The sequence below is a fragment of the Wolffia australiana genome, chromosome 6, assembly GCF_029677425.1.
Source record: "Wolffia australiana isolate 7733 chromosome 6, ASM2967742v1".
Classification (NCBI taxonomy): Eukaryota; Viridiplantae; Streptophyta; class Magnoliopsida; order Alismatales; family Araceae; genus Wolffia; species Wolffia australiana.
This window is the reverse complement of record NC_135840.1, coordinates 2,911,219-2,982,527: the sequence shown is the minus strand read 5'-3', so window position 1 is coordinate 2,982,527 and position 71,309 is coordinate 2,911,219. Positions and strand designations below refer to the sequence as shown.

Here is a 71,309-nt window from a genome sequence, read left to right as displayed (position 1 = left end):
TCACGCATCCGCATGATTTTAGACCAGGTTAAACCGTCGTCGCTTTACAATAGTTTAAAGTTCACCGATTTCCATTATCACGAGAGAAAAATATAATGACACAGTTGGGAATGAACCCAGAAGAAATTATATCAAATGATAGATTTCTAGCCAAGTAGTTCTTTAAATTTATCCTCGTTAAAAAAACTTTTGTCCCGTCATCCCTGTCTCTGAAACTTATGGAGATTAAGATTCTACACCACAGATTAGGTCATCTTTCTTTCTGAAAGTCTTGAAAGACATGGAGATGTCATCATTCAAATTGAATGAAAACCCAGATTTTGAGCAATAAATGGTATCTTATCTTCATCCTCTCCCTCATTTAAGAAAGACTATGATCCTTCGCATCAGATAAGCTCATCTCTCCCTGTTTTTGTTTTTTCTTCATAGCGTTTAAATTTGTCCCACTAAATGGAGCCAGTCCTTTTTGAAATCTACTCATCGATTTTCCGCAAATACATCCAAATAATTGTTTCCCCAGAACAATAGCATTATAGCGATTCGTCTCTTTTTTCTACAATTTTTGTCTCCATCTTTAAATGCCGAGGGGCAGACATTCTACGCCAGAGATCAGACATCGCAGTCTTTCACTATCGATCTCTCCTACTCCTGGAAATCCTTCATTTACTAATTTATTCACTAGATATCAACTTTCTATCTCTCTCTCCTGCCCTTAATGTCAGGGATAAGATAGTCTTGCGGAAACGGTCATATCTCTATCATTATAAATGTCCTGGATATCAAAATCCTGCACTTAAGATATGGTCTCTCCCTTCTGGTAAAAGGTCAGAGGGACAGATCGTGCAAAGCAGACCAGTCCATCTCCCCCTAAGCACTCCACAGACCCTTCAGATGTCAGTATCCTTGCAGCGCTTACTGTCTTTTCTGCCTTCTTCTTCTTCTTCTCTCTCTCTCTCTATCTCGCTTCTCTCTCATCTCGCTACTTCTATCCTCGATCAGTTTATTTCTCTCGCGTTCTCCATCTTGGATTTATCTCTCTATTTCTACCTTCTTCTCTCTCTTATCTCTCCCTCGTTCTCTATCTTCGTTTTATCCCTCTATTTCTGCCTTCTTTTGTCTCTTCTCTCTCTCTCGTTCTATATCTTCGTTTTATCCCTCTATTTCTGCCTTCTTTTGTCTCTTCTTTCTATCTCGTTCTATATCTTCGTTTTATCTCTCCATGTCTGCCTTCTTCTCTCCCTCATTCTCTATCTTCCTTTTATCTTTCTATTTCTGCCTTCTTTTGTCTCTTCTCTCTCTCTCGTTCTATATCTTCCTTTTATCTCTATATTTCTGCCTTCTTCTCTCTCACTGTCTTTTTCTCTGTCTGTCTCTCTCATCACGCTACTCTGTCCCGGATTGCATTATTTCTTTATCTCGGTCTCCTTCATCTCTCTCTCTCTCTCGTAGCGGTTCAATTCAATGGCAGTCGCCTGACCCGTTTAGGGAACTGGACGAACGACCCGTTAAATGCAACTCGCTCTTTAAGTATCCTGCTGAACTTTAAGATCCCTACACCGGTGCAGAACGCGCAAAATTTCTCTCTCTCTCTCTCTCTCTCTCTCTCTCTCTCTCTCTCTCTCTCTCTCTCTCTCCCTCTCTCTCCCCCCCTCTCACTCTCTCTTCCTCTCTCTCCCCTTCTGCTTCTCTCTCTCTCCCTCTCTCTCTCTCTCTCTCTCTCTCTCTCTCTCTCTCTCTCTCTCTCTCTCTCTCTCTCTCCCTTTCTTTCTCTCTCTCCCTCTCCCTTTCTTTCTCTCTCTCTCTCACTCTCGCTCGCTCTCTCTCTCTCCCTTTCTTTCTCTCTCTGTCTCTCTCTCCCTCGCTCGCTCTCTCTCTCTCCCCTTCTTTTTCTCTCTCTCTCTCTCTCTCTTCCCTTCTTTCTCTCTCTCTCTCTCCCCTTCTCTCTCTCTCCCTTTCTTTCTCTCTCTCCCTCTCCCTTTCTTTCTCTCTCTCTCTTCCCTTCTTTCTCTCTCTCTCTTTCTCTCTCTCTCTCCTCTCCTCTCTCTCTCTCTTCTCTCTCTCTCTTCTCTCTCTCCGACGTCCTCTCTCTCTCCTTCTTTTCTCTCTCTGGTCAATGGCGACGACACTGAGACTGAGGCTGAGACCTCATCCTCTGAAGGGAGATGATGGAAGTAGTAGTCGGAGAAGGCGGCAGCGATGATCGTCACCGGCACCGTTGCCCGCAGCGGCCCCGCCACCACCCCACCAAAGATCTGCCCTCGCGGCCCCGCAAGTGTCACGGCAGTGCTACCCACCGCCGCCCGTGTTGAAGTCAACATCCTGCTGATAAAATTTAAAGAGGAAAAGTAGCGCCCTTGCCATCAGCTATAGCTTTAGCATAATTGTTAGAGTAAAAGTAGCACCCTTGCTATCAGCTATAGATTTTAATGCAATGGTTATAGGAAAACTATCATCCTCGATAGCAGCTATAGCTTTTAACACAATGGTTATAGGAAAACTATCATTCTCGGTATCAGCTATAGCTTTAGCACAATGGTTAAAGGAAAAATCAACTCAATTGTTATTAGTTATTGCTTTTCTTAATATGGGAAAGAGTAGAACTAACACAATGGTTAAATAGGAAAACTATCATCCTCGATATCAGCTACAGATTTGGCACAGTGGTTGAAGGAAAAATTAACTCCACTCTTATCAGCTACATATACTTATTATCTGCTGTTGAATTTAGAACTATGGAAAGAGGAAAAGTATCACTCTTTAACAGAAAATGATAATTAGCAGCCTTGTTATTACCTATTCAAGATGGCACCTTCATTATCAGTTTTAGCTTTTTGTGCTATACAAGAAGAAAAGTAGCACAATTGTTATCAGCTATAGCTCATCGTACTATGGTAAGAGGAAAAGTAGCACCCTTGTTCTTATGTATGATAATAAGAAAAAAGTGGTACCCTTGTTCTTATTATCAGTTATAATTTTTTACACTATGACAACGGGAATAGCACCCTCATTATGAGCTAGAGCCTAACGCCCTTGTTTTCAGCTATAGTTTTTTACAGAATAACAAGAGGAAAATTAGCACTCCAGTTATCAGCTATACTCTAACACCCTTGGTACCATCGATAGTTTTTTTGCAAAATAAACATAGGAAAAGTAGCGCCCCTGTTATCAGCTATAGACTAACACCCTTGTTATCAGATATAGTTTTTCGCACAATAACAATAGGAAAAGTATCACCCTTGTTATCAGCCATAGCCTAACACCCTTGGTAATCAACTATGGTTTTTTGCACAATAACAATAGAAAAAGAAGCATCCCTGTTATCATCTATAGCCTACCACCCTTTGTTATCCGCTACAGCTTTTCACACTATGGTAAGAGGTAAAGTAGCACCCCTGTTATTAGCCACAGCCTCACACCCTTTGTTATCAACTACAGCTTTTCACACTATGGTAAGAGGAAAAGTAACACCCCTGTTATCAGCCATATTGTTTCTCACAATAACAACAGGAAACGTAGCACCCTTGTTGTCAGCTATAGCCTAGCACCCTCGTTATCTGCTATAATTTTTGTCACTATGACAATAAGGAAAAGTAGCACCCTTGTTATCCTCTATAATTTTTGCCACAATAACAACAGGAAAAGTAGCACCCCTGTTATCAGCTATAGCCTAGCACCCTTCGTTATCAGCTATAGTTTTTTCGCACAATAACAACTGCAAAAGTATCAACCCTTGTTATCTGCTATAGCCTAACACCCTTTGTTATCCGCTACAGCTTTTCACACTTCGGTAAGAAGAGAAGTAGCACCCCTGTTATCAGCTATAGCCTAACACCCTTTGTTATCGGCTACAGCTTTTCACACTACGGTAAGAAGAGAAGTAGCGCCCCTGTTATCAGCTATAGCCTAACACCCTCTGTTATGGGCTACAGCTTTTCACACTACGGTAAGAAGAGAAGTAGCACCCCAGTTATCAGCTATAGCCTAACACCTTTGTTATCGGCTACAGCTTTTCACACTACGGTAAGAAGAGAAGTAGCGCCCCTGTCATCAGCTATAGCCTAACACCCTTTGTTATCGGCTACAGCTTTTCACACTACGGTAAGAAGAGAAGTTGCACCCCTGTTATCATCTAGAGCTTACCACCCTTTGTTATCGGCTACAGCTTTTCACACTACGGTAAGAAGAAAAGTAGCACCCTTGTTATCTGCCATAGCGTAGCACCCTTGTTACTATCTATAGCACTCTCGTCGCTACGACAGGAGGGAAGTAGAAAGCTTGTTGACAGAGTGGAAAGTGCTGAAATCGCTAACCTGGTGTCCCCGGCAGGAGGCTGGGGGAAGAAGGTGGCGGAGATGGAGAGGATCTCGAACGCGCCGGGGAAGGCGAGGGGGTCCGGGCCGCGCAGGGCGACGTCGGAGACGACGCCGGCGCCGGCCATGACGGAGAGCGCGAGGTTGCGCCGCCGAGAGAAGCGCGCAAGGCTGGCGACGACGTCTTCGCCGGCGGCGATCTCCAAGACGAAGGCTTGCATCGCCGCCGCCGGCCCCGGCAATTCCTCGGCGGCCGCGGCCGGCGGTGGCTTCGGCTTGTTCTTCGAGCCCGGCGGCCGCCCGCGCGGGCGCTTGGCGCTGCGCGCCGGGCCTGGATCGTCTTCTTCCTCGTCGCCGTGGGCCGCTCCTCTGCTGTCTGCCTCGTCCGAGTTGGGCCCTTTCAAGAACATCCCCTCCTCCGTCTTGGAGCCCGGCTTGTTCTCGTGAGACCGGAGAGCAGAGGATGAAGAGCTCGCCCCGCCGGGAGATGCCCGAGCTTTCTCAAAGCTCGTAAATTTATGAGTAGAAGATAGAGAGAAGGAGAGAGCGAGAGAGGAAGTTGGGTTTGCGGAGAAATCTGTTCGGAGAGAAAGAGAGAGCGTGAGAAGAAGACGACTTTTTTAATTCAGCAGGCAGAGGGTGGTGAGAGAGAGAGAGAGAGGACCCACTTGGGTATGATGGCGAAGGAGGAGAGAGAGGTGGAAACCTGTTGAGAGCGCTCGAGTACGAGAAGAAGACGACGTTTTTAATCCGGCAGAGAGGCGGTGGAGAGAGAGAGAGGACGGTGGGCAACCGGACAGCGGGAGCCTCACGTTAGAGCGAGACAGAGAGAGGGAAAGCAGATGGGCAGAAGTTCGAGAGGATCCCGGAGAAGGTAAATCTAGAAATGGGGAACATTTTAGAAAGTGCAGAGAGGAGGGAGGGAGAGAAAGAGAGGGAGGAGGAAGAAGAGAAAGAGGGGAGGGAGAGAGAGAAGGAGATGGACGGAGAGAGAGAAATAGAGAAAATGAGGGAGAGACGGAGAAAGAGAGGAAGAGAGAGAGAGAGAATGAGGGAGGTACGGAGAGAGAGACAAAGAGAGGGAGGGAGGGAGAGAGAGAGAAAGAGGGGAGGGAGAGAAAGAGAAGGAGATGGAGAGAGAGAGAGAGAAAATGAGGGAGGAACGGAGAGAGAGGGAGGAAGGGAGAGAAAGAGAGAACGAGAGGGAAGGAGGGAGAGAGAGAGAAAGAGAGGAAGGGAGAGAGAGAGAAAGAGAGGAAGGGAGAGAGATAGAAAGAGAGGAAGGGAGAGAGAGAGAAAGAGAGGAAGGGAGAGAGAGATAGAAAGAGAGGAAGGGAGAGAGATAGAAAGAGAGGAAGGGAGAGATATAGAAAGAGAGGAAGGGAGAGAGAGATAGAAAGAGAGGAAGGGAGAGAGAGATAGAAAGAGAGGAAGAGAGAGAGATAGAGAAAGAGAGGGAGGGAGAGAGAGAGAGGAAGAGAGGGAGGGAGATGGACAGCGACAGAGAGGGAAGGAGGGAGAGAGAAATAGACTGAGACAGAAATGAAGAGATGGAGGGAGAGGGAGAGAGACCGAGTGGGAAGGAGGGAGAGAGATAGAGGAAGAGAGGAAGGGAGAGGGAAGGAGGGAGAGAGAAATAGAGTGAGACAGAGAGAGAGAAAGAGGAGGGAGAGAGAGAGACAGAGAGGGAGGGCGGGAGAGAGAAATAGAGTGAGACAAAGAGATAGAAAGAAGAGAGAGAGAGAGAGAGAAAGAGACAGAGACAGAGAGGGAGAGGGAGAGGGATAAAGAGAGAAAGAGAGGGGGAGTGAGACAGAGAGAGAGAAAGAAGAGAGAGAGAGAGACAGAGACAGAGAGGGAGAGGGATAAAGAGAGAAAGAGAGGGGGAGTGAGACAGAGAGAGAGAAAGAAGAGAGAGAGAGAGAGAGAAAGAGACAGAGACAGAGAGGGAGAGGGATAAAGAGAGAAAGAGAGGGGGAGTGAGACAGAGAGAGAGAAAGAAGAGAGAGAGAGAGAGAGAGAGAGACAGAGGGAGAGAGAGAGAAAGAGGATGGAGAGAAAGAAAGAGAGGGAGGGAGAGAGAGAGAGACACAGAGAGAGAGAGAGGGATATCAGTGGGAAAAAGGATAGAGATAGGTGCCGATTATTCCACGGCACTTACGCCTTTCACAATCGCACCCGTTCCTCCCTGACCCACACGCCTTATTCCCCAACATGAGGGCAAGCCTCGCCAGCGCAGCCAAAAATGACTCAAGAGGAAGAGCGAGAAACAGAGGAGAGAGACAGGAAGACGCGCAGTCCAGAGTTTGCTGAATTGTTGAAGGATCGTGGAGCGTTCAAGGATTGATAAAGAAGACGAGGGCCCAATAATCTAGCGCATGTTCTTCCACTACGGATGATAATTTAGAGCTGTGTGTTTTATTTTTCCTAAAAACACGTGCGAATCTCCAACTAGGAAAAAAATAACTTTTATTCGACATGTGAGAATCTAAGTAGAAGACGCCCAATCAGTATCTCAAAAGGCTTTGGGTATAAAATACGGATTTGAAGAAAATACTTTGCCCTGAAGAAAGCAGAAAACTTGGGGAGTTCGGATTGATCATTGATGGGATCTTAATGTGAATATCATGGTCGCCGTCATGTATGGCAACCTAAATGATAATGCGAGTAGTGTTAGCCAGTCAAAGGAGAATACTAGGATGCACTTTCCGGCAGATCTTTATCATTCCGTGTTCTTTAGGGTACTACCTTTCTTACACCTAGAAGCTAAGTACTTTGTAAACAAGTACAATTTGTTATTCTGATGACATTACGGAAATCCCAATGAAGAGCATGAATTTTCTGTCAACACAGAAACGTTTTAAATATTTTAACTGCAAGTGAGATCAAGAAAATACTTTACTACAATAATATAGAGTTTAGTGGCAGAAATAATTCTACATAGGAGTCGTCCCCACCCACAATTGAAAGGGTTGCAATCAGCTGCATAAGGTTGGATGGGTGTGGAGAAATAGAGCTAAAACAATCGTGTGGGTGTCAAGAAAGGAGGATATAGGCGACATCATTGAGGATTCACCTTGAGTCCTTATTTGATATAAGTATAATGATATATTTTCTTATATTGGATTAACTACATCCTTAGGTTGACTCAAGACTTCAATCAATTCAATTCAAGGACAAAACTGATGAATCTCAAAACCACTTTTTTCACTGAACTTAATGATGTCGAAGATATTTCAGGTCATAGGTTTTTTTGTAATTACAGGTCAATTAAAAGGGTAAAAAATTTTGGACTAAGGGGAGAAGAATCCAATCCACAAAATTGGGCTGAATTCTTTATTTACCATCATATATAAAATCTGGATTTTGGACAAGTCTAGATCATTTTTATCATTTCAAATTTTACCATCTCCAAACTCAAAAATCTACACCCCTTGGATTAAAACATGAAAATATAATAACACCTTTTTAAAATATGTAAATCTCATAAAAGTACCTAAAATAAAAAAAATTGACCATGATAAGAACCTTTTTCTCATCTTCCCTTTCACAATACACCATGATGATGACTTGATGGGAGTATTTTTCTTAGGCATCTCACCTTTAACAAAATAAAGGGTCATATATAAATTGTTATTGCAGTTAAATCCAAATTAATGTCTTTTCATTGGCAAAAAAACAACGCTGGTGTGACCAACCCCAAGGTAATGCTCATAGACCAATTTGCTAGATTGGTCTATGAGGAGTGTCCCTCCAAAGTCGACGATGTGTGGAAAGGCACCATCATCGCTCTCATAGAATATCATCTTAGTAGCTTTGCAAGGTGGATAGCACCTATGTAGTACATCATGCACTCACACCTCCAATGCTCCACATGATTTGCCGCTCACAAGGGCCATCAGAGGCAAGGGTTCGGCGAGTGTGAATAGCTTGTAGGCTGAGACTCCTAACACGAAGGCTCATGAAAGGTGCTACCACGTGGTGAAGAGGGAATGGGTGCAAAAACGTACCATGTATTTGAAAACCACTATTGGGTTCTAGAGGCCTAGATCTGGATGAAGAATTCAAAATGGTACGCAGCATAAGACTTTAATGAATCATAGCGGCATCAACAAAATCATTGAAATGAAGCACTTGTGCACCAATTGCACCTGTGATTTCTTGGATCCCAAAGCGAGACGAGTCAATCTTGATGTAACACAATGGACGTTGGGATCAAATGGCTCGTGTTATACACCGAGAGGGCGAGGGTAATCATGTCATGTAGTGGAGATGACTAATGTGGATGTAATGCAAGTGATGATGCAACGATGAAATCAGTGATAAGTATAATTCCGGTGTCGACGAACACCAACAACCACTAGGCTACGGTAAGTGTGACCTAGGAATGTCACTAGGCTCCCGATGACCCGGACGATGGGTTGAGGGCGGACGGTCTGAGTACGACTATTGCCACTCGTGCGAGCACCATTTGAAGCGTCAACCAAGATCGTACCAATAGAAACCTATTCCCAGTGATGTTTTCCTATCTATCACTAACCTAACCCTGGCAGTGGAGACAAGCTTGGGAGGCACTAAAAGAAATAATTGAATGCATAAGATGGAAGAAGTGAGGGCGTACCCAATTCGTGACGGCTGGCATGACATTTGTATCAGCGATAACGGGGCCGGTAGACGATCTGGCAAGCGGTCGAGCGATGACGAGTGATGATGGGGGCACTAACGAACGACGTCACCAATGGGAGCAGCAATGGCGGTGTCGTGCATGGTGGCGGCATCGATGAGTGCGGCGGTGGCAATGAGTGCTACAACAGAGTGGCGCGGGCGTGGTGCCAAGAAGGCTGGAGCAGCGGCGGGCATGGCAGCAAGGCGTGGCGATGGGTACCGTGGTGGAGGCAGAGGCGGGCGCACCAAAGGACGTTGCGGTAGGAGTGGCATTAGGCGCGACGACGCGAGCGGCAGGGCTTGACGGCGTAAGCGACAGCAGGCGTGCCAACAGGCGCAACAATGGCAGGACGCTGCAGCACAGAGGCAATAGAGTGAGATGGTGCGACGACGCGGAAGAAAGTTGGACGCGACGGCTAGGCGATAGTAGGATACTGTGGCATGGAGGTTGGAGGGCAAAAAGGTGCAACGACGGTAGGGCGTGGCAGTGTTGGCAGGGCACGGTGACGGCGATAGGGCGCGGCGGCGGTGGCAGGCGGCTGGCGGCTGCGACGGCGGTTGTGGCAGCGGAGGTTGCACTTGGCGGCCACTGATTCAGTTGTGGCCATGGCTGGCAGTTGCGATTGCGGCGTGGCTACAACTGATGGCTACAGTTGCAGTCGTGGCTGTGGCATGCAGATGCGACAGGCAGCTACGACCGCTGTTGCAGCTGCGAGCACAGTTGGTGGCTAGAAGGCTGCGGTGGCTGCACGATCGGCAGCATTGGCGGCACGGGAGACCTAGGGGATGGGGGTCGTGGGCGAGAAGGCTGGCGGCGGCGGTGGAGGCAGTGGAGCTCTAGGGAAGACGATCGCGGTTTCTGGTGATCTTTAGGGTTTTTCTCTCTCTCCTAACTTTGCAGTTGCATTTTCGTAAAAGATTTGAAAACCTAAAATAACTACAAAAATAAGAAAATCTTTAAAAACTCACATTTTTTTCAATCTTTTCTTCTCTTCCCGTCTCTTATGGGCGGCCCCACTTTTTATAGGGGCAAATATGGGCCTTCCCCCAGATTAATAAAGGGGAGAAGGCCCAATTAAAGTAATTAGGTCCCCTAATAGGAGAGAGAGACCCCTAACACGCCCACACATGGGCTCACACACGCGCGAACGTGTAGATCCATACAGTGGTCCAAACACGTGCAAACAAATAAAAAACAAACACATGCACAGCTGACATACAAGGCCTACTAAACAAGTAAAATAAGAAAAGATAACATCAAACCTTTGTGGCCTGTTGACTAGGCCGGTAACTCCGAAGGCTGGGTCTCACCCGTAAGCCCTCGCTCGATGAAGTGGTTCACCGGGGTCTTCAAAGATGGATGGTCCCCCATCAAAGCTGCTCAAGTGTGCAACCTCTAGATATATCCAGGAGATCCTTGGCATGCCGAATCTCTTCCTTCACCCTTGCAAGCTTTGTTTACCCTTTGCCGTCATTGTTACGTCCTCCAAATCACATCAAGAGTGGAGAGGAGGTGTGGGGAAAAGGGATAAGAAGGGGAAGGCTCCCAAAAAATTCTGGCCTCTGTAAATTTTTTTCAGGCCCTTCCCTATTTATACTAAGTGGGTATTTTTCATAAAAATCCCAAACTTGGTTCAAACTTCTCCTATTAAGTATATCTTATGACGTCCAAAGATCATTTGTGTGTGACCCTCTATGCCCATGTATCATTCTACTTAATGGCTCGAGTGGCCCAATAACCTTTATTGGACTTCTAAATTAATTAATTATATTGTCATATAGATTAATTAATGTTGACTCAATTTAACCCCATCGATAGGTTGAGTCACCAAGACGTGGGTTGACAAGTTACACCTCGTGCTCAAGAAGATACAAAGCAGTGCGCATCAACTCACTCATCAGTTGCCATGTATGTATAACCCTCATCCACTTGATGCTCCTAGGATGACTTAGGGTATGCTCAACTGTGAAACTCGAATCTGAAATCATCGGAGAACTCTTCTATGATATTTCACTGCCTTGGCCAAGGACTACATCACATCCTCTTCCTTGAGGTGTCACATCTTATACCGAGTGTGAACGATCCAATTTTGACTACTCAATCGTCTTTGTGAACTTCTTGATGCACCCAAAACAAGACTCTTTAGAATCTCATGATTAGAGACTCATACATCATGGTCAAAGTACAAATGTATGTCTACAAGATGGCTTTGGTGTCTAAGGTCGAAGGACCACTTACATAATCGTGATGTAAATAAACCTGATTAAAAGTTTGTATAATACCATTCAGGGATTCAAACGAATCAATTCAGTAAACTCTTTACAATAAAGAGCACCCACTATCTATCCTTCAAGTCTCCACACTAATAGTTATAAGAACGGTCATACTTATCATATGAGTGAGGCTAGATAGTGCTATTAAATCCTGACACTTTGATGTCCTTCTAGAGTATCCTTTGAATAGGAATATTTAGAACACAAACATAAAGACTAGTGATCTCCACTTTACGATTTCATCATAATTCACTAAGTTCAATCATGTATTCATGGAATTAATTATAAGCATCACACATGCACGATAAAGAATGTGTTCTATTAATGAACATCGAAAGATATATGAAATGTATGATTGGCTTGCTTTCCACATATATTTTCATCAACCACATCCATAGTCTGGGTCCAATCTTGCAACTATGTCATGTCATGTCCTATCATACACTCTAAAAATGCCAGTAGGTGGCAAGAGCATGCATGAAGCATATCAACTAAAAACTGTCAGTCTGATTCTATGACAACATTGAGGATATTCAACTCTTCACAAAGGAGTAATGATGGCGCACACCATCTCTAACCGTCGACGACGCTGTCCGCACTGCCCGCCACCATTGTCAACAACTGAGTGAAATATGTTCTTTCATCGCTTTTGATTTTCACCGTTTCTTTGTCATTGTTTGTATTTTTTTGCTCTTGTCGTCCTGTTTTTGTTGTACTGTGACGCATCACGTCTATGCCCATTTTTATCGTCATGGGAAGGGGCCTCTAGTCCTTTCCCTTTTCTTTTTATATTTCAATTTCAGCTCTATTTGTAATGGGGGGCCCATTATATAAGGGCCCCCTTAATGGTCCTGAATTTTCCCTTTGACCCACTTAGGGGGCCAGACCTCCCCCTTTTTAAGGGAAGAGGGGGGCGCCCTAGGTCCTTCGACCAGGAATTAACAAGTTGAAGTTTATTGTTATTGTCTTCCTCACTGGAGCCGCCATGAGGAAGAATCTGCCAGAAGGGGAGTAAGGGGAGGATCTGACGATCTCCCTCCCTCACCCCTCCTTTTCTTCCTATCCAGCCCTCTGTCGTGGAAAATTCCCACGACGGGGATCCACGACCGCAGCGGCCGCAATCCTGTATCTGCCGGTCAACGGCCGCCCCAACGTGGCTGCCTTCTTGCCGCGATACACGGGATGCGCAACAAGGCACCACACAAGCGAAATTGGGACTCCAACTGGGATTCTCCCATGACTCGAAGACCTCCACACTACCACTCTTCTGTGTGCTGGGGGCTTTCTAGAATTTTGCTATTCCTAGGGATATCAATGCCACCGTAGCACCAATTATTTCCTCTCTAACTCCAAACCCCCCCGACCATGGCTAGTCCTTAGTTAGGTTGGCTTACGACCTCTAGGCTCTAGCTTGCCTTGAGAGGGCTTGGCCGTTGCTGAAATTCCCACGGCCGCCTACGGGAACTTCCCAAATTGCCGCAGCCTCCCCAAAGCAACGACACACGCCCTTGGATCGTGGTTGTCTTACTGGGCTCAACCATTGCAGGCACTCTGCCTTTGAGAAGATTTATACCCATTGTCGACGGCTAGTGAACGCCAACGAGCTGGCTGCCGAACCAGGTCCAACTGGGTCAGGGCATGGACCTTTGAAAGCTTAATTGGCCAACTGCCGGTTCGCGACGGCTTAGCCACCTCTAGCCACCGGATGTTGTCGGGATTCCCCACTCCCGCACGTGAAGGATCATTGCCACTTGCTCATGCTACACAACACACCTGGGCTGACCTGCACGCGTTAGCACTAGCGGGTCCAATAGAGTTGTTCGAGTCGCATCACCTCCGTGGACGCTCCACCATCTCCTCTCCTCAGCCCCTTTACCAACGCTTCAGCATTATCACATCGTCTGTCGAGCCGTTGTCAGCTCTCTGGCACCATCTCCTCCACACCCGCTCTGACTGCCACAACGGTCAATGATTCTACATCACAAGCCACATGCAGATGAGGTACACCGTCCTCTCCCTTCACTCGTTTAATTATCTTGTGTAGTATAATTTTTTCTTGACTCCACCGCGCTCGGGCTAGGTAGGTGAGAGAGACAATTTGAGAGAAAGTACGATGTCATGAGTGTCTTACCTTTACCTTTACGATGTCCGTCAGTTACATGCGAGCCCTACGGGTTGATTCCATTCGGCCGAGGTTCGAGAGGCCACCATCGCCGTCACACAGCGATCCCGTCCAAGCTTGGAGCTCGACGCCTTCCTCGAGTAAGAGCCTACACCTACAACACTGATGGCGCAGCCCCAACCGCAGCCCCGGAAACGTCTTCGGAGACGTCACCGTCGTCCACGACAGCACCAGCCGTCCGTGTTCAGCCAGCTCAACAAGCTAAGGCGACGGTACGCACGCCCGGATTCAAGTACCCCAGGTAATGGACACTTTTATGTTCGTCTTTGTTCGGTTCATTGTTTTAGTTTTTCTTTCATCGTTCGTCATTTTCTGACGCATCATGATCAGGTGTAAGGAGGGAGCTTCGACCTTATAAGGATCTCCACTCCCCCCTTCCTGTATTCTTCTTCGTTTTCCCTGGTCTTCTCGTCGTTTTCATGTCCTTAAGTCAAAGGGTTGTTTTAGTCAAGTTAAAGGGTCTTTTGGTCTAAGGGCCCCCCATACCCCCCCCCCTATATAAGGGTAGGATGGGTGCCCTAACAGGGAGCTATCGATGAAATTTGAAAGATGAAAAGTTTGTTCACGTTGAAGAATTAGGGTTCCAACCCCAGGAGGAAGAAGAGAAGCAGGGAAAGAAGGAGGAGAAGAAGAAGAGGAAACCGCGCTGCCAACCTGTCCTCGCCGCCGCTCTCGCCCAGCAGAGCTCGAGTGGCCGCCCCCGGCAGCGTCGCCCGCCTGCGTTCCATGCCAGCCGCGCCGAAGGTCGCGTTCGCGCCGCTTGCGCGTGGTGCAACTGCTGCGCCGGCCCGCCGTAGCCGCGCCCGACCCAACCGCTCGCGCGGTAGCCACGCTGCCTCACCTGGTTTTCCCCGCTGCTCGCACCCAGGGATCTCGCCTGCGTTGCACCAGCCGCGGACGACCCGACGTTCTCGGTCCGCACCGTCCTGCTTGGACGAGTCGTCCTGTCATTCCTGCTCGCCGTCGAGTCCTCGCATAGCACGCAGATCACTCCTGTCACTCTCTGTCGGCGCCCCCGCATCGCTGGTGACCCAGGGCGCTCCGCGCCCTCGTCTTGCATTCACTGCCCGTGGCCACCCGGCCGGGCTGTCCCCTGTGCCGCATCTACTCTCTATGTGCGGCCTCTCTCGCGTGCCCGACCTTGCCGACGAGTGGCTGAACTCACACCCGACGGTCGCACTGTGCTGCGCCCGCCGCAACGCGTATCCGCTCCCCGTCGTCGGCCCGTCGAGGCCCCAGTCGCACCGCACCCGTGGGACGTGCGCGCCGTGCTCGCCGCACGCGCCCGCCGCACCCCGTCACGATCGCCACATCCTTCGGCCGCGCCTCCCTGATCATGCCACGCCCACCGTGCCGCCAGCCCAACTCGGTTGCACCCGCGGCTGCCTCCACCCGACCCCGAGCCTCGTCTCCGAGCTGACCGAGATTGAGCGTAGTATTCCGGAATGGCTTCGAGGTACGTCGTCCTGTCCTGCCCCGTCTTTTTATCTCTTTCAATGTACTTCTGCTTGCCTCTACCGCGCTCGGGTGAGACTTAGGTGAGCATGTAAGGTCGAGCGAAGAATTATCATTGTTGAGAGGCTTACCTGGTCTGGTACGAGTTGGGTTCGCCCGTCACGTGCGAGCAACACCTGGCGGGAAATATCCCGTTCGGCGCCGTAGCAACCTCGTCTGTCCGGACAAGGGTCAGGAGGTCTACCCCGTCTCCAGCCGACTCCGTCGACACCCGGACGTCGGCACCCTTTGACTTGTCGGTAGTTGCACATACGACACCCCTGCCCGTGCATCTCATCGTAGGTCTTCCCCCGTAGGAGACCTGTGTCAGACGACTACCTGCGAGTAGGCGTCGGGCCCTAACACCCTCGACACCGAGCCCCATTCCTCGGTGATGGCAGAACCTCGTCTCTGACGTTGTCCTGCATCAAATTGGTATCAGAGCCATCTGTGGGAGCTCACCGACGCACAAAGAGGTTGACGAAGCTCGTCGCCCTTTGAGTCCGCTGCCGATGGAGATGAGTCGCTTGCCATAGTCGTTGCTGCTAACAATGCCCGCGGGCAAAGCTGCCAGGGAATGCAACCTGCCGCATGCTTGAGGCCACTGCGAGAGACGCTGTCACCTCATCCGATGCCCCCATTGCCGTGCTGCTAAGCGCAGCTGCCGACAGCTACAAAGGCAGACACTACTGCACGAGGCCATCACTCCACCTAGGCCTCTTCGAGTCCACCAAGGTATTCCGTCTTCCACAAACTCAACGGAGTCGAGTTCTCCAAGAGGGGGAGAATTGATGGCGAAGCCCTCAACTATCCGCATTTTTTTTCCTAGGTTTAGATAAATTTTCATCTTTTAAGCATAGTGCTTTCTCCTAATTTTCCTCATGGGTCCTATATAAGGAACCCCTATGTACTAGAAAGACAGATTTTTCCCTTTGAGAAAATAATTTTTGGAAGAGAGAAGAGGTCAGAGAGACCTTGAGAAGGCGGCTCCGCCGCCTCCGGCACCTTCCAGCCGCTCCGTGTGCCCGAGCCCGCGCGTCTTCCCCGCGCATCGTCCGCGCCGCCCGCGCCCAGGTCGCCGCGCCTGTGCCGCCACGCCCAGCACCGCACGGCGCCCTCGTGCGCGCCCAGCCGCACCGCCAGCGCCCGCCGCGCCCAGGCCACGCCACCGCGCGCCCAGGCTCAGCCGACAATCGGCCTAATGGGCCGGCGCCAGCCGGCCAGGCCCATCAGGCTCAGCCGTTGCAACCGCGCCCCGAGGCACCAGTTGCCCTAGCCGCCCCGTCCCGCGTCCCGAGGCGTCGTTCCTTGTTGACCTGCCAAGCTATCTGACACATCAGGCGGGTGACTCTTATTGTCATCTAACTCAATGGACTGCATTAGTTTGTAGACCATAAAAAACGAAAAATGGAAGAAAAGTATTGAGTTCAATAAATCTGTATCAAGGGAGAAACATTATAGTGAATAAAAAATATCTGGATATGATCTTAATAAGATGATTGATTTGTGCTCAAATTGTATGACTTTGTGGCCCTTAAATCGAGAGATATTTGGAAACTAAAAATTACAAAATGGTTACCTCAACTCTTGAATCATCTCTAACATGCTATGTATTGATACTTTTCAAAAAAAGGCTTGGTACAATGCATCATTAATATGATAATATATATGTTTAAGAATTATTTTAGTATGTTTTAGAAATTTGAGCAAAATATATAATGGAACTTGCATGTCCTCCAGAGTCTTTTTTTTTATATTCGGGGAAGGGGAAGGTTATATGTCACTTATATCTTGAGTTTTTATTATTATAATATATGATTCCCTGATATTTTCTCCTAAATGACCCAATTTTATTCCAAGAAATGCAAATTTCCCCAGATTATAAATAATATGTTATCCTAGGAAATATGTGATATTTCTCACAATTTTTTCACATTTGTATCAACTTCTTCCAAGTATAAAAAATTACAATATTCATTTTTTATATATTTTCTAAAAAAAATTAACATAGAATGCCTATGTTTTTGAATGTATATCGAGCATTACATAAGCCAAAAGGCACTCTACCAAATGTAGAAATCCTAAAAGGGAAATAAAGTTGGCCTTTTCTCGATCATAGAGGTGGACTTGAATTTGTTTTTCTCTGAGTTATTTTCACCATAGGTTACAAGGATGATAATCTAGAACTAAGAATAGACTGATATTTATTTTCACAGTTTTTAATATATTACAACCTATGCATATTCTCCAAATATATGTTCATACAATTTTGATGGATTTTTATTTCTCAATATTATTTGTAGATTCCCTTTTTATAATAAAAAATCAAATTACCAAGTTCTATATAACTTATTCAATAATTAAGTTTTCATAGATCCATATACTAACGTTAAGATCATCCTGGAATCACTCTGACAGGCTGAGTGAGAAAGTGATTTTGATATACATCAAATTTCTTGGTGAAAGTCGTTGATTGAAGTGGGAGGGCAAAAGATAAGTTGATGGGCTCTTCTGCATCCACAAATGGTCTTAATCATGGCACATAATCAGGATATATAGTGAATCCCTTAGATTTACATTGTTGTCTTCTTCTCAACATCTCTCCACCCATATCCATATTTACACATTCATACAGACATCTACATTCATCCATATCTATGTATCCAAATTCATCCATGCACATCCACCCATATTGATAACACACTAATTATTCGATTCACTTGATAAACTATCAATATGTATTTACAATAAAATTATTATTAATATGTGTGTTATCCATATTAAATTGATTTTTTTATAAAGTATAATGATTTTTCTATATTTTTTTAATTTATGGAAGTCTTAACCATCATATTCACAAATAAAATAATCAAATAAAATCAGATTCTATAACTTTAGAACTTTATTAAATTATATACATAAAAACATATCTTTTGCAAAAAAATTGTTTAGAATCTTTGACATGAAATTTGTAACTCAATGATTATGGAAGTCACAAATTTAGAGATTTTTATGAATTAAAGTATATGTTTTCAAATTTATCATGCCATTTTTTCTTTTTTTTCTCAAATTTTGTGTGAGTGATAACACCCTAAATTCGGTATTTATTTCATGCTATTTGCACAATTTTATACAATTAAAGAGCTTAAAATGGGGTTGTTATCATGTATTTACATAAATTTAATGTTTTCAAATGATTCCTGATTTTTCCCTAAATTTTTGTTAATTATTATGAATTTTAAGGGATTTCTTTGAGCTTGAATTAATTATTTTTGAATGAAAATGGCAAGTTTAATATTTAATTTCGAGAATTATCAGTACAGGGATGAATCAATGAATTTTCTAGAATTTTCTAGAATTTTTTAGGATGTTATTGAATTTTTGTGAGATTTATTTGAGGAAGAAATACATTTTTTATTAAGAAAAAAGATATATTTATAAGGGAAAAAATGACTATTAAGATTATTTTTGAACTTTGAAGGGCTTTTCAAAAATTTTAATTGCAATGATGCCCTCAAAAACAGCTCTCGGTCGTGGTTGCAGGCCTAAAGATTTCATTTAAATTTTTCTAGGGTTTTATTGCAAATGATTTAATATTTGTTTCAATGTTTTTAGGAAAAAAACCAGAGGAGAGAGAGTGCACAAAGGGCATATACACAATTACCTGTGGGCGGCGTCATACGGCATTCCAGTTTTTAAGAAGGATCTTTTTACAAAACCGCAAGGAAGTTTTCGACCGACCGACATGGCCTCATCGTGGCCGTCGGATGAGAATCCGACGGTGCTTGATGAGGACCAGCACCGGGAGGTAAGTTCACCGCCCGCACGGCGCGTACAACGCGCGTGCACGGGCGGTGACGTGGCGAATTCTAAATGGAAAGAGTGAAGAAGGAATGCACATGTACGTGCGTATCAAAAAGCATACAAATCGCGACGATTAAAATTTTTCTTTGTTTTTATTTTCGCCAGGGGGTATGTGGCGCAACGAGAACACACCCGCCTGGAGAAGTTGAAGGGTCTCCGGCCAATCAGAGGACGACACGTCAGCGTGCAGGTTAAAAAAAATTATAAATAAATGGATTTAAATCCAGTGACTAATATTGGTTTAAATTCATTATTCATAACTTTTGATCCAGAAGTCCGATTGAGATGATTTTTTTATGGTTTTGCTCGTCTTGATCCCCTCTTTCTATCTGTACCATTGGATTATTGAGACCAAGCCTACATTGATAGAGAAAAATTAATTACTAATTAGGGGTAAAATGGTAATTTTTACCATTTAACCTAAGTATAAAAGCCAAATTTCATGAGGAGGGGGTCATTCTGGATGGTTCTCTATCACAGCTACAAGACAGAGAGGAGCCCCAGCCTGGATCAACCTGTTTGGTACCTTTCTCTTTATTGTATTTGAATTTGTGGTGCATTTTGGATGATGTTAGTTTAATTTCATGATTGTTCTTCTTGATTATGTTCTGAATTTCTAAATCGCTTGGCTTGAGCGGCATGTACAAGCCCTGATTAGGATTGAGAGGAGTAATTGAGAAATTTAACTGGGTATTCAAGTGCATTTCAAAAGAAAACTAAAGAAAAAAAACTTTAATTTATAGGATATTAAAATTTCCTTTTTTTGTTATTATCCAATAGTGTAGTTAGTTCTGAATTATCAAACCAACAAAAAACCAACCAACCAAATCTTTCAAATGAATTCTTTTCTTCTTAACCTCTCTAATTGAATTCTTTGATCCTTTCAATTGGATCAAATTCAACTTAGAGTCCCCTTATTTCTTCTACTCTTCTCATCTCTTCTACCTCCATCTCTAACTTCCTTGTCTAATTCGGTTGATTTGATCTTCATTGAAGATCAAATTGATTCTATTAAGGTTAAATTATCAAGAAAATCATTGAATTGAACTCCTTACTGCCTCTCTTGGACGATACCTCTACTCATCATTGTACATCTTTAGTGAGGTTTTATAATTTTATTGTATGAGGTAAGAATTGACAATGACAAGGGTTTAAAATTGCATAAAATTCACCTCTATTTTTGGCTTATCAATTCTTAGCTCACTTAGGAACGAGGGAGAAAGATGTAGAGAGAGAGAAGAGCAAGGAAAAAGAGAGAAAGAGGGAGACAGAAGAACTAGAGAAAGAGAGAGAAGAGCGAGATGGAGAGACTGAGAGAGAGGAACGAGGGAGAGAGAGAGAGCGAGAAGTGCGCGAAAGAGGAAGAGGGAGAGAGAATTGCCGAAATCTCACATAATCTCACGTCGCCGGGAGAGAGGAACAAGAGAGAAAGAGGAGCAATAGAGGGAGGGTTTTCTCACGTCACCGGTGACGGTGACGTCGTCACGGTGGCGTGGACGTGACGGGACGCCCAACGGAGGGACGTGTGACATAACATGAAGGAATTTTTGTATATGCTGAGATGCGTGATGGGACGGTGATGTGACGACAATTTTGTCACGTCACCATCCATCACATTCCATCATCCGTTCCATCACGTCTAGGGCGTCACATCCCGGACGTGCCATTCCCTACTTCTCATGTATCTTTTCTTTAACTTTTAAGAGATTAATTTCATTCATTGAATAAATTTATATATGTAATCATGATTCACAATTTTCCATCTTGTTATGTCAACAAATTTGTAGTAAAAAATTAATATATGTGCATTTCTATTTCACAATGTGTATAATTAAATGTTCCATTTTCCTAAATTTAATCAAATGATAATCAAATTATTGAAAAAAATCTCTAATAGTTCTCAAATATTTTTAGAATAACCTGAGTTTTATGCATAATCCAAAGAGTATCTGATTTCCATTTTTTCATCAATTTTATTTCTGAAACATCAGCAATGATACACAAAAATTAATTTAAACAGACTATGAAAATAAATTCTACAAGTGATTTAATAAATATAAAATAATGCCGAGTATTATAATTTTATCCAAACATTTCCACTATCTTTCTGGTATGAGTTATCAAATATAGATGCTCAAGAAAGATTTGGCACATTATTAATGAATAGTATGACAACTATATGGGTATCAAATGAGGATACCACCTAGTATTTATACTATAGGGAGAAATGTTCATCAACTTACATGTCCTCGAGAACAATTAATAAAAGTCACCAATAAACCATGCATTGATCTTATGAATTTACTGTTAGAAATTTTGCAAATATATATTCTAACTTACACATTTAATTTATTTATAAATAATCTGAAAAATTCTAAAAATATATATTCCTACTTAGCCAATTATTTTTTTTATAAATTTGATGTCAAAAATATAAATATATATTATCACTTTTAAAACTATTTTATTTTTGGATATGATATCAAAACATTCTATACACATGCTAAAAGTTTTTAAAATATATGAATGGTATTCCAAGATTCAATTAAATCATTTTAGGCTTGATAGCTAGAATTTATAATCATTTTAGTGCAAATAAATATTGAAAATTAATGAATTTAATACAATGATTCGAGTTTTCTCAAAGATACTCAGAGTTATTATCATTTCCTCAATATAGCCAATTTTAATCTCTGATACCACATTTTATTGAATGGTATAGACATAGGAAGATTTATGTACTATGCCTCTGATTTAAACTTGATTTCACTAACAATAATGCCAAGTCCCATTGGAAAATCATTAAACATAAATCAACTAGATCATGATATAGATGTGACTGATACAGAGTATGTACATCAGCACAGACAAGAGAAAATGGATAATGAGCTTGAATACTATTCAAATGTTAAAACACCTGGTTGTGTTATAAATATGAAAAGCATCACAAATAATCATTTAAATATCAACATCTATAACAGTAACTGAGAATATCCTCCACAAAGTATTAAAGGTAAGGTTGTTAAGAAATTTAGATGATATTTGTTTCTCACATTTGTAGGTATTGCAAAGCAAAGATTCAAGAATCACTTACCTTGACTCTAGAGATGAAATTTTTTTATCTCTTCTGAAAAAAATATCCACAAAAGATTGAACAATTGGCTAGATCAAGGGTAGGAAACAAGAAGTTCCTTCACATTCAAGGAAGGCTTACGAGGGTGTATTCATTGATGAGGTTCCCAAGAAACCTTTGATGGAATACCTATACAATGTATCTTAAGTTCAGAATAAGGAAAGACATTTTATTTTTATAAATTATGAATATACCTTAATTTACCATTAATGAGTCTAGACTTACAGGTCTTTCCAACTCAGTGGTCGATCCTCCTCCTTCATGATGTTCTTCTTCTTGACAAATGTATAAAGATGTCAGTGCAGCTTAAAGATTTCATCTAGCTTCATAACTAATATTTTGTGTGTTCTAAGGCTTTCCACAATAAATATAGTGTCTGGCATGTTGTCCATATATAAGCCCTCACTGTCATCCATTCTTCCCAATCTCATCCCAATGACCTTATCAATTGAGTGAACACTGAATATTTTAAAGGGTTTTGAGGATAAATGAGTTTCACTTTTAATTGAGACTCATGCAGAACATTTTTTTAGTGGGTGATAACATGTGATTTCAAAAGCTTAGTATGACTATATTTACATGTTTATTTACACGTATATTTACAGTATCTTAACATGCAATTTCAAGCTTAAAATGATTAGATTCGTTTTTAGAATTATATTCTGAATTTTTGGAATTTTTATGTATTTATGGGGATTTTATGACAACAGATTATGAAATAATATAATTTTTTGAGTCCTAATATGATTTTTCTGGAATTTTTTACATTAAACTTGTAAAGATATGACTTTTCTATCAAAATATATACTCATTATATTTTTTGGCCTTTATTTTATTAAATATGAATTTGATATTTTAGCTCCTTAATTTTGTGATGCTACGTGCCAAAGTTTGATTTGTCGAATGACAGCGAATCATAGTTAGATATAATGATTTGAGAAAAATCCATAAAAATCATGTTATGACTTAGAAAATTATTCACGTAACATCATTATTGCATCGCTAATGATTGGCACTGGTAATAATGGCATTTAAAAGATATCAAATCATTTTTTGTCTTTTTACTGCACAGGTTGACGAGGATGAATCAAAAGAAAGAGCTCCTTTTTCGCAACAAATGTATTCCATTGATCGAGGCAGCACCAATTCAAGTATTATTTCCTTTTCTCCCTTTCTCTCTTGGAATGGTCAAAAGTTGCAGCGGCACTTATGTGTCACCCCACATATTGTGCCACTTGTACACGTGATTTTTACACTTGTGTCACCTCGTTAAAAAGGGGAGTTATGCTGATGTGACGCGTGATGGCGCACCGCCACATCAGCTGTGAGATAGTTAATTATAATATAATTAATAAATACTATAATTATTCTTTTTTGTCTTTTCCCAGCTTGACATGTGGTGCGATGAGAACCATTGATCGCAGATGACGAGGAGGAATTTGAGCCAATCATTGCATTTAATGTCCAGACAACCTGACTGAATAAAGTGACGGTGCTGATGAGGATGAGGAGAGAGAAATATTTGATGTAAGTCAAGCGTTAGAAATCATCCAACTTCCAGGCTTGATATCCGAACATTCAGAACTCGGATCAAGCTGAAATTTTAGGTAACGTCATCTTCTTGTCCTCTATCCATCCATACGGTTGGATCTATAAATTGAGACCCCGAGCTTTGTAAAAAATATCTTTATGCTCACCTACTACTAGAGAGGCAGTTTGAAAGAAATGAATTTGTGAACGTCCGTCAAGTGTCCCTTGATGTCTCTAGTGCTTGGAGAAGTTCAAAAGAGAAGTGGGGAGGTTCATCTTCAGCAGGACGACACCTTAATCTCGATGGAATATAGGGATCTAAGTTTAGCCTATTGCCTAACATTGAATCTTCTTCATCGCACTTATTTAGTGCATTCATCTTCATCAACCATCATTCCATTCTTCATCTATCACTCATCTACATCCATCTGCACCTTTCATCTTCCCCATCCATCCTCATCTGCACATGCACCCTACACCATAACGATCTCATCACACACCTCTCTTCTTCTTATTCAAAAAAACACAAATCACTACATCTCTCATTTCTACCATCGTTCGACCTCATTCTTTCTATCTTTACCACTGTATCCACTCACGTTTACGTTACCACCACATTGACATTACGATCCCATCTTATTTCTTCACTCTCACCATGATAAACCCTAATTTCTAAAACATTAATTAGTTTCCTAACTCTATCATAACCATTACCTCTCCCTATTTATAAGTTGTACACTCTACATAGTCTTAATCTTCTCAACTTCGCCCAATCAAGAGAATTTCCTTCCCTACCACACATTCCCTGTGGAGACGACCCTTAGTCTTCTCTAGCTAATTAAATTATTTATGAATATAGGTTTATAATTTTTATTGATTAAATTCAAATTCTCAACGATGTAATTTTACTCCAATTTTGAGATTATCAATAGGCGTTGTAAAGTTTGATGTCTAGGCTATCTTCCATAATGTTTTCCTAGTGAAAATGTTAAGTGATTTCAAATAAAACGACATTTTTCCTTTCCTTATGGCCGAGTTGTGTTTTTTCTCCAAGAATCTTGAACAAACTTGCACTCGGTGCCCAACACTCTTGTAGAATAAGAATGGATTAAGGAAATATGATGCACTTACCAACCAAAAATAAGTTGGGAGAAGATACGAAAGATAAAATACAAAGAGAGAAGGAAAGAGGTTAAACAAAATTATCATATTTCCTCTTGCCCGTGGATTTATTTCCAGAGATGTCCAGAACTAGGATGGCTTGATATCCAGTCTGACTACACATCCCGATCGTCGATATTTGGATACATATTTTAAAAATTCAAAATTTTGGTTAGGTCCACAACTCTTTTCTTTATTTGACCTTTCTCATAATAAGCCTTAAACGGCCTCCAAAGATGGAATTATTCTGTATTGTACATGGTTTGGGTTTCCTATTCTGATCCAACATGTGGCGTGTGCTTCTTTATTTATCTCATTTGCATCTTTAAATAAATATTTATTTTATGTGAGTCCCAAATTTCAGTAAAACTCCAAGAAGATGTGAAAAAAAAATCTACTCAACTCTAAGCTATACAAAAGAGGAAATTTTTTTTGGATATTCTCAGTCTAAGCGTATATAATTAACAATGAGTACAAAACAAAAAAAAAGTGGAAGTTTTCAAGAATGAAAGCCTCTTTTATTGATTTATTTTGATGTGCGTCACATTTTCCCCATTTTTTATGTTCTCCCTTCTTGGATGATTTTGCCAAGTATTTTTAATTATGTTTTTATGTGAATAAAAATATCTCTTTTGTGTGGCCACCTTTCTTGGAATAGGTATAGAATGGGATTTTCTGCTTCCACTTCTAATCTCTGTCTTGTATCTGATAGGCCTTCTACAATTTGTATTTTGGTGTCTCAGTAGTGTCTGCATAAACAACAAGAATTTAGTATGTGTGACCTTAGACCCTCCATTCAACAAGCTGGGCTGATTTTATTCTTCAATCACTATCTTCATTGTGTTGTCCATATAGTGGATTCTGTTGGGCTCAATGCCTTGGTTAGTCCATGGAAATCACGTATCCATGGATGCGGAAGTGTGGTCGATCATTTCTCAATCAATCTTTAAAACAAAAATTGAAAGTACCTTTTGGGGAACTCGTTCCACCCTTGACTCTGCCACTCCGAGATCATTCTGAAGCTGTTCACGCGTCCAACCTCTAGAAGTATCCACGCGATCACTCGGCGCTTGGATCTCCACATCTTCTTATTCAACTCTTCTTGAAAATCTAGAAGAGAGTGGAGAAGGGGAGAGGCTCTCAAGTTAGGCTTGCATGGGTGCTTCAAATGAGACCCCTTTCCCTCTTTATATTTCACTTAAGGTTTTTCTCAAAAAACCCCAAAGTAAAATATATCCACCAATGCCCTTATGACCTTGTGCGTGTGATCCTCTAGGCCCATGTATCATTCTAGTTAATAACTTTAATGGCCCAATAACATTTATTGACCAACCTTATTAATTTACTATAAACATATATATAAATTAAATAAGGATCAATTTAACCCAATCGATAGGTTAAGTTTCCAGCCGTGGGGTGCTAAGCTACACCTCGTGCTCTAGAAGATACCGAGTAGTCTCGAACTCTCTTATGGAACCCTTACCGTCATCGGTTACCGTATACGTATAATCCATCATCCGCGCAAGACTCTCAAACAATTTAGTGTATGGTTTATCGTCGAGCCCTAATCCGTCATTTTGATTAGTACTAATGTGTAATGGGGATTATTGGAGAACGCCTTCTCCAATATCCTCACTACCCTGGCCAGGGATTTTTTCTGCATCGTCTTCCTTGAGTCAATCTCTTCTTATACCGAGGGCAGATGATCCCATCTTGACCACTCAATCATCTCCATAAGCTTCTTACTACATCCGATCTATAACTTATTTGAATCACATGACTAGAGGCTCGTAAGTCATAGTCAAAATGTAGTCATCCACTCACGAGATCTCCTTGGTGCCTCAGGTCAGTGGATCTCTTATACAACCGTGACTTGAATAAACCTGATTGATGTTTAGGTATAATACCATTCACGGATTCATACGGATCAATTCAGTGAACTCTTTCTCCAAATAGCACCCATTATATGTCCTTAATGTTGCCACACTAATAGCCACAAGATCAGCTATACTTATCGTATAAGTAGGACAGACTAGTGTTATTCTATCCGGATAATTTGATGTCCGTCTCAACTATCCATCGAATAGGAATATTTAGAATACATGTTTAAAAAGTAGTGATCACTGTATTATGATCTCATCATAATTCACTAAGTCATTGCACGTATTCATGGACTTCATTATAAACATCACACTGAATAATAATGAACGCAAGTATTTTATTCAATGAACTTAAACAAACATGGTAGTGTGATTGGCTTGACGGCCACATAATATCCATCAGATTCTTTATTTGTTCAAGATGGCTTCAAGGGCTTCATAGCTTAGGTAAAGTAACATAAGAAATTGAATTTCGAAATCTTTCAAATATATATACATACCAAAGAACACGAGGTAAATAATGATCTATATTTATCCAAAGAGATTGAATTTGACATTCGTATGTGTTCTATGTCACCATCATGTCCTCTTCAAGTAGATGAGATGCTAGAACCTCCGATTCATAAATTTACCGTCAGTGATGATTATTCTTGACTGTTGTTATGAAGAGGTCCGTAATAACACACAATTTACTTGATTAATTACAACTTTTATGGATTATTGATAAAGAGCTTCAAATAATTAAACCTATTTTTATAATGATATACAACTTTTATGGATTAATGATATTACAAAGGAATTTCTTGACATCATAATCTTGAATAAAATACTTTTATAAGTTAGAATATATGTTTCAAGAATTTTATGACCCTAAATTTGTTAAGAAAATAATTTTTTGAGTCAGTCAGAATATAATTTTTTAGATTTTTCAAACATTATATTCAGAAAGTTTTTTAATTCGAAACATATATATTTAAGATTCATTTTGATATAAATTTATTTCTTGGGTTTCCTAAAAACATATAAATTCATCACATTGATCATTGAAAAGGAAAAAATGACAACGATTGAGAACGATTCAACTTAAAAAAATATGATATCTAATAATCCAAATTGAATTTTGGGCTGGAATTTTCAGGGTATCTTCATCTTTCTCTCCTAGATACATCTAATCATCTGATCTATAAATAGACCCCCTAGATCTAACTTAGAAGGTGAAAGAGAAGTTGAGGGGCTCTCTCGCTGTCACAAATTGCTTTGATCCTGGCGGAATTTAAGGATCTACAATGAGCATTCTTGGGCTTATGTCATCATCTTCGTCTCAACATTCATGTATTCTTAATTTTTCATCCACATTTATTAATACACATACTCTTGCATCCATGTCACCCATCATTATTTAATGCACTCATCATCATTCATCATGCCCTCTTATTCGATTCTTATAAGAATTATTAATAACATTACATCCTCCCCATCTCACTATATTCATAACTTATAAAATATCATCTATCATTCACTAACTTCCATTTGAAAATGCTTTAAATTCATAATGCATGTTCCTTGTGGAGACAACCCTTGTTCATAATTAGGTAGCCATATTATTTTACAACTACATGTTTTATAAACTGTATTGGTTAACTCAGATATCAACTACAACGATTACCCCAACTTTGAGTACATCATTCCCATACTTGTGTTATTGTCATGAAATTCACATACTTTTTAGGACCCCGCTACACGGGCAACCGGTTGCCCCAAAGGAATCTTGGGCAACCGGGACACGTCGGAAAAAATACTCCTTAACCTCATTTCTCATTTTTTCAAAATTTTTTTTGGCGCTCCTCTTCTTTCGAGCTCTCTCTCGCCCCTTTCATTTTCTTTGGGGCAAGCTCTCTTCCCGGAGACCCTCCGGCGATCCTCCAAGATTCTCAAGATTCCGGAAAGCCCCTTCAGCGCATACAATCCAAATCCGCCAACAATCCAACGCCACGGCCATTCCGTGAACGCATTCGAGCCGTCCTCCCTGATTGATCCATCCTCCGGCTTCCTCGGCTGCTTCGGAGGACCCAAAGAGCGGAAGCCGCGGAAGGCAGTTCACAGAATCCCGTCAAGAGAAAGAACGAAAGTCCGTCACCAACGATTCGTCTCCGGCAATTTTCCATCATTTTTTCTTCAGATTTAAATGGGTTGTTTGTTTTTTCATTTCTTAGGAGAGTTTCCGGCTTCCACAATCACAGAAGAGTGGGAATGCTCTTTCCGCTCAATGCTCCATCTTCCAGAAGATGAAGAATTACACGGTATCTCTTCTTTCCCGTATTATATCTCTTCGTTTATACCTTAATCCTAGCCATATTGGCTTAAGTGTGTGCTTAGTTCTCTCACCTCTTGTAGATTTACGCGGTCTCCATGACGATTCGTATTGTGGTAAGCATGTGAACATAGGAACAAGGTCTTTCATGATTTTTATAATCGTTAATATGCTGATTTTCATTTTATTTCCCGAATATTACAGCTTGGTTTTATGCTCATCGCCCTGATTTGGAAGTTTGACTTTTCACCGTTCATGGTGCTGATCATTGCCATCCTCAACGACGGTGAGAATCTCTCTCTTTTTCTATCTATACAGCTCTATCTCTATCGCACTCTATCTATAACTCGTTCTCACTCCCCCTCACCCTATTTATCTATCAATCCTTCTCTCTATATTTCGTCTATCTCCTTCTCCCTCTATCTAATTATCCATCTCTCCCTGTCTATCGATCTATACCTCTATCTATTCATCTCTTTCTGCCTCTCTGTAATTATGTATATCTCTCTCTTCATCTACCCATCTCTTTCTCCCTCTCTCTAAATATCTATCTATCTATCTAGCTATGGATCTCTGGGGTTGCTTAGACGATCTTCGCTGTCAATGCAATCTCTTTCTCCCTCTCTCTAGTTATATGGCTATCTATCTAGCTATGGATATCTGGGGTTGCTTAGACGATCTTCGCTGTCAATACCATCTCCTTCTCCCTCTCTCTAGTTATCTGTCTATTTATCTAGCAATGGATCTCTGGGGTTACTTAGATGATCTTCGCTGTCAATACCATCTCCTTCTCCCTTTCTCTAGATATCTGTCTATCTATCTAGCTATGGATATCTGGGGTTGCTTACTTGCTTAGACGATCTTCGCTGTCAATGCCATCTCTTTTTCCATCTCTCCAGTTATCTGTCTATCTATCTAGCTATGGATCTCTGGGGTTGCTTAGACAAAACGCGATGACGCACCGGGAAAGACGAGTCAAGGTAGGACCCTACTTCCTCTGCATTTTCCGCAATCTCTCCATCTATCTATCTATCTCTCCAAGATTCCTTTGGGGCAACCGGTTGCCCGGGAAGACCCTGCTACATGGGCAACTAGGAAACGCGATCTATCTATCTATCTATCTATCCCTTTAGCTATCTTTTTTTTTTAAGAAAAAAATGCATTCATATGAACGTGATAGTACATTGCCGGAACATGCCTTCTGGGCAGTTCCTCACCCATAGGACAAAGAGTGTGACAGAAAATTGAGGTAATATAGCGCACACTACAGCTTCATTGCTTTAAATGTTTGTCTGCTCTTTCACACTGCTTTGTATGAATGCTTTCTTTAGTGCTGATTTCACTGAGTTGACGGAGACTGTAGATATATTCATCTCTAAACCGAGCCCTCGCTTGTGCTGTTTTTTATTCTTTGTCTGAAAATTTCTTTTCTTGCCTTTGTATCTTTACCTTGCTCGCCTTTTTCTTCAAGTACAAAAATGTATATGTGGAAAGAGATAATTTGGTGAAATGGGGCTACAATCTTAGGCAAACATGATTAAAAGTCATTACATAAACTTGCAGCATGAAAATGGATTTGTGGATTTACATTGATGCCATGCTACATGATATGCACTGATAGTCAGAAAGTTTTGTAACAGATAAAACATGGATCAACTATGTTCCGTTTGATAGAAGCCAGTATTTTGTCAATCATTCGATAGAACATGAACTGAACCATAGTAATACCCACTTTGTACTCTTGTTCCCTTAACTGTAGTGCCAAATAACGGCAATGAAGGGTGCTGAAGTTGGGGTTGCTATGATATATGAAGATGCAAGTGCTGGCACGAGAGTATTAGATGTTGCTCCTGTCGTCGAACGTCGATTGCTCATGTTTGGCCTGCATCATCTAGTGGTGTTCTAAGGAGTTTGAACAGTTGTAGAAACTTGATTTTGGCTTATGTAGAAACTCAGAAATTATCCGTTGGAGATGTCTTTGAAACACTCGAGCAAGCACGTGAGAAGTGTACCGAGTATGCCAACTGCCCCCTTGGTCAGAAGAGTTCCAAGCACTTGAAATTCATTAGGTTTCTTTGTTTTCGTGGTGGTCAGGCATCGACGAAGAGAGAAGAGGACATTGAAATGTCAATGTCCATCCGTAATTAAGTTGCGGTTAAATCAAGCCTCGGGCGTCTATGAAGTGTATCAGATAAATAATCAGCACAATCACGATCTTTTTACTGAAGTTGAATTGGCCCAAATGCCGCAAAATTGCTTCATTCCGGACGTAGTGAAAACAAAAATGCTGGAGTTAAATGAACTTGGCATGCTCAGTTGCTCTCAAATCAAGACATTGATAGAGCAAGAGCATTTCCCAGATGTTCCAATTACGTGGACAATAAGAGATGCTCAGAATTTGTTACAAAAATCTTCTAGCAGAGCTCGCGAGACTAACGACTTTGTCAAATTATTGAACGAGAAGTCCAATAATGGTTGGTCCTTCAATTTCCAATTGAACAATGACACACTTCGCCTGGAGAGAGTTTTCTGGATTTCACCTAATGGCAAAGAGAAGTATGTGCAGTTCAACGATGTTTTAGAAATCGATGCTACATACAAGACGAATCGCTTTGGCATGCCTCTAGTGCTGTTCACAGTGATCGATAACCACGGTTTAACAGTATTGACTGCTGGTTGTCTTTTGTCCAATGAGCAATTTGAGTCCTACTCTTGGGCTTTTCAATAATTTCGATCATATACGAATCTCGATCCCACCGTCTTGTTTACAGATGGCGATATGGAATTGGCCCGAGCTATTAAGGACATTTGGCCCAGTACAATCCATCTACTGTGCAGATTCCACATTTCTCAGAATATCACTCGTGCTCTAGCTAGCCCTTTGAGGGCCAATTTCAGCGGATTCATGAATGATTTCTGGAGGGTCGGGTCCATTGAAGATGTTGATGAATTCGAGATTGAATTTTCAACATTGAAGTCAAAATGGCAAGCGGCAGAATCCTATCTTCGAGTTCTCGAGGGAAAAAAGAAGCAGTGGGCATTCGCCTACACCCATAACAACTTTGTCGCAGGTGTGTCTTCTACACAACGCCAGGAGATGGTCAACTGTCAGATCAAATCCGTGTTATTATCGAATTCGTCTCTATTGGGCATTATTGATGGTTTCGATGCAGTCGAAACACGATCGCGAGAGAAGTTGTCCCAAGCTAGGCTTTCCACCAAGTTCGACCAAGCATCAATGGATCCTCTAATTAATGACGCTCTTCAAATACTAATAAATTATGCCCAAGTTCTTCTCAAAGCTGAATCAGGAATGTCGCTTTCATATACCTGTGTTGTAGATGATTCCAAAGATCAGGGATATTTCCTAATCAGTCACAAAGACTTTTCAAACAAATTTCGTGTTGTGAGGATATCCATTGGCTCCGTTGAGCAAAGTACGTGCTGCTGTAGGAAGGCGATTTGGCTCGGTATTGTATGCAGAAACATGTTGTGTTGTTTTCGTCACAATAACGTATTATCATACCCTGTCTCAATGTTTAATCGTCGCTGGAAAAAGGTCTGTGAAACTGTGGATATTCGGTCTGTCTTCATCGATACTGCATTGGCTACGCGACCCAGCTCTGAAGTCAGGGCTACACAAGGAATGACCGAAGATCAACGTCTGTCTGAACTAACCGCTCTGACGAAGCTCATTTTACACCGTTCAATTGGAACCGAGAGCACATTTCAGTTGTACAAGGCATCAATGATTGTTTTGGGTGAAACTATTGAAAGAAACCTACAAACATCGCACCGTGCATTATCTGATTTATAGGAAGATATTGTTAGAAATCCGTTGAAAGCTCGCTGCAAAAGACGACCCAAAATAGGGAACAAGCGCTACATAAGCATGGCAGAGCAGCTGCAAAGTAAAAAGAAGCAGAGGGGTGTCACTTGTTCTAGTTGCGGGCAACAAGGGCACAACGCCAGAACGTGTAAAACAGTTTGATAGTCTCCCGGTCAACTCCGTCGACACCTATTACGTAGGTAGTTCAAGAGCAGTCTCGCCTTTCTCAAGAAAGCCATGAAGTCTTGAAGTTGCGGGCCCATGTTAGTGATTACCGGAAAGATGAAATCGACGACTGTTTTAAAGCCAAATAGAGAGAGGTAATGTTCGATATTTTTCTATTTCTTCATCCATCTTATTGCATAAATACTCTGAAATTCTACAATGAATACATCTTCATTTTGAATCATTTAAATGAGAGTATTTTTATTCATCTTTACCTCACAACTTAGCGCATGCTTGTGTAACACGGGATGCATCCAACTGACAATTCTCATTTGAATTTTTCTTTGCTGAATGGATTGATATTAACTTTTTCCAACTTAAAGCCAGAGAGACTTGACAATTCGTTTTAAATCTCCTAGCAATTTTATTGGCTTTATCCCAGATTGGCAATTTGGGAATTGGGCTTGAGAAGAGAAAATCCTAATCCTTTAGCTTGTTCCATCCTCGCATCTTCGTAACAATCTAGCCATCCATCCATGCATCTTTGAAACTATCCATCCATGCATGCATCTTAGTAAACATCCATGGGAACGCACAGAGTTGAAGTGGCTGGAAGGGGCGGAGAACGTGTCGCTGAGGCGAAAATCATGCATCGACGGGTTCGTCGGATCGATCAGGGAGGACGACTCGAACGCGTTCACGGAATGGGTGAAAACCAAGCAGATTAAAGTGGTGAGATATCTATCTTTCTTCTCGATAAGGGTGTCATTTATTTAGATTATCCTAATATAAGGTGTCAATTATTTATATGTTGGGTTTCGCAGATTCTGGTGTTGGGCATCTGCACAGACATTTGCGTGCTCGACTTCGTCGCGACGACGCTGGCAGCGCGCAATGTCAGCCTAGCGGCGCCGCTCGAGGACATCGTCGTCTAATCCAGAAGCTGCGCCACCTTCGGCCTTCACGGCCATCCCTAGGTCTATTCTAATCATCTCTCCCTATCCTAATCCTGATTATTAACCCCAAGATTAGATAAATAAACACACAACAGCATGGTTAACGGGTAGTAGTTTTGGAATGTTCAGGATCTGATGCACCATGTGGGTCTCTACAGCGCCGAAGATAGCACACCGAATCTCCTTCTCCCACTAGCTATACCAGCATCATTGTAATAATTGTATGTTCTGTATGTTTGCGTGTTGATAAGATCAAATATTGCTTTCTCTTTCTCTTTTTGAGTGGGACTAGTTGAGGGGAGAACAGAGACTTGTATAAAGAACAAATATTTACAGCGATAACAAGATTAGCCCCACAGGCCGGCATTGATTTACATAAAGAATTTGAGCCTTGGTCTCTTTCAGCTCTGCGTGAGAGCGGAGAGGAGATACTCAACACAGAGGTTTCCATCTGCGAGAAAATCCAACCGCAAGATCAGAACAAGTAAACGGAGATTCAATTAAACCGTTGGTTTGTTCTTTCGTTCGATCTTTGGACTGACCGGGGAGGAGGTTGGGAGAGAGGTCGGTGGCGTGGTCACCGGGGGGGCGGGCGTAGCAGGGGACGAGGACGGCGAAGCTGGACTCGGGGTCGGGCTCGGGTGGCTCGGCGTCGGCGAAGAAGTCGGGCGTGTGGGGCTCGAGCCAGCCGATGGACCAGTCCGAGTCGTCGGATGGACGAGGCCGGGCTGACCTCATCGTCTTCGTCTTCCTCCCCGGCCCGCGTTCCACTTCTCTGAACCCGAACTCGGATGAAGTGTTCATGGCTGGTCCGGCGGACGAGGAGGAGTCGCAGTGAAGGTGATCTTAGCCCCGGCCACAGAGACACGCGTGTGAACGCGACGGCCATCTTAGAATGCCCAATTTCGCGCCAGCGGCATCGCCTGGCGGAAATCGGCTTCCCCAGGTTGCTAATCGCGATTGTCTTCCTCTTCCTCTTCCCGCTCCTAGCGCGGCGGGGGAACTGCAGCCAGCAGGGATTTGTGCTCAACCCCGGATTCCACGGGCCGCAGATCTTCTGGATCGACAACGACCGCCCGTGGAATCTTGAGAATCTTGGAGGATCGCCGGAGGGTCACCGGGAAGAGAGCTTGCCCCAAAGAAAATGAAAGGGGCGAGAGAGAGCTCGAAAGAAGAGCGCCAAAAAAAATTTTGAAAAATGAGAAATGAGGTTAAGGAGTATTTTTTCCGACGTGTCCCGGTTGCCCAAGATTCCTTTGGGGCAACCGGTTGCCCGTGTAGCAGGGTCCTACTTTTTAAGGATAATCTACCAATCATACTCTTGATGAGCCTAGCAAGAACAATGTCGCCATTGATCTCCCACATGGTATAATTTGGTGTGCTAACTGCTTTACTTCCAGTAGATAGTTTCTAAGTCCACAGTCATTCAATATAAGCTAAATGAAATATCTCAATTCAGTAGGTTGAATCATGTTAACTTGAGTGCTTCGGACGCCATGGGAAATGTAATTGGATTAACAGCTTCAGCAATATGTCAGAAAGCTGTCAAAGTTGAGACCTTTCCAGTCAGCTCAGGGAATAAACGAGTCAGATAATTAGACTCCTCCAGTTTCAGAGCAACTTCAGCTAGCCTTAGCAGCACTAATAACTTAATGCCCGATGTTGATGATACAAGTTAGTCCAACCCAACCACAATGAGCAGACAGAGATGTTGGCCAAACTCCACGAAATGCTTGCCTAAAACAACCAAATGCTTGATTGATTAGAAAGCCAACCAAATGCATGCCTAAAACATCATGGACAAGGTGGACAAGAAATCATCCTGATTGATGACATTCTAGTAGCCGTCAACTTGGTGTAAGCCTGGACTTCCTCAGTTTCACAGTGACAATGTTGGACAGCTTATGTTGCCAAATTGTAGGGATCACGACAGAGATGTACAAGAACAAGAACAGGTAGCAAAGTAAATGTGTTGAGTAGGCTTGCAATACTTGTTTGCTATAAGAGTTTTGGGTTTAAAAAATCAAGGGGATACTGAAGAGGTCAACCACATCAAGGCAACAGAGGGCAAGACACAGGGCAGGTAAACTTAGAAAGAGATTTGGTCAACCAAATCAAGGGTAGAAAAATAAAGAAACACACCCAATTCCGGAAAATCTCAAGGATCAGCTCTCTCCAGGTTTTGAAGAGAGAACATAAAAATCCCACCAGCCACAGACACATTGAGAGATTCAAAGTCGCCAGCCATGGGAATGGTGACCAGTTCAGACCCGTTTATGGCTTCTTGGGAGAGGCCCTGGCCTTCGCTGCCCAAGACCAAGCACAGGGGAACTTTCTCCAAGGAGCCAGCCATTTTATCAGAGAGAGAAAGAGAAACTCTCTCTCTACTATTATCGGCAGTATCTTCCGGGTGAGCAGCGAGCATCTTCGTTCCAAAGTGAGCCCTGAGAGCCTCCACATGAGCCCAGGTTCCAGAGAAGATGGGAAGTTGAAAGGAGGCACCCCTGGCTGCTCTTAGAGCCTTCTCATTGAAAGGGTCGCAGCATCCGGGAAGAAGAAACACGCCATCCTGTAGAGAGACAGATAGAGAAAGTGACAGAACAGAAGATAAGAAAATTAAACAGCCGAGTATCCACAATCTCCCAAGGTTATTTTTGAAGGAACAGGAAGTAAATGCCTTCAAGAGATGAGGCTATGAATGAAATTTAATTAAATTTAAACTTTTTGAAGTTTAAGAAAACAGTGCAAGCTATATTCCATATCAAGAGAATATATATATAAAGTTATATTCCAAATCAAGAGAAAGTTATAATAAAAAAGTTGACTGTGCAACCTTTTTTTTCTGAATAAAGGATACTTCTAATGACGTATGTTTAAAAAAAATGGAATATGTTACTCTTCCGTTTGTGTGCAAAGTTTCAACTTCCTAGTAACCCAAATTATCCGAGAAAATAACTCACCCAGTTGAATGCCATCGCAGACCTCAACAATGTGCCGATATTTCCTGGATCCTGCACCCACCCAACGAACAAAGAAATGATGACACGCTTGCTATGAGAGGAATATCAAGAAAAAAACATTAGTATTTTTTCTGGAACACATGAACCCAACATCTACATGGAGTTATTAACTATTGGGTCCGTATATTACTATGACCAGGCCAACGGAGAAGGAAACGCATTTTTATTTTTCATCCAGATGTCCTACATTTTTTACAAGAACAAAAAACTAAAAAAGGCAAATAAAAAATGCATCTTTCTAAAGTTTTTATAAAATTGTAGTAAACTGCTTAAATCAACAGAGAAAAATCAAAAAAAAACTGGGCCTTAAGTTCTGGTAAAAAAACCTGAATTCCATCAAGGACCAAAATCCGATGAGGAGGAGAGTAAAACCAGCTACTGCAGCTCAATTCTTCCCCTGGGCTACAACCCAAATCCCGGAAAGTAGGAGGAATCTTAACCACGGCAACGGCGTCGGTCGATTCCGTCGACTGGAGCCCCGCAAGCTTCTTCATCACATTAGCGCTCACCTTCACCACTCGTACACCCTTCAAGGAATCTCCCCCATCACCACTTAAACCAAATTCAATCGACGATTTCCCATCTGGTGAGTCAATTAACAACAAGAGATCGATCAAAGATGAATCCTTCTGGACCCCTCCTCTTGCCGCAATCTCCCTGCATCAGACGGCAAATTTTTAGGCAAAAACCAAATATTAAAGACAAATCAGGAATTTCCACAAACACCTGATGGGCGTGAGACCAACGACGACAGCAAAGCCGCATGAACGACGGTAGGATGAGCTCTGACGGAGCTTGACGCAGTGCTTGATGAAGGGATTGGCGGGGCTGGAGATTATTTCTGACGGGTGGGTCGAAGAGAGACTCTGTTTCTCCGCAACAAAGAACGAGCTTTCTCTTCTTCTTCTTCTTCCTCGTTCATGGATTTCTCCGTTGTCGGCCGAGGGGAAGAAACAGAGAAAATTTCTCTGTGGGATCGCCATCTTCCTCGATGAACTATGCCCATTGTTCTGGAATTTGATGGGTCGACCAAAACTGATCAAATGGGTCATCAGCCCAGATTGAGTCTCTATCATATCTCTGACAGGAATCTAATCATGAAAAGAATGAATTGTTCTTTCTTTATGAAGTATGAATAGCCCAAAGAGTGCAACCCATGCGTCAATATATTGTTTTAACTGGCACCCAATATGGCAAGTCCAAAAAATAATACTAGAAAAGTTCCTTGCAGAGGAGCCATGTGTGCATAATAGTAGACGTGGTTGTTCGTTTCTTTTTGTGCGAAATGTTCATTCTGCTCGGTTTTCCGAACAGAACAAAAACGAATTTGAACAGAACATCGCACAAACCCGTGTGTGGTTCTTTTGTTTGCTTTGTGTAAATTTTGTTCTAATTTTGTTCGATTGTGCGATTTTTTTTCGTTTTTTAAAATAAAAAAGAACAGAACAAAGAACAAGGCCAATCCCTATCTAAAGATTGCAACATGTATTTCTACATTTATCTCTCTACGATGGCAATGTTTTGTATCCCTACAATTACATACCACAGATTTGATCTGGTTTGTCGAAAGTTTGATCTTATTGAGTATTCATTCAACCAAATCTGATCTTCTAACATCTAGGCCCAATATTCACTTCGGACATGATCCAGCCCAATGGTCAAATTGGATAGCCTGGCCCATTTTGATTGAACCCAACTGGTTCGAATCAGATCAGATAAAACTGTTTGACTAAACTACTAAATGAAATATGAAAAAATGATTATATTACACTCTTTTGAGTATGGATGCCTCAATGTCTCAATGATATTCTCCTTCCATGTTGCCTTCTATCGTTGAGAGGATATTTAGAAATGACTTTGATGAGGTATTCTCTCTCGTTGCTCGTTTTGAGTCAATTTGGATCTTGATTGCATTGGCAGCTCAAACTAGTTGGAAGTTGCATCATCTTGATGTTAAATCTGCCTTCTTGAATGGTGAAATTGAGGAGGAGATATATGTGCAGAAACCTGAAGGTTTTGTGAAGAAAGGAAAAGAAGACTATGTGTTGAAACTAAGAAAGCCCTATATGGACTCAAACAAGCACCTAGAGCATGGAATGCCTGACTGAATGACACATTGAATTGTATTGGATTCAGGTTATCTTGTTTGTTTGTGTTTATGTTGATGATATGATCATTACACGAGGTAATGAAGTAAGAATTGAAAATTTCAAGGTGAAGATGATGAAGACATTCGAGATGAAAAATCTTGGACTATTGAGTTCCTATTTGGGGGTCCAAGTACTTCAAGACACATTTCAATTCATTTGGGACAAAAACTTTATGCGGAGTATATATTGGAGAATTACTGTATGGTTGATTGCAATCCAACCAAAACTCCTATGGAAGCATCCATAGAGAAGGTAAGGGAGAAGGTACAAGAGTCGATGATACCACCTATAGAGGGTTAATTGGGAGCTTGAGATATTTGCTACATAACCGACCCAACTTAACTTACTCTGTTAGTATTCTGAGAAGATACATGTCAAATCCAACATCTGATCATTGGGCAGCAGCAAAGATAATCCTAAGGTATCAAAAAGGTACCACTAATCTTGGCCTTCTATGCAAAAGAGGGATGAAGGATTATAATATCCCTGGATATGGTGATAGTGACTTTGCTGGAGATGTGGACGATAGGAGTACATCAGGGGAGATCTTATTTCTTGGAGGTTTACCTATCACATGGAGCACTATGAAGAAAAAGATAGCAGCACTATCATCATGTGAAGCTGAATTTGTGTCTCTCTCTTCAGCAACATGTCAAGGGGCCCGGATAGCTAGAATGGTGAATGAACTGGTGGGATTCCAAAGCAAACCCATTAAAATAAGAGTGGACAACCAGTCTGCTATCATGCTATGCAAGAATTCAGCTCAACATAAAGGAACCAAGCATATTCATGTGCGGCATCATTTCATCAAAGATTGTTCAAAGATGGAAGAGTGGAAGTGGAATTTGTGAAGACCGAAGAACAACCTGCTGATATATTTACAAAGTCATTGGGAAGATTCAAGTTTCAAGAATTATGTGAGAACAATGGAATGGCAATAATGTGGAACAAAGAAAGAAACAAGGAGGGTATTGAAGCAGGTGTTTCTTCTTCCATGTCGTCAAGCACAATAGTTGTATGCATATGAATTCATGAAGTCCGCCCACATTCCCTGGGACCCAACACTCCAACCGGCAGTTGATACAGTAACCCTTGAGAAAGCACTGAGGTTTTCTCGGATGTGCACAATGTTAGTTTCATTGTCAGTTTCTTGTGTGCCAATAAAAAGGCGTGTGTGTTTAGTGCATCATGTACGAACTTTTATGTGTTATTAAAGGTTCTTTCATTTTCCTTTGACTCTCTCTTCTCGGGTATCATATGAGTGTGAGAAGTGATATTTGATCATCACCTTGAGTACAGTCTGCTACAACAAGTGGTATAAGAGCACTTGTTAAATTAACGCCAAATAACATTAACAAAGTATTCCTTAAGGGTGATCTGATTGGGTTAAATTTTGTAGAAGGGGACAAAGTCGGTGGAACAAGGATTCAACAAGGACAATTAGAGAATAACTATGATGTCCCTAACTCAATGGAAGTAGAAGATTCAAAATACCCGAGGAAAGTTTAGCACAGAGATTCATAAGGTCAACAACCACTCAGAGAAAATCAACAATTATCATGAACCAAAAATTATCTCAAAGTTAAGGTGTCACAAGGTACCTCGGAGGAGGGAGCCGATAGCTTCGTTGTTATGAGTTGAATGGCCTTGATTGACATTGTTTTGCATCTCCACGAAGGGGTGTGAGTAAGAAGAGAAGGTATGGGAAGCGGATATAAATGGAGTGAAAGATTTGGTCAGCGCAAGAAGATGTTAACCTGTAGTGTGAGAGGGGTGGAGATGAAGTGTGGAAAATGAATTCTCAGGGTAGATGGGATAAGGCATGAGAATGGAGGAAGAGAAGAAGGGAGAAAATGAGAGGTGCAATTGAGATTATGGGGGTGAGATAAAAGTGTGTGTTCAATGAGGTCAAGGGTTAGATGTTAGGAGGATGACAGAGGAAAATAAGTTATAGAAAAAAGGGAAGGAGGAACCCAAGAGGAATTGATAGATGTTGAAGACAAGATGCTGCAGTCGACGTTTCCGTTGGCGTTATGACCAGAGAATGACTCTTCTCGCAGAAAATTCACAATCATTCTCAAGCAAAAGTGTCCATACAGGGAGGCTCATAGCCCTTTTAAAGGAAAAGAAAACATGATGTTACAAAGCAAATAAACTATGAATGGTTTAAGAGAAAGTGGTAGAGAGAAAAGGATGGATTGCTGATCTACGTGGAAGAAAATCATGGGAGAAAGGTAAGGGAGAGAGTTTATATGAAAATTCAAACTTGGAAGTTATAGATAAGAGAAAGAACGAAAATTAGTATGGGAAGAGAGTAGTAGAATAGTCAATAATAGTGGGCGGTTAAGAAGATTAAAGAGCGGATAGAAGAAAAAGTCAAAGAAAGGGAATAGGTAGAGAAGAAAAGTCAAAGAAAGATAATAGGTAGAGAAGAAAAGTCAAAGAAAGTGGTTGAGTGATGAGAGAGAGGAGAAAGACAAAGAATGTGTGTGAGAGAGGGAGAAGAGAAAAGAAAATTCAAGGGAAAGAAAGAGAGATAAAGAAAGGGAGAGAAGGTGAGAGAGGGAGATGTTAAACATTTCCCATCACCCTTGATGATATTCTCCTTCCCTGTTGCTTTTTTTCGTTGAGAGAAGGAGAAGAGAGCTTTTCTCTAGCAATATGGTGATTGTTATCGGTTTGAAGAAGGACACAGCAGTTTGGACTGTATTTTTTGCTCAAGGTTCAGATAAATTCGAAAACTTATGTTGTTTTTTAGCCAAATCATCCTTGGTGAGTTGATCAAATAGTTATATGAAGTGTAACGCCCAATTCTCAAAAGAGAGAATAGGAAGATCACCAGAATGAGGTTACAGATAAATATTATTGATCAACTGTTTTGGCATATGTATCTTCAGTATTTTCTAGGGAGAAATAGTAATTATCTAGTTAAGTAGTAATTTGTAGAGAGGATCCTTCAAGACAAATATTCATTCCTATGCATAAGGATGACATACCCGGCCATAATAAATGTTTCTGTAGTTGCATTGTATTTGGGTTTAACCATTTAGGCCTTTGTGTTCTTTGGTATATTTTGAATGAATGTATGGAAGAAAATTCATCAGTTAATATTGATAAGTTCCAAGAAAAAAATGCAATAGTAACATGTAAGGTGTGCATTCCATGAAAGACCAACCATTGAAGTATACTACTAAACAACTAGGCATCTCAAGTTAACTAATACATCAACATAAATTCATATAATATGGAATTTATCATGTCTCGTAATTTTGGAATGATAATTTTATCATTGAAGTCACATTGTAAATTTTACTGGAATGAAATTTATTTATTTTACATTTTGAACTAAATATTTTTGCAATTTCTATTTTAAATAATTTCATTTGGGCAATTTTACATCTTATAATGATTTTCCAGAAATGATTTAATTATGACATCATGATAATTCATGACAATGTACATTGTTTAAATTAAGTGTAAATGAAAGTACTGCATAACACACTGACTATGATGAAAGAAGAAAGCCAGGGAGGAAGAGAGCAATGTTTCTGTTTATTTATTTATTTTTTAAATTTTCTCACACAACGCACAATCAACCCCCCCACCATAAAGATTCAAGCAATAATAAAGCTTAGGGTCTGTGTGCATTGCACTTTCTCTGGGGGGACGTGAATGTGAGATTAAAGATTCAAACAGCACAACACACCACACTAAATTCAAACCGATTGGATGATTTGCACATCTGTAGATAGATGTCATCAATAGGAAATTAATCATCCCATAAATGGGTTTCAGTTCAGTTCATACGCCCACAAACTCTAAACAAAGGAAGATTTTTAGAGAGAGAGTAGAATGTTGTGGTTGAACATAGTATATGAATCCACTCAAACCGAAAAAAAACCTTCACATTGTCAGATAAGTTAAGTTGCCCATGTTACAAATCAATCTGGCCATCATTCTCCAGAAGGTTAAGAGAGAGAGATAGAATATTTAAACTTCCTATCTACCATATCACGTACACTCTACTCTGTTAGCTTTACATAACTCTCAGCACTCACCAAGCCTTCTTAGCCATACTGAGGGAGACAAACAAAAGAAGAGAGAGAGAGAGAGAGAGAGTGAGAGATAGAGATAGAGATAGAGATAGAGAGAGATAGAGAGAGAGAGATTAATGGAGCTTGGAAAGGGAACGACTGGAGACACCATGAACAAGCTTGACAAAACCCAAGAAGCTCAGTTTCCCATCCGTGTGCCGTATCCAGTCATGCAGAACCGCATGCACCGGCACGGACGGGCTCAGCCCCAGTTCCTGCCCACCAGCAGCACCAATCAATCAACAAATTCAATGACAGATAATTTCTCAAAATTATACTTTCCAGTAATCAAGTTTGAGACTCTCTCTCGAATTATTAACTGTTTGATCACAATAATCGGCTCTTGATCACATTTGGGAAAAACAGTTCTTAACTATTACAGTAAAATGTTTGGGCCAAGTACTGATGCAAGTTCTTTATTGACGTTGACCCTGTTGACACTCTTCTAAAAGATAAGTTAAGGCGATAATTTTTTAGAAAATACTTTATGGTAGAAGATTGAAATCATCTCTCCAACGAAATTTCTGGAAAATTTAGGAACTTGGGAATATTACCGAGGCAAGCTCTTCAATGACGATGGCCCTGTTGCCATCCTTCTCGAAGATCTCGTACGCGCAGCGCACATGCTGCTCCCACCGGTCCAGCCCTTCTATCTGATGAACGCTCACCGTCGCAGCACAGAACTCGTCAAAGTCCAACTTCCGGTATTGGAGCCCGCTCAGCTGCCAATCACCCAATGCCACGTGGACCCATATCAGCCTTCTCCTTAAACAAACATACATAAGGTGAGGAGAGCCGGACCCACCGAGATGACGAGATCATTCACCCGCGATTCTTTGACCGTGTCTGCCATTTTCTTGGTCAATGCCTGCATAAAAGCCCATGGTTTGTCAGGGAACGGTTTTGGGTTTAGAGTTTAGGGTTTTAAGAAATGGGGAGGTTTCTCACCACTTTTATGTTCTCTAGAGAGATGCAACCGTTCCTGCCCGGCTCAAGGAGAGCATACTGCTCTTCCAAGTAGAACAGCTCGTTCACGGTCAATATCTTCGACATGGCCTGTTCCACCACATCATTCAATTGAAAAACCCAGATTTAAGAGAACAGATTTTCAAATAACACAAACTTAAAATTGGGTGGCAACGATAGAGCTGGGTTTCTCACTTTTTTCCACAGGAAACTTTAACAGTGAATCATTGAGTTAAAAAAAAGAGAGGACAACCGTAAAGAGGTTGGTTTTTACCCTCAGAGCAGCCTTTCGCAATGGTGAGGATCTCATGTAAGACTTCATAAGCTTAAAGAGCAACACATCCAAGGGCACTTTCGTATCATTATAATTTCTAATCCAAGGATGGCCTGAAAAGGCGATGACGTTCAAAAACACATGAAAAATTAGAAAAATGGCAAAAAATGTGAAGATCTTTACTCACTCAGGGCCTGAGCAGCAGACATCCTACGGCGGGGATCTTTACTCAGTAAACGTTTGACAAAATCTTTAGCTTCATTAGAGAGAGACGGCCAAGGTGGCTCGTCGAAAGTGGGCTCGGCCTTTAACACGGCCCGAAAGATCCCTGACTCAGTGCGGGCCCAGAACGGGCGGCTACCGCAAAGTAGGATATAAGCAACGACTCCAATGCTCCACACATCGGCTTCGGTAGTGTATGATCTGTGCAGGACTTCTGGTGCCACATAATATGCACTTCCCACGATGTCATTTAATCTTTCGTCTGCGTGATCATCAAATCATTATCCATGGTCATTATGGAATGGAATATATGATGATCATTATCATAATGAAATGAAAGACATAATGGTGAACAAACCTGGCTTCACAAAGTCCGAGAGCCCAAAGTCAATAGCCTTCAAAACGGAATTTTCTTCCTTGGTAGCGAAAAGAAAGTTCTGAAAAATAGAAGGTATTGCATTAGCTTATGATTGTCGATTTGGTATTTCCAAATGGGGTGGAATGAATTGAATTGAAAAGAGAGGAGGTTACGTCAGATGCACGTATTTATTTGACTGCGTAAAGTCAACAGTAAGATTTATGGATTATCATGGCATATATCACTTCAAATTGGATATAAGCGTACAGATACTCCACGTAAAGATTGGGAGATGGCATGCTTATTGATGGACGTGAGAAAAATGGAACAGTAAAGATTAATCCTATCTAAAGTATTCGATAAATCATCGACTGATCAATTTGATTAATAAAATGATGTTGCAAAAAGTCTGCAGAAAAGGACCAAAAAGCACGTGAAAAGTGATGAAAAAGACAAAAGGACAAAAAACCCCCTGACTTCCAAGATTGACATGTTGATCAACGTTCGATCATAATCTAATTGATTCAAATGAAAAGACTGATCAATCAGTTAAATCCTTACTGTTTCTTTCTTATCATTAGACCGGAACTCCCAACCCAAGAGTAAAGATTTAAATGTAAATACCTAGACTGATGTTCCCGGAGGAGCAAAAGTCAAACAAGGAAGATGCAAAAAACAAGGCTGCAAATAAGCCCACCTCTGGTTTAAGATCTCTATGTACAACTCCTTGAAGGTGGCAAAAAGCAACAACACTGAGGATTTGCACAATGACAGCCTTTGCATCATCTTCGGAATATTTTCCACCCCTTCAGAGAAAAAAATATCAATATAACACCAACCATTTAACAAATGCATCAATTCCACAGTAAGAAAGCTACCTGGAAAGTATTCTATCTAATAGCTCCCCTCCTTCGCATAACCTGAAACGTTAAGTGGAATTCCCTCATTCAAGAAATAACATAGTCAGGTGACGAATAATTCGAAAGTTTAAAGCAGAATAGAAGACCATTGAGCGTACACGAAAAATGAACTAAAAATTATAGAAAAAATTGCACATTGTTTTACATACAAATAGTTGGAAGTTACAACTAAAAGGATTTCTAACCAAAAAGCATTGGCCATGGCGTGAACTTTGAGGAGCATATCAACACAACGTGAAACAAAGAGATAAATCTTACTTTCCAATTTAAGGTAACGAACAGAACTCCGATAATAAAATAAGGGGATGTTGTAAATCAGAAGGAAATGGAAGGTCATTCTATAAAGTGTTATTAATTATACCAGAAAATTCAGAAACACTTCCTGATTGGAATGAATAAATATCCTAAATAATTGATTGGCTCTGATTGATTATTTAAAACTGTATAAATGGATTCCCTTAATTTGTAAACGAGAAGTAAAAGTTCCTTTTTTCTTTGTACACTATCGTCTGCTTATTAATGACGTTTTAAATAATAGGAAAAAAATTGCACGCTCACTTTGTATAAACATGCTATCCATCACATCAGGTAGTGACATGTAAAATAGAAACATAAGAAGTTGAAGAACGAAAACTTCGACAAAAAATGACACAGAACAGAAGAATTTGCATAATAACTGATTTATGCAGGAACTCACTCCATGACAATATAGACATTATCATCGTCTTCATAAGCCTCATAAAACTGCACTAAGTTAGGATGTCCGGACAGAGCTTTCAAAATCTTCACTTCTCTTCGGACATCTTCAACAGCAATGGCTGTCGTCATCTGTCACAAAAAGTAATTAAGATAGTCAAAGAACACATAAGAAACATTTTTTTCTGTGGGCATTTTTTGGACCACACGTCCAAATAAAAGCTCAACCAGTTAATCCGAACCAATTTTTTTTCATGTTAAATAAAACTATACAATCTTAAGAAACTAAGCACATTCGAATTGCAGACCCAAACATCAGTAATCTGCAGGGGATAACGAGGTAAACGAAGAAATCTCATGTCCAGGACGAGTAAATAAATACCACATTGAGATAAAACTGTGCAGACTCAACTTGACCAAAATTAGCCCAAACAAATAAACGATGAACATTCAAATTGCAGAGACAAACTTTGAGTAATCTGCAGGGGATAACGAGATAAACGAAGAATTCTCAAGTCCAGAACGAGTAATTAAATACCATATTGGGAAAAAACTGTGCAGACTCAATTTGACCAAAATTAGTTCAAACAAATAAACGATGAACATTCAAACTTCGACTAATAAAAACAAGAAATAATTTCATGCCCAGAACGAGTGATCTATGAAAAAACCAGTAAACCAACAGCTTCAAAGAAAACGAACAGACTGAGCAATCGAATTTCCCAACGAACCTTAGCTTTGGGGATGACCTTGACAGCGACTTTATGCCCCTTGAGCTCGCCCTTTCTGAGCTTGGCGGAGCAAGTATAGCCAAAATGCCCTCTCCCTACCTCTTCCCCGAGCTCATAATTACTCGCAAAATGCCTGGAAAATCCAAATTTCTTGTCCAATCCAGCGCAATCGCCCTCGGCAAGGGAAGCTTCATTCGGCTTGACTGAGCCATGGCGGCGAGCGAGAGCAGCGCGAATGTGCTTGGCCGGAGAAGGCGGGGGGAATGGCCTCTTGAAGAACTTCCTCGGCGTGGCGGGAGTAGACTTGCCGAACAAGCTATGGGCGGGGCTTGGGCTGTAGAAGGGGAACACCGGCGATGGCGATGGCTTGATCGATCTCTTCCCCTCTTCTTCTTCCTCTTCTTCTACCCGTTCTTCCTTCTTCTTCTTCGGAGCTTCGTCTTCTTCGTGCGGGTTTCTCTCTCTAGAAGGGCCTTCTTCTGCAGGCTTGCTGCTGCAGAGCCCCATTCCTGCTGCTTTTAGAGAGAGAGAGAGAGAGGGAGGTAGAGAGAGAAAGGGAGAGGGAGGTAGAGAGAGAGAGAGAGAGAGAGAGAGAGAGAGAAACCCTAGCTGAGAGCGGTCGGAGGCATCGCCTTGGCTTGCTGCAGCGGCCGGCTTCGCTCTCCCTTGCGCATATCTAGAGAGAGAGAGAGGGGAGAGAGAGATATGGGAGTGGAGTGAGAGGAGAGAGAGAAGGGGGGATATTGAGAGAAGAGATAGAGAGAGAGAGAAGAATGAAAGTACAGAGAGAGATGTGGGATAGTGAGAAGACTGAAAGCAGAGAGAGAGAGATGTGGGATAGTGAGAAGACTGAAAGTAGAGAGAGAGATGTGGGGTAGTGAGAAGACTAAAAGAAGAGAGAGAGATGTGGGATAGTGAGAAGACTAAAAAAAGAGAGAGAGATGTGGGATAGTGAGAAGACTGAAAGTAGAGAGAAAGAGAGAGAGATGTGGGATAGTGAGAAGACTGAAAGTAGAGAGAGAGAGATGTGGGATAGTGAGAAGACTGAAAGTAGAGAGAGAGAGAGATGTGGGATAGTGAGAAGACTGAAAGTAGAGAGAGAGATGTGGGATAACGAGAGGAGAGAGAGACATAGACTGAAAGAAAAGAGAGAGAGAGAGAGAGAGAGAGACGTGGGATAATGAGAGGAGAAAGAAAAGAATGAAAGAAAAGAGAGAGATATGTGGGATGTTGAGAAGACTGAAAGTAGAGAGAGAGAGAGATGTGGGATAGTGCGAGAAGAGATAGAGTGAAAAAGAGAGAGAGACGTGGGATAAAGAGAGAAGTGAGAGAGGAGAGAGAGACGTGGGATAATGAGAAGGCTGAAAGTAGAGAGAGACGTGGGATAGTGAGAGAGATTGAGAGAGAGAGAAGTGTGAGAGGAGAGAGAGATGTGGGATAGTGAGAGAGATTGAGAGAGGAGAGAGAGATGTGGAATAGTGAGAACGCTGAGAGTCGAGAGAGAGAGATGAGGGATAGTGACAGAGATTGAGAGAGAGAGAGAGGTGTGAGAGGAGAGAGAGATGTGGAATAGTGAGAACGCTGAGAGTCGAGAGAGAGAGATGAGGGATAGTGACAGAGATTGAGAGAGAGAGAGGTGTGAGAGGAGAGAGAGATGTGGGATAGTGAGAGAGATTGAGAGAGAGAGAGGTGTGAGAGGAGAGAGAGATAGGGAATAATGAGAGAGATAGAGAGAGAAAGAGAGAAGTGTGAGAGGAGAGAGAGATAGTAGACAGTGAGAGGAGAGAGAAGAGGGGAATGAAAGAATAGTGAGAGAAAAAAGAGAGATGGGAGGATATTAAGAGGAAAGAGAGAGAGAGAGATAGTCAGAGAAGACAGGATAGAGAGATATGGGATAGTGAGAGATGAGAGAGGAGAGAGAGAAGATAGTGAGAGAAGAGAGAGGGCAGAAGAGAATAAAGAAGAAAGGGACAGGAGAGAATAAAGAGGGGAGAGAAAGAGAAGCAAATGAGAAGAGAGAGAAAGAGGAGAGAGAAGTTAGGGAGGGAGAGTTTGGTGGCACGAATTGGAGGTAGAGAGAGAAATAGCGGAGAGGGAAAAGAACAGAAGAAGCCTTTCCAGACGGTCAACCAAAGGCTTTTAGAGAGAGAGAGAAATAGTACTAATTTTTGCAAATATTTAGAGTGAAGAGACAGCTGGACATGTTGCTTCCGAAAGAGACGTGTAGAGAGATGCAGGCACATTTGTAGAGAGAGAGATGGACTGCAAGAGCGATATTGACATGTTGCTTCAAAGCGATGTTACAGGAGAGATAGAATGTAGAGAGATTGCTTGAGAGTTGCTGAGCTCTAGAGAGAGATATAGAGAGATGGTTGTTGGGAGATTAATAGAGAGAGGTAGATTAATGTAGGATACAATTTGCTCCAGCGAGATATTTGTAGAGAGAGAGATATGGGGGAATGTAGAGACATGGCTACAATGAGGTTTATAGAGAGATAGGTAGTTAGAGAGATACATACAGAGGGGTAGATTAATCTAGGAGATAGTTTGTTCCAGTGAGAGATTTGTAGAGAGAGAGATGGATGGATGTAGAGACATGGCTGTTGGGAGACTCATAGAGAGGTAGACAGTTAGAGAGATACATAGAGAAAATGGGTAGATTAATGTAGGAGACAGTTTGCTTCAGCGAGAGATTTACAGAGATAGACAGTTAGAGAGATACATACAGCGAGGGGAAGAGAGATAGGCACAAATGGGTAGATAAACTTAGGAGACAGTTGGCTCCAGTGAGAGATTTATAGAGAGAGAGAGAGATATGGGGTATGTACAGATGTGGTTATAAAGAGATTAAAACAGAGATAGATACATACATAGAGAGAGGGTACAAAGATGGCCAGAAAAGGGTATATTAGTATGGGAGAATGTTGGATCCAGCAAGAGATTTAGAGAGAGAGATGGGGGATATAGAGAAATGGCTGTAAAGAGATATATAAAGAGATATACAGTTAGAGAGATACATGGAGAGGGGTGGGAAGATGGGCAGAAATGGGTAGATTAGTATAGGGAGAGAGAGATTGGATAGCAGGGATTGGACAAGGTAGAGAGAGAAATGTCAGATTTTTTGAGAGATAGATTGATATATATATATATGATTAAAAGATCAATCCAAGAGACTGTTTGCTTTACTGAGAGATTTCTAGAGAGATGTTGGCAGATCAGTACAAGAGACAGTTTGCTTCAGCGAGAGATTTTTTATAGAGATAGATAAACAGTGGTTGATCTCGTAGAAAAATGAATACAAGAGATAGTTTGCATCAGTAAGAGATTTCTAGAGAGAGATATAAAAAGATTGTAGATTTGCTTGAGAGAGACATCACGATGTCGCTTCAAAGCGACATCTTTGGGGAGAGATGGACAGTTCTAGAGAGAGAGATAAAAAGGTTTGCTATAAAGAGATAGTTAGAGAGAGATTGAAAGAATGACCCGTCAATCATCAATGGGGGAATGAAGACTGAAAGGGATTGATAGAGACTGATAACCAGCCCTGGAAACTTCGTGGATGACCGTCGGATCGCATATCATAGGATTGGACGGTTGCGATGCTTTGATGCGTGAAGGTATAGTGGTAGCAAAACTGTGCCGCGGATCAGCGTAATCGTACGTTTAGCGCGAACAAGAAGCTGACACGAAGGTGGAACTTTTTTGCTTATTCTGTTCTGCAGTTCATTGGAATACGGCCATTGTTAAAATTACTGAACAAGACGTTCCTTTGAGTGAGTGATGCTCTTTAAAATATTTCTAAGAGAAAATCAATGTAAATTTTGGTATTCTCAAAACTCACATTGATTAAACAATAAACTGGGAACGATCCAGTAATTTCCAAGGTATTTCAGCAAAGTTTGGCTTTAAGAAGATGTGGCATAAAGTTTGGCTAAGTTTGTGCACCTTAGTCTAATACATAACAAATAAAATTTTGAGCATGAGAGAAGACTTTTGGTTCATCAAATTTATATATTTCACTGGATATCACTTGTTTTGGGACAAGTTGTATTGAGATCTAATTCACTTGACCATAAACTTTTGGAAGACAAATTAATTTGATAATAAAGCCACCCAATATAGAATCAAAACATTAAAGTCAGTAGCTCAAATAGACATGAAATAAAAGCTTGTGCACTTTATATGCAAGCAAACTCTCTCACTTAGGTAAATTATTGCTTTCTCATGTCTTCTAGTCATCTGTAACATGAATTCAACTTGTAATGTATACTGAATATTAGCTAAAACTGTCTCATTTATATCATGGTGTCCTCCAATACATGATATATAAGAATAATTGATATTACCTTTCACCGCTAATAATTAAATATCGCACAACCTCTGACCTTTCATAAATTCAACTATCCTTTATTCACAATGATGTACATGACTCATTAAGACCCAAAGAATCTATCATATCACAATGTGACAAAAATACCAATAGTGAGTGGGATATTCACATTAGTAACGCTTAAAATGATTTACATATTATTACCAGCCATTAAAAAAAATTCATGAAGCTTGAATGAAAGATGACAAGCTTTGGCGAATGTAGAAAACTAACTCAAAATTAAAGAATTTCCAACCATTATGAGATTTGAGAAGTATTGGGGCATTAATAATTCATAAAATATAGAACTTGGTTATTTACATTATAATTTATAATTATCTCTTTATAAAATATCTATAGCTATTAATATTTTGATGTGGTGTGACCTTTATTGTTGTATGAACTCCATGTGTTGTGTTCATGATTTGACTTTGACATTACATGCATTTCAAAAGTATTCCTTCACATCTTTCTCAGATGAGATCTTTGAGATGACTCATTATTTGGTATTCTATCCTTAGCGGATAAATCTTAAGAGACCATGTTAGGATAGAGTTAGGAAAGTGTAGCCTAGAATTTTGTGCGCAACGATGGGAGATATATGAATAATACTTATTGGTAAGCTATCATGTTCATAAATTATATACATCATCTCACTTTCTGAAATATTTTTTTAAGTAAATAAAAATAAGCTTCAACGTTGCGACTTATGTCTAAAAGGGACAAATGAAATTTGCCTTTTTCATGACCTGTATGATCTCTTAAAAAGGGGGGTTTCCAATAGGATTTTTTTCGTATCTATATTCTTTTTAATATTTCTTAGGATAACCTGTTAATTAATCATATTAAATAAGAAAGGGAGAAACTCATTTTATTTTTTACTAGTCTGGGATAATATGTAGTCTTGTTACAAGGATTCCCCTTCTCTTTAGTGTTCCACAAAAAATTACAATCCAAGGTCACGCGCTACAAAATGGAGTCATAGTATAACCTTGAAACCTAAGTCACACAACAAGTTTATTTCACCATAACTAATTAAATGGAGCAAATAAGAAAGATGAAATTTATGGCATGTTTGAACTCTAGTTATGACATGAAAAATTACACAACTAGTTGCATGAAAGGAAACAAGTACATTCCCTTTTATCCAATGTCCTTCTGCAGGTCTAAGGGGCTATCATCCTCTCAAACATAAGTGATTATTCAATAAAAGAAATATTCCAATCTAAGGGAGAAATCTCATCAAGATAAAAAGACAAGAAAATACCAGATCTGACACATTATTCTCCTCAAGCAAGCTTTGGGGATGACCATCCAAGGTTTGTCATTTTGGACAAAAGTAGGCATCATCGTATCAGGGGAGAACGAGTATCATCAATAATGAGGGTCATCAAATAAAAATGGATCTTCCAGGTACGATCTGCACTCCAGCTATTGAAGTGCGGCGATCCATTCTAGCAGTACATTCTAGTCATCATACATTTTTTCTTGATACTTAATCATCATTAATCAATTAATAGTTGAATTTTTTTAGCACAAAAATATAAAAATATATAAATATAAGATGAATGTGGTAACCTCTTTTGGATCTACATATCAGCATTGTAAGGATGTTGTTGAAGAGAGGATAACAATGAAGATGAAACCAGTATCAACGATTCAACACTATCTTTTGTTCTCACTTGGATGAAGACAGTGAAACAAAATCAGCATCGCCTCTCATTATCATCCCTTTGTAAAACTTGGTCGGACAGAGAGGATAAAAATTGTAACAATCACCTAACACACATAAAACTACAAATGACAGGAATGTCAATACAAGGTAAAACCAGCAACCCATTTTGGGGCAACGTCTTGACATCATCAGGATGAAGATGATGAAACCAGCAACAACATCAACTTTCATCCCCATCAGGATGATGCAAAAAAATGAAATTGATATTCTATTTCTTCATCATCATCTTATTAAATTCGCTCAGATGGAAAGAATAATGATGAAGACAAGACAAAGGCAAACTGTAATAACCTAAATAGAAGATAAAATTGGTTACCCATTTTGGAGGGATGACTCGACATCCTAATCCATCTTCATTAGGATGAAAATGTTGAGAGAAGAATGATTATGACAATAATAATGATGATTCCACTTAGAAAGACCCTACAAAGTGCAGCAGCCACGCCATTTGCAAAGGAATAGTCCGCATGTAGAAAAAGTGTCACTCACAATGGAAATCTGTACTACCTCGAATTTTATTACACAAGATGGCAAGTAACTATTTGTAAACAAAAATAGTTATTCCATCATGGGTAAGGAGTGGGATCTTTCAAAAAGTTCTCTAGATGTACTTGACAATCATGGTTGATGCTACTAATATCCTTTCACAGTCACATGCCTTAACTTCATCCACTGTTTTAAGGGTGCATCAAATTTTGTTATATCAATTGTACACTACAATTCATGTGCTAAAAATCATTTTCCTGTTTTCCCAGGACTACCAATGAGTAATGGTTAACAAGGTGGCTTAAAAGTTATTATGCTGTAACAGAAGATAAGTTTATAGATCATCAATATAACTAAAAGTAGAAGACTATAAATGCCACTAATATTTTTTTCTCAACATATAGCAACAAATCATGACTTGTATGCCTTTTCCAATGAATGTTGGAAATTTTTAGATTTTAGAATGCATCGTAAGAAGATTCTTAAGTCTAAATCACAACATTTTTTCTATAAAAACTTTGGAGTCATTTTGGAGACCAAATATATATGACACAACCTGTTTTTCGTAAATGAGAGTGATATTCCACAATCTCATTCACACTCATGTGTGACTAAATTTTTCTAGTCCTTAAAATTGGAATATCATTTTAATTGTTTTCATTTTATTTCTCTAATATAACATTCCCTATCTATACCCTCGTGCTTTTTTACTCATTCATTTAAATAGTGGATAAATAAACAATGATATTACAATAATGAAAATCATCATCCTAATTTCCTTGAAATGAAGATGAATCTGAATTCAAATTTTATTTAATTACAGATTCCAATTTATCAAATTTTTATATCCAAAAAATAATTTTATAATTCATTTCACTTATAAGTTACTTAAAAATTAATTTATTAATACCTAAAGGATACTTATTTAAATTTTATTCAATTTAAGAATTCAACTTTGTCAAAATGAACATCTATATTTATTTTAAGGTTAGATTCGCTAGAGGCTGATATTTTCATGTAAAAATATCAAATTATTCTTCCCATGTCATCCTCTTCTCCACTTGTTGATACTTCATATTTAACACTCTACATGTAGCCATGCATATATTTATAGATCAGAGGCAAAGATGGAAAGAGGCAGTGAAGCTGAAGTGACCCTAAAAATTTCAGCTCAATCTGGCCTTCTGGAAAAAAATATCAACCTTTGATGTTGGAGTAATCTTGGTCGTCCATTACTTCTCTCATCATCATTGTTCATGTCACTTCCTTGTTTTCTTTTGACAGTTAGAATATTCAATAGTCATTATTTAATCATTGGAGTGATCATGTCGTCTTTTGTAAACAGCCGCTCTAAGAATGCCACATGTCAGTGTGTAGTATTATTTTTTTATCATTTAATTATTTTTAATGTGGCAATGTGTCATCATGCACCACGTCACTATCTTTTTCTTTCCTTTCTTATTTTTTTCATTGAATGATATGCTAGTGTGTGCTAATTAACATCCAATGATTGCATGACATGGAGATGTGTATTTGTACGCCATATCAGTATCATCATACTTTTTATCCAGTTTTGGTGGTACACGTGTGCGCCAAATTGATGAACTACAAATAAGGGTTATACATCGTTAAAGGCTTCTAATTTTTACAACAATATTTATTATTTCCTCACAAGCATTGAGAAAGTAAGTGTTGAATTCATATTGAGAAAGTACTGAATAAACAAATTTTCTCTTTAATTTTGATTTTTTTGTATTTTTATTATTATAAAATTTTAGTTGAGTTTAAAAAAATCAAACAAGGGCTAAGAAATAAATTTATTGGAAGGTCAGAAAATATTAATCTTATTTAACCTAATCTATTGAGATTTGATAGAATAATTTTAAGAATTTAATATCATTTTATAGAAGAAAAATACTAATTAATTATAATTTAAAATACCTTTGCCAGCGCTTTCGGAAAGCAGGGCGATGGTAGAAGAAGATGGATGTGAGTGGAGTGAAGGGAATGACAGAGATATATTGTTGATTGTAATGGAGATGATGGTGAATACGCAAAAACAAGTGGCAGAGCGGGGGTAAGTGACGATGATTTTACTATCGCTGGTGTCCTACAGGCCCAAATCCAAATATAGGTCTAGATGATTTTACCGTCAGGGGTGAGTCACACTAACCTTGTTGTTATTTGCCCAACGGGCCGAGTGGTGCTTCTATTCAAGTGTCTCGATCTGAACTTCACTCCTTCAAACCGTGAGTCTTGAAGTACACGAATGGACCCAGATTTTAAATGAGCAAAACACTCCCCTAATCATAATTCGGAACAAAATCTAAGGGTGCCTTTTTTATGATGTGGGGGTATCTATTTATAGATCCAAGATGGTGGATAGATTGAGGAGGGAAATGTGGAAATTCTCAAATTTTCAGCGAGAAAATGCTTTTGGATCATTAGATACCATCTTTTCAATTTGGAGCAATCTGAGCCATTCAATTTTCTCTCTCCTCCTGTATATTTCGGATTATGATGAAGGCAAATTGTGTAGTAATTTTAGATTTTGCTGTAATTTAATTTGTCTACAATAAAATAAATTTTAAATAAATATGTAAACTCACTCAAACTTATAGTTAGAGTAAAGTCGTCTCCATAGGGACTGGCCTTTACAAGTGTATTTAATAATTGAGTTACTAGTTAATAATCGATAGGAGAAAATAGCACTACACAAAATATTATCACATTGTTTTTCATAGAGTGAGATTCACAACAGGTTGGATCCTTCAGTGCAATGTCATAAAATGTGCATAAGCTCAGTCTCAAGCTATATCCACAAAAGTTATCTTCATGAAAAATCATCTCAGGTGGTGCACGATCTGTTACACCAGATGACATTGCCTTGATCCCATTTATCTCAAGGCCATTACCGCATTGCATTGGGGATACTAAGAGAGAAGAGAGAGCATCTCTGCAGAAGATATTATTATTGGGGGCAGCAGTAATTTTTTGAAACAGTGAGTCCCAGGTCATTAGAAGTGCCTAAGATAGGTAGATTGAGCCCAAAACTCTTATTTCTTAATTATTTTGAAATTTCTTATTGTGTAAGATAACTGATTCATATATTTATGCCAGATTTGTGACCTTAGACGAAGGACTTTGAATGGCAAAGCCTTAAAATATAGATATTTTTTCTCCATCATCTTTTTATCGATCTGTGCTAAATTATGCGTAGAAGAAGCATTATGGCCATCTGATTAGAATCAGATGGATCAAATATCTCGTGTTCTTGAGAAACAAGTGCCAACACATTCAGTTTAGATTCATTCAACCTATTGATTTAGAGATTTGAAGCCCAAATTCCCTTTTTTTAACAGGGTTACATGTCAATGAAATGGAATAAGCTGATATAGTATTTTCAGTAAATAAGAGGCTTAATTTTGACAGAGAGGTCAACGAATTACATTTTAAGACCCCTCTTTAAATTTTATTGAATAAAATAAATAATTCTAAACATCAATATGAGTCCATAGAATTGAGAATAATGTCCTTTGGTGCATGAATATAGAATATTTCATGACTCTCATCTAAAAAGTTGAAGACATTGATAAAGCAGACATCAGAGACAACTGTGGAGAAGAGAACTAAAAGGAAGGCCAACAAGAGAAATGGAAGGTTCATTTTAAGGGAAATTAATTTAACATTCACATATATATTCATTTTTTGAATATTTTATTTGAATTAAGGACTTGGATATCCCACCAGACATCTAAGAATTATTCCTGGTGAAATATTTAAAAATATTAAAAAGTACTGCTTGTAGAATATTACCTAGATTTTGTTTGATATGAACATTTGAAAAACATCGATTGAAGCTGAGCTTTAGTGATCTCAATAATTTATTGGAATATTGATGTAATTAAACTCGTGTGACTGTCGTTAATATTTGAACTGAATTGCTAGACACATATTAAGTATTTTCTAGAAGGTGTTGGGGCCTGACAAGAAGGCTTTTGAGGAACACCAGGGGGAGACAAGGCTTGTGGGCCGATTTGGAAGAGGCAGCTATCTGATCATATGTGCATGAATGTGGGAGTCAAGGAGATTAGAACTACACCAAATGTTAATAACTAGGCCAAATTTTTATTGACAAGTGTTTTGGCTTGTGGGGAACCAGACATTATATTCATAATACATATATCCATGGGACACCATCCCGGACTAGCTAACTATAGCACATAGATAGAAAAACTGTAGCTAACTATAGCACCTCTAATATCCATACCTTAGTCACCCATACAAACAGAAATAAATAACATCCAGATTTATGCTTCAGTTTCATAGATATAATTTTAGGATAAGTTTGAAGATAATTTAGGTTTTAAGATTTTATAAAAGTAAATAATATATATTTTATATATTATAAAGATGCAGTAGTAAAACAGCACAAGAGTGGCCAATTTTGAATACAATCCTTGGTTATACGTGGATGGTAAAATTTTTATAAGTTTCTTTTCACAAAAAAATACAGGGAAATTACTGATAAAACTATTAAGAATCTTTTAGATTACTATTGAGAAGGAAAAATTTCTTTCACTGTTTCTCATCTAAAAGACAGGTGCACTTTGATAGGCTAAAAAACCAAATATAAATATGATTTTTGAATAATCAGTTTCTTTGATTTTTTACTTAATTTATCTTTTCCAAGATATCTTTCTTTCAATAAACCTAAAAAAAATCGTTTTACATATTCATAGAGTGATCTCCAGTGATAGTCACAGAAGACATAAAATTTTACAGTATTTTTATTCCCCATTATCTATTTTTTTGGTTAAAAGATGAAATTCAGTATAAATGTGGAACCCTCGTTTTGAGATACCTTTCATTCGTCTGCTTTGATACAAATTTATTCTGATTTGAATATTTTCAACATTACTAGTACAAAATTTTATATACCATGCATCCTGTCCAACTTAAAAAGAAAAACAGATAATAAGTTGATCAATTAAGTTACAATTGGTACAGTAGGAGAAAATTTAAATCACATAAAAAAATTATATTAAGGTTTAACTTCACTCCAAAGGATCATACCTTAAATCATTGACAAAACAAATTAAATTTGGTGAAATTTTATATAAAGGTATTTCCTTTGTTCAAATCAATAAGACCTTGAATACTTCAAGATAATTGAACTATAAACTAGTTTAAAATATATCACCCTTTCTCCTTGACTTTATTTTCCTTGTTTTATCTGAAGGTTATTCCAATGCACGACACTTAAGTACATATATAGTGAGAGAGAAAATATAAAATTTATCAAAAAAGGAATCAGGCACTAATTGATTAATATTCAGTTCATAAAATTTTCCGGGAATGCTACTGTCGTTGTGACAATAATTATGATCTGAATACCAAAACCACAAAATAACATTCGCAATATCTTAAAAAGAACCTATAATGAAGGCATGTGTTGTTGGAATCTCACTTTTGGTGGAAGAGAACGAGAGTTCAGAGAGTGCGAGACACTTATTTGTAAGAGTATTTGGGATAATGGTGGGTTGACACGTTACTTTAGCGACCAAGGATCATAAATAGTTGACTAAATGATAGGGCATCGTGAGGATCTCCAAAAATATGATTGACTCTCCCTGTAACATTTTCTGATGAATTAATTTTTATGTATATTTTTGATTTTTTAACACAAGTGACTGCTAAAAATTTCAGATTATTCTCAAATTATTCTCAAGGCTAAACATGATTTATTCCATTCTTGTTCCAAGATATATTTTCTGTGGATATTTTTCTCTGCAAATACTTATTTAATATTCAACCAAAACATGAGTATGAGAATCTACCTAGCCTGCCAAGTAAATGCTGACTTTGCAAGTTATGTGAAACATTGTAGAGGATGTATTAGTTTTCATGTTCTAAAAATTTCAGTTCCAAAATTTAAGATTTGAAAAGTTACCAGAAGCTTAAATGTAAAATGTGAAAAAAAAAATTCCCATGGTTGAGCTTTTTTACCAAGTCATACTACATAGATTAAGAGTTAACTAGTTTATTGAGGACTTAGGGCCTTTAGGGCATATGCCATTGGCATAATTTTCTAAAATTTCATAAATACGTCACTGTTCAGGAAAATTATATATATATATATATATATTCATACATACTTTTTTCAGCGGAAATGCAGGAATCACAGAAATCATGGTATCTTTTGGGCCACTTTATGATATTTTTAAGGTTAACTTAGATCAGGAGTGGACTCATCCAAGTTGACAGGAGTCCCCCCTTATCCAAAAGAGTCTTTGGTACTTATTGGTTACCTCTTGCTTGCAGCCTCATGAAATCAGAGGGTGGTTATGTCAGGGAGAAGTATAAGTCTCTTCACCATGGGCTATCCTCCGGTTTGAATCTTGGGCCGAAAATTGGTCCAATTGTTCATCAGGACCCTAGACAAAGTTAAATATAGTCAACACCCTTGCCAGGTCTAGGAGAAGGCAATGTTACCTCCCTTGGACGAGTTGTCGTACCTGATCTTCGATAAATTAATAAATCCAATAAGTTTCTTGTGAATAATTTCCCTTATGTTTGCTTTATCCTCCAGTCTCATTGAAATTCAGCTATTTTCAATTACTAATGTTGATTCCCACTGTATTAGGCCCCCGTGTTCTTCTTTATTTTTAGAAAGAGAAGTGATATTTTTATATTTCATATTTTCCAATGAGATAATTTGCCTTAATTTTTCTATATCTTTTCTATTTTTGTGTTATTTTTTAATTTTAATTTAGACTTTTCTCACCAGTCAGGTGGTGGGATTTTTAGCCAATATATCTGACTATTTGACCATTATTCCACCTAGCCGATTACAAATAAAGCTGAATTAATCTTGGCCTTGAGGCTGCATTAAAAAATTGTATTTTCCTCATTTTTTCCATGCATGCTGAAGACTGTATTGACCGCAGCCATCGTTGACTCTATTTAGGTGCGGGCCCCATTTATTTTCCCTTTCCCACGGACACTCTCCTTGGTCATATATGACGGGACTTCCTTCAGACCTAAACAATAATTGTCTATTTATTATTTTATTTTCTGCCCCTGATGAATCATTTCTCTCTCTAGCCCCAAAAGTAGTATATATATCTCTCTAGAAGGATTATGAACAACGTTTCTTTATCCTCTCTCTAGCCCTTGACTACCTCTGGAGCTACGTTCGCCACTGCCTGTCTCTCTTTAGAGACCACCACTGACAATTTTTACAATATTTCTCTCTCTCTCTCTCTCATTTTCTCTTCCTAGTCTTAAAATTGATTATTGACCGTACCCCTACACATGGTGGATACCATACCTTTTGATGTTGACTTTATCTCTCTCTCTAACAATGATAGTACTATTTTCTCTTTGTAGCCCTCAAAGCCGAGCATGTCTCTCTCCTGTATAGAAATGATTATTGACTTTATTTATAGAGTGAAAACTAGGATTACCAATCTATCTATACATCTATCTATCTCTCTATCTATCTATCTGTATCTATATATGCATCTATGTATGTATGTATCTATGCATCTGTTGACTTTATCTATCTATGTATGCATCTATGTACCTATCTATCTTTATATATGCAGATATGTATCTATATATCTACAGAGACATCTATGTATCTATATATGCATCTATACATCTATCTATATATCAATTTATCTATCTATCTATCTTTAACTGTAGAAATGGCTGTTGATATGCTCTTCTCTCTGTAGCCCCAAACTTAGCATTATTATTCACCTTATGATGGCTAATATTTGCCTTTACTCTCAACATCTCTCTCTAGACACGATTATAATTCACCTTTTTGTCGCAATCTACTCCTCTAATTATCGTCTTTATGGTTAGCTAAGTTAACCCCCGCTGTATCTCTCTCTCTAAAAATACCTACATTAACTTCAAGAAATGTTTCATTCGATGTGATGTTAATGTCGTCTCTCTTATTGAATCAACGGTTTCTCTCTCTAGGCTTTTCTACTACCAAAATCCGGGTTTTCCTGGGGTTATCCGTGGAATCTTGAGATTTCAGCAACGGCGGCGCCAAAACCATGCAAAAACAAAACAAAAACAAAGAACATAAACCGGATTTCCTGGGGTCAACAGTTAGTCCAAGAAAAAACTTATTTTATTCAAAGAATAAAATATTAATTCGTGGAAGATCCTGAGATTTCAGTAACGGCGGCGCCGAACCCATGCAAAAAATAAAACATAAACGAAGATAAAAAATCCGGGTTTCCCGGGGATAAACAAGTACTCCAAGAAAAAAAGTTATTTCGCAAAGAATAAAATCTTCAATCCGTGGAATATCCTGTGACTTCAGAGAACAAAACGAAGAACGAAATCCGGGTTTTCCCGGGATCAACAAGCACTCTTAGAAATAAACTTATTCAGCAAAGAATGAAACCTTCAATCCGTGGAAGATCCTGAGACCTCAAAGAACAAAACGAGAAACAAATCCAGGTTTTCCCAGGATCAAGAAGCACTCCAAGAAAAAAAAAATTTACAAAGCAAAAAATCTTCAATCCGTGGAAGATCCAAAGATTTCAAAGAACAAAACGAAGAACAAAAGCCGGGTTTTCCCTGGATCAACAAGCACTCCAACAAAATATTATTTTTATAAAACGAAGAACAAAAGCCCGGTTTTTCCGTGATCAACAAGTACTCCAAGAAAAAATATATTTTACAAAACGAAGAACAAAGTCCGGGTCTTCCCGGGATCAACAAGCACTCCAAGAGAAAAATTATTCAGCAAAGAATAAAAAATTCAATACTCGGAATATCGTAAGATTTCAAAGAACAAAACGAGGAACAAAATCCGGGTTTTCCGTAGGGCCAACAAGCACTCCAAGAAAAAAACATTATTTCACAAAACGAAGAACAAAATCCAGGTTCTCCCCGGATCAAAACGTACTCCAAGAAAAAAATTATTCCACAAAACGAATAAGAAAATCCGGGTTTTCCCGGAATCAACAAGCGCTCCAAGAAAAAAAAATAGTTAACAAAGAAAAAAACTTCAATCCATGGAAGATCCTAATATTTCAAAGAACAAAATGAAGAACAAAATCCGGGTTTCTCCCAGGATCAACGAGCACTCCAAGAAAAAAAATCACTTGACAAAGAAAAAAAAACCTTCAACCCATGGAAGATCATAATAGTTCAAAGAACGAAGTGAATAACAAAATCCGGGTCTCCGAGGATCAACGAGCACTCCAAGAAAAAATTCACTTCATAAAGAAAAAAAAACCTTCAACCCACGGAAGATCCTAATATTTCAAAGAACAAAATCCGTGTTTTCCCGGGACCGACGAGCACTCCCAGAAAAAAAATAACTTCAACCCATGGAAGATCCTTATATTTCAAAGAACAAAATGAATAACAAAATCCGGGTTTCTTCCAGGATCAACGACCACTCCAAGAAAAAAAATCACTTTACAAAGAAAAAAAAGCTTCGATCCGTGGAAGATCCTCGGATCGGTAAGAACCAAAAACCCATAATTCTCATTCATGGCGGCAGCGGAAGGCGGAGAACCGCTTGGAGAGGGACGAAAGAGCGGGGTTGAAGCTCAAGAACCCGAAGACATTCTGCTTGTAAGGCAGGGGCGTCTTCCGCCGCATCTCCTCCGCCGCGGCCCGGTTGGCGGCGTAGTGCCGCGCGTGCGCCGCCGCCCGGAAGCTCCCCCCCTTCGCCGCGTCCCCGGCAATCATCGCCACCGTGGCGGCCGACATGGCGGTGTACTTGCTGACCGGGTCCTTGTCGGCGCCGCCGCGGGCCACGCGCCCCTCCGACGCGCTTCTGAACAAGAGCAGGTCTTTGAGCCGCCAGCGCCGGCTGCCGGCGGGGGGCGGCGGCGGGGCCTTCTCGTGGGCGGGGAAGAGGCGGCGGAGAGGGGAGAGGGAGCGGGCGGCGCGGCGGCGGCCCGGCGGCGGCGGCGCGAGGTCTCGCCCGCGCGCGAGCTCGAAGGCGGCGGCGAAGGGGTCGGGCGGCGGGGTTGGGCGGCGGCGCGGGGAGAGGAGGAATCTGGAAGGCGGGGACTTGGGGGATCTGGGGGAGAGAGTGGAGTCTTGGGATTGGAGGCGGGGAGGGGGTTTGAGAGGGCGGATGACGCCGTGGTCGAAGAGCTCGGCGGCGGTCAAGGGAGAGGATCCGCCGTTGAAGTGGAAGGCGAAGTCGTCGGGGTCGTCGGCGGGGGGAGGGTCGTCGAGGTGGAGGAGGAGGGCGGCGACGCGAGAGGGGCTGGAGGGGGCGCTGGTGAAGTATCGTCTCGGGCTACCCGGCGCGCTTCCCGAGGCCATGCACGTCGCGCTCTCCCCCGGTATCGCCACATCCATTGCACTCTCTCTCTCTCTCTCTCTTGCTATCTTGTTCTTTCTCTTGAGCTCTCTCTTTCTTGCTCTCTTGTTCTCTCTCTTGCTCCCTCTCCCTCTCTTGTTCTCTCTCTTGCTCTGTCTCCCTCTCTCGCTCTCTCTCCCTCTCCCTCGATCTCTCAATCTCCCTCTCCCTCTCTTGATCTCCCTCCACGTCTATTGATCTCTCTCTTTCTATTCCCCTCCCTCTCTTGCTCTCTCTCTTTCTATTCCCCTCCCTCTCTTGCTCTCTCTCTCTATTCCCTCCTCTTGCTCTCTCTCTCTCTCTATTCCCCTCCCTCTCTTGCGCGCTCTCTCTCTCTCTATTCCCCTCCCTCTCTTGCTCTCTCTCTCTCTATTCCCCACCCTCTCTTCCCTCTCTCTCTATTCCCCTCCTCTTGTTATCTCTCTCTCTCTCTTCCCTTCCCTCTCTTGCGCTCTCTCTGCGCCGCTATTGCTCTTTCCTTCTTTCTCTCTCTCGTTTTCTCTCTCTGCGTCTCTCTTTCCACTAATATTTCTTCCGCTCTTTCTCTCTGTTCCTACGGCTGTTTCTCTATCTTTCTCAGAGGAAACGCACAGTTGGGGAGAGAGAAGGAGATGTATATATACACACACGGAGGCGGAAAAGAAGACGAAGGTAGGGAGGAAGGAGGGAGGAGGGGGAGAAGGACAAGGTAAGTGAGTTGACCAAGGTGCTATTTTGTAGCTGTCTTCTTCCTAATTCGGTTTTTCTGCTATTTTTTTATTGTTAAGACATATTTGGAATATAGTGGAGTGGGGACTGGGGAAACCTCCGTCAAAGATGATAAGCGCATGATTTGGACTTTGGTCTCTTATGGGCACCTGCTCCCTTGAGCGCCCATGGTGTTCCTGAAAGGACCCATCAATTGTCATTCACTAATCTTATCCTCTGGCAGAAGGGGTCAAGCAGTCGGTTATCTTGACCAATTGTAATTCACCCTTGAGATACCTACTACCCTGTGTAAAATATTCTGGCGATTCTTTTTTATAATGACTCTAAAAATGTCTAAGCCGATTTTTATGATGATTTAGTAAATTGGGTTGTTGTTGACTTAACTGATTTTTAATGATGATTTAGTAAATTGGGTTGTTGTTGACTTGTGATACAAGTATTTGATGCTTTGTTGGTCTTGTATTCATGAAAGCCCAATTATTATGTCTACTACTCGTTAATGATATTCAAACATAATTTGATTTTGGCAGACACACGTATTATTCGGCTTTATGGATGTGTTTGATATTAGATGCTTCACCTAGTGTTAAATCTCTATCCCTCACCGATTCATAAGTAGCATAGGTTATGACAGAGTTTTGTTATAAAAATAATTGAAATGTGTATATTTATGTATAGATGAATAACTGATGGCCTCTTTCTTGGTGTCCCGAAGAAAAAACTCACAAGCTTGATAATTTTAGTTTGCCAAACAAACTCATTATTTATGACGCAACATATTAAGAGAACTATTATGGGGAATAAAATATTTTATAAAAAATTTATTTTATCGGCATGATCTTTGAACAATTTACCCTCGTTTTGGATATTTAAATTTGATGAGATTGGGGTTATTTTAGTTGGTTTATAAGATTTATAGATTTACATATATTTTTTATGGATATATAAATTTTGAAATACAGTTATCGCCTATTTTGGAATTCAGAATAGAATACTAAGAAATCAATTTTGTGAAAATATGAGCTAGTTTGAAGTTTTAAGGTAAATATTTGATTCACATAATTCCTGATTAGAATTCCAATGATATCTGATTATAGGTTAAATATGTGATATGGAAAGATGCAACCAGTTTAAAAACTACATTTGCACATCTCATAATTTTTATTACCTTTCTCTTTTACTTGAGATATCTCTATTTGATAACAATATTCTCCCTGGATTCCGCGTTCACTAAAAATGCTCTCAATATTGCATTTTTACTTAATTATTTTATTCAAAATAAGTTAAAAACTACATTTACACATCTCATAATTTTTATTACCTTTCTCTTTTACTTGAGATATCTCTATTTGATAACAATATTCTCCCTGGATTCCGCGTTCACTAAAAATGCTCTCAATATTGCATTTTTACTTAATTATTTTATTCAAAATAAGTTAAAAACTTCATTTGCACATCTCATAATTTTTATTACCTTTCTCTTTTACTTGATATATCTCTATTTGATAATAATATTCTCCCTGGATTCCAAGTTCACTAAAAATGCTCTCAATATTGCAGATATAATTTTTACTTAACTTATTTTGAATAAAATAAAATTAAAAATCTCATGTTTTTCCTTTTGACTATGTAGAACGACAATCATTAATGATAGTATCCAACCTAGAAAACTACCAACACCACTAATATTTCAATATTCTGATTGATTTATAGAGTTATATCTTAGCATTTGTATTTTCTGATTTTTCTAATTTATATTTCATGTCTTAGAAGTTCATATTCAGGTAAATCATAGTCATAGGAAGTCCACAAATACATAAAATGTGAGTAATGAGAAAGTTTTCTGTTTACTATAAGATATGATTAGTTACCTTCAGGTAATGAAAATAATAACTTATAAATAACTGACATGTAGAAAGATATAAACAAATAAATAAAATTCTATCTTACTCAGATTCCTATGTTAGGCATGAAGCTTTCATGAAGAGAATTTTCACTAATTTAATTCAATTTTTTGGAGTTATAATTAAATCTAGAGATTTACAAGAGAGGAAATTTTACTTCTGAAGTTTTAGTATTGAGAATCATTTTGTTTTAGTCAATTTCTATACCATTCAAAAAGCAATGGTTTCAATTCGAGATATTTATCTGAATAAAAATTATAGAATTGAGAGATAAAATATGTATGGTTACATAAAATTTAAAGTAGATAAGTACCTAAATTAGGATATCATATATTTGCAGATGAGTATAGACTTAGGGAATCAAAGAAAATACATAATAAAAATAAAATATGCACATATTTTAATAAATAAATTATAAACACAAACACTCACAAAAATAAATCAAACAAGAGGTAGAAGAATATGCAAGTTAAATTATATGCATAAAATAAACATATAAATATGTATATTAAAAGATAATTGGAAATAAAAATACAAAGATTTAAACACATAAATATTGAAAACATACATATATAAGTAAATGAATAAAATTAATGTAAAAAAAAAACCAAAGATAAATATTTGCAAGTAAAACTATGTAGATCGTCAAATAAGTTGGTTGATAGGAAGATAGATATGCCGGTAAAAATGTTGACATAAAACTAAGTTACTGTTATATTTGAAGCCAAAATAATATACTCAATGCACAAGGATTCATAAAAAATGTTGATTTTTTAAGACTTATTTATATTACAGGCCTCTTCTGTTGTGATTTGAAGATGTGCTTTCATTGCAGGAAGTTTTAGGTTTGGACATGATCAATAGTTTGATGTGAGATTCATATAGTGGAAGATCTGAATTAAAATTAACATTTAAAACTAAAATCAAAATCTTTCAATGATCAAATTAAGATAAAAAGGAGGGCACTCAAAAATGACTTGCATGAATATCAAATAAGGTTGTCCCTTATATTTGTGCTCTGTGTGAGTTGTTAAAAAAGGCCCTAGGGAAAATTCAAGTCATTGTGCCTGGGAACATTTCATAAAATACACTATTCTTATAATATGTCCACCAACATCCAAAGATCTTTGGTGTCTGATCCTCTAGGCCTATGTCTCAGTCTAGTTAATGACTTTAAGGACCCAATAACTTTTTATTAACCAACCTTATTAATTAACTACATCAAATGGCTTCCTCTTTAATTGAACTCTTTTAATTTAATAGACATTTTTTCATTTTATTTGTGCCCCTCTTCTTGTTGCCTTTGATCATCTCAGGAAAATTAAGGATAAAGTAGCACTTCTTTATGATTTATATATGGCCTAAAAGTCAATCGCCAATTCTACATCTTGTTCAATTTTTAGTCATAAAACTGTATTGATTATAATTCATGTGTGATTTTTATGATGAAGTCCAAGGATGTTTGAAATGATGAGATAATTGTGATGAGTTCATAAACATTCATTACTAATCTATAAAGATGTATCCCAAAAAATCATATTTATAGGGTATTCTTCAATGACATCAAAATATTTGGCTAGAATATCACTATATACTCTTTCTCATATGATAAGGATGGTTGCTACCATAACCATTTGTGTACAGACACCAAGGAGACAAGGTTGCTATTTAGGGAAATATTTCATTGAATTGATCAGCAACAATCCTTATTCATTCATGTCACTATTGTCCAAGTGGTCCTTAGACTTGAGACACAAAGGTTGATAAACTCAAAATTAGGGATAAGACTAGGTCGTTGTGAAAATGAGTTTAATCAATAATATGTATAAACCTATACTCATAAAATAATTTAGCTAGCTAGTGGAGTAAGGGTTGTCCCCACACAGAACATATATTAGGGAAGAATCAATCTCGATCGGGTGACTTGAGACGATGAGAAGAGTTACATATCTCGTACGAGCTAGTGAATGGTTAAAAATAGAGATTACGATAGAGATAGAAGGAATTTAAAGATGGACGAGTATCATGTTAATACAAGTAGTGGATTGTTGAGTAGGACGAGAGGATAAAAGTAGACCAGAACGGTGGCGTGAGACGATATGGGGATGAATGAATGATGAGAGTTGACTAATTAGGGTTTTATAAGTTAGGGTTTATGATATATGAGGATGGAGAGATGAGAAGGAACAAAGAAGAGAGTGTAAGACATAGTAATATGGATGGTGAGAATGAGATAGAACGATGATTAAAATGGGAGAGATAGTGGTGATGGATGATAATGATAAATGAACTACCTAGGTGTGTTGGAGCAGAGTCAATGTAAGGCAAGAGGCTAACCTGATCCCTATGTTCTACTGGGATCAATGCATATTCCTGATGCAGATCAACCTCCCCACTTCTTTGTTGAGCCTCTCTTAGAGACACCAAGATACCATTAATGGACCTTCGAATTTTCACTTTCTTTCAATTTGCCTCCCTAGGAGGAAATAAGATTAAATATATTTTTAACAAATATTTGGGGCTCAATTTATAGATACAGATATATAAATGGATAGAGGGTACAAAAACAAAGCTACCCTTAAAACTTCAGCTCACTCCGAGTTCTAGATCGTCAGATAACAAGCATGGAAGTTGGGCGATTCTTAGCCTTTGATTTAATAAAAAATTTTCTCTCCTCATCCTCGTCAGTACTGTCATGTCGTTGGATTAGGGTTTTGTGTTGTCCTAGAAATTAATGCACTGATTGGTTGAGATACTTCATCGTCATCCACAATCGATGCCTCTAGTCGTGCCACATGTCACCTGGGGAGAAAAGACAAATAGAAGAATAACAACATATCATTTAAATATATTATTTTATAGCTTGGTCCTCCCTTGTATTTTCGATGAGAGAGCACCAAATAGGTGCCACATGGACACACATGCACCACGTGTTGCATGACACCTCACCTAGCGCTGCTATTTTTGACCTGTCAAAGGAGAGAGAAAAGAAAAGTACTAATTTTTAATCGTCTTTGAATCGGCCTACGCATCACATTCCATTACATTCTGTTTGATGGTTGTACGTGCTAAAAATCTGGTACATTCCATTTCGTTTCCCGTCCCAGTCTTTCGCAACACTTCAGGTTTACTTATTTTGTTAGGTCTCGACTTCTCCGCTATAATCTCCCCAGTAGTTCATATAGGAGCTATTGAAGCTCCACTCCTATTTGTGGTTATGATGTTCAATATTCAAATAGCGGAGACTCACGAAGAAGTATTGCGCTATTTACCAGTGAGTGGTATTATTGGACTGATCCTTTGGTGGGAAATGTTCTTCATTTTAGATAATGAAACCATTCCATTACTACCAACCCACAAAAATACCTCTCTAAGATATACAGTTTATGCCGGAAAGGTACGAAGTTAGACTAATTTGGAAACATTGGGCAATTTACTTTATACCTACTATTCCGTCCGGTTTTTGGTTCCTAGTCTGATTTTATTGGTAGCCATGATTGGGGCTATAGTACTGACTATGCATAGGGCTACAAAGGTGAAAAGACAGGATGTATTCCGATAAAATGCTATTGATTCTAAGAGGACTATAATGAGGAGGATGACAGACCAAATCGACATCTTCCTCACAAGGTTCTGATTTCTCTGCTGGATAACGTTGTTATTTAAACATAATCTTCATCCAGGTTACAAAGTAAAGTTGCTCCATCCAAACAAAGAGATAAGCTTTTTTTGCTGAAAGAAAAAACTAACTATGCTATAATAAAGGTACGAAGTACACTACCCGTTAGGTATTACAAAAAATGCTTCCTTGTATATTGGCCCACATCACTTTATGCCTGAAAAAAGTAAAAAGCATATCGGTTATCATTAAATGTTGTTATGGCATCAGTAATTGCAATGCCATAACAGGGAGGTTTAGATATGAATAACAATATGGGATCCATATATAATTAAATAAAACCACAAGCATATGAAAAGAAAACTTTAAAAATAATATCAACAACTCAGATTGACGGAAATATATGTGGCCAGCAAGCCAATCACACATTCCATATAGTTCACGTGTGATGCTTCTACTTAAGTCCACAAATAAATGATCAGATTTAGTGAATTAAGATGAGATCGTAATATGGAGATCATTCGTCTTTAAGCATGTGTTTTAAAGCTTCATATTCAAAGGATATTCGAGAAGGACATCAAACTATCTGGATAGAATAACACTATCTAGCCTCTAATATGATGAGTACGACCAGTTCTATGGCCATAAGCGTGGAGATACTAAAGATAGATAGTGGGTGCTCTTTAGTGGAAAGAGTTCACTAAATTATTTGTACGAGTCCCTTTATGGTATTATAGCAAACTGCCAATCAAGTTTATTCACATCACTGTTGTGTAAGTGGTCTTTAGACCTGAGACACCAAAGGCGTTTTGTGGACGGATATATGTACTTTGACTTTGACTATTATTTGTACGAGTCTCTAATCATGGAATTCTAAACGGTCTTATGTTGGGTGCATCAAGAAGTTCACAAATATAGTTGAGTGGTCAAGATGGGATCGTCCACC

General features: G+C 39.8%; 6 protein-coding genes across 6 annotated transcripts; 1 reads left to right on the top strand and 5 right to left on the bottom strand.

Annotated features, from left to right (window-relative positions):
- Positions 1 to 825: 825 nt before the first annotated feature.
- Positions 826 to 5,232, bottom strand: LOC144704446 (AT-hook motif nuclear-localized protein 17-like). Its single transcript, XM_078576865.1, has 3 exons — positions 4,311 to 5,232; positions 2,079 to 2,319; positions 826 to 867 (listed from the first exon to the last, which is right to left on the bottom strand). Exons 1-3 carry the CDS (start codon positions 4,718 to 4,720, stop codon positions 826 to 828), a joined length of 693 nt encoding a protein of 230 aa, XP_078432991.1. The 5' UTR covers positions 4,721 to 5,232.
- Positions 5,233 to 32,944: 27,712 nt separating this feature from the next.
- LOC144704648 (nicotinamidase 1-like) lies at positions 32,945 to 33,830 on the top strand. The gene is made up of 2 exons (XM_078577134.1): positions 32,945 to 33,530; positions 33,623 to 33,830. Exons 1-2 carry the CDS (start codon positions 33,363 to 33,365, stop codon positions 33,731 to 33,733), a joined length of 279 nt encoding a protein of 92 aa, XP_078433260.1. The 5' UTR covers positions 32,945 to 33,362; the 3' UTR covers positions 33,734 to 33,830.
- A 216-nt stretch (positions 33,831 to 34,046) lies between these two features.
- LOC144704646 (uncharacterized) lies at positions 34,047 to 35,701 on the bottom strand. The gene is made up of 2 exons (XM_078577133.1): positions 34,297 to 35,701; positions 34,047 to 34,205 (listed from the first exon to the last, which is right to left on the bottom strand). Exons 1-2 carry the CDS (start codon positions 34,556 to 34,558, stop codon positions 34,156 to 34,158), a joined length of 312 nt encoding a protein of 103 aa, XP_078433259.1. The 5' UTR covers positions 34,559 to 35,701; the 3' UTR covers positions 34,047 to 34,155.
- Positions 35,702 to 35,877: 176 nt separating this feature from the next.
- Positions 35,878 to 37,911, bottom strand: LOC144704645 (tRNA/rRNA methyltransferase (SpoU) family protein). The gene is made up of 4 exons (XM_078577132.1): positions 37,501 to 37,911; positions 37,101 to 37,431; positions 36,715 to 36,765; positions 35,878 to 36,323 (listed from the first exon to the last, which is right to left on the bottom strand). The coding sequence occupies exons 1-4, from the start codon at positions 37,848 to 37,850 to the stop codon at positions 35,913 to 35,915; spliced, it is 1,143 nt and encodes a 380-aa protein (XP_078433258.1). The 5' UTR covers positions 37,851 to 37,911; the 3' UTR covers positions 35,878 to 35,912.
- Positions 37,912 to 42,785: 4,874 nt separating this feature from the next.
- On the bottom strand, positions 42,786 to 47,864 carry LOC144704486 (CDPK-related kinase). The gene is made up of 11 exons (XM_078576926.1): positions 47,186 to 47,864; positions 46,456 to 46,586; positions 45,717 to 45,758; positions 45,536 to 45,644; positions 44,839 to 44,917; positions 44,446 to 44,742; positions 44,259 to 44,371; positions 43,967 to 44,074; positions 43,824 to 43,886; positions 43,573 to 43,740; positions 42,786 to 43,233 (listed from the first exon to the last, which is right to left on the bottom strand). The coding sequence occupies exons 1-11, from the start codon at positions 47,690 to 47,692 to the stop codon at positions 43,093 to 43,095; spliced, it is 1,758 nt and encodes a 585-aa protein (XP_078433052.1). The 5' UTR covers positions 47,693 to 47,864; the 3' UTR covers positions 42,786 to 43,092.
- A 15,264-nt stretch (positions 47,865 to 63,128) lies between these two features.
- Positions 63,129 to 64,737, bottom strand: LOC144704666 (uncharacterized). Its single transcript, XM_078577163.1, has one exon. The coding sequence runs from the start codon at positions 64,129 to 64,131 to the stop codon at positions 63,301 to 63,303; it is 831 nt and encodes a 276-aa protein (XP_078433289.1). The 5' UTR covers positions 64,132 to 64,737; the 3' UTR covers positions 63,129 to 63,300.
- Between the last annotated feature and the right edge of the window lie 6,572 nt (positions 64,738 to 71,309).

Bases quoted from the DNA above. Each gene is read 5' to 3' on its own strand.
- LOC144704446 (XM_078576865.1), bottom strand. From the start codon at position 4,720: ATGTTCTTGAAAGGGCCCAACTCGGACGAGGCAGACAGCAGAGGAGCG. The intron at 2,320-4,310 runs GTTAGCGATTTC...TTTTATCAGCAG, and splicing joins CCTCCTGCCGGGGACACCAG to GATGTTGACTTCAACACGGG. The intron at 868-2,078 runs GTCGGAGAGAGA...TGGAGTGCTTAG, and splicing joins AAGAAGGAGAGAGAGAGGAC to GGGGAGATGGACTGGTCTGC.
- LOC144704648 (XM_078577134.1), top strand. From the start codon at position 33,363: ATGCATCTTAGTAAACATCCATGGGAACGCACAGAGTTGAAGTGGCTG. The intron at 33,531-33,622 runs GTGAGATATCTA...TGGGTTTCGCAG, and splicing joins AAACCAAGCAGATTAAAGTG to ATTCTGGTGTTGGGCATCTG.
- LOC144704646 (XM_078577133.1), bottom strand. From the start codon at position 34,558: ATGAACACTTCATCCGAGTTCGGGTTCAGAGAAGTGGAACGCGGGCCG. The intron at 34,206-34,296 runs GTCAGTCCAAAG...ATTTTCTCGCAG, and splicing joins CTCTCCCAACCTCCTCCCCG to ATGGAAACCTCTGTGTTGAG.
- LOC144704645 (XM_078577132.1), bottom strand. From the start codon at position 37,850: ATGATAGAGACTCAATCTGGGCTGATGACCCATTTGATCAGTTTTGGT. The intron at 36,766-37,100 runs GTTTTTTTACCA...GGGTGGGTGCAG, and splicing joins TGGTCCTTGATGGAATTCAG to GATCCAGGAAATATCGGCAC. The intron at 36,324-36,714 runs GTGAGTTATTTT...GTCTCTCTACAG, and splicing joins CTGCGATGGCATTCAACTGG to GATGGCGTGTTTCTTCTTCC.
- LOC144704486 (XM_078576926.1), bottom strand. From the start codon at position 47,692: ATGGGGCTCTGCAGCAGCAAGCCTGCAGAAGAAGGCCCTTCTAGAGAG. The intron at 45,759-46,455 runs GTGAGTTCCTGC...TTAACGTTTCAG, and splicing joins AATGTCTATATTGTCATGGA to GTTATGCGAAGGAGGGGAGC. The intron at 43,234-43,572 runs GTAATATTCCCA...GCTGGTGGGCAG, and splicing joins TCATTGAAGAGCTTGCCTCG to GAACTGGGGCTGAGCCCGTC.
- LOC144704666 (XM_078577163.1), bottom strand. From the start codon at position 64,131: ATGGATGTGGCGATACCGGGGGAGAGCGCGACGTGCATGGCCTCGGGA.